General features: G+C 41.8%; 2 protein-coding genes and 1 long non-coding RNA gene across 5 annotated transcripts in view; 2 read left to right on the top strand and 1 right to left on the bottom strand.

The window, feature by feature from the left end:
• The first annotated feature begins 23,348 nt into the window (after positions 1 to 23,348).
• ING3 (inhibitor of growth family member 3) lies at positions 23,349 to 51,025 on the top strand. Of its 2 annotated transcripts, XM_072783305.1 has the most exons (12): positions 23,349 to 25,355; positions 25,603 to 25,674; positions 28,938 to 29,038; positions 30,816 to 30,881; positions 40,959 to 41,055; positions 42,638 to 42,709; positions 43,588 to 43,707; positions 43,987 to 44,144; positions 44,719 to 44,912; positions 46,200 to 46,392; positions 48,967 to 49,005; positions 50,709 to 51,025. In XM_072783305.1, the coding sequence occupies exons 1-12, from the start codon at positions 25,328 to 25,330 to the stop codon at positions 50,823 to 50,825; spliced, it is 1,257 nt and encodes a 418-aa protein (XP_072639406.1). In that variant the 5' UTR covers positions 23,349 to 25,327; the 3' UTR covers positions 50,826 to 51,025. The 2 variants fall into 2 exon arrangements, 1 of the variants encoding a protein (XP_072639406.1); XR_012010552.1 differs by lacking the exons at positions 40,959 to 41,055; positions 46,200 to 46,392; positions 48,967 to 49,005; positions 50,709 to 51,025.
• Positions 51,026 to 58,385: 7,360 nt separating this feature from the next.
• Positions 58,386 to 61,079, bottom strand: LOC140608571 (uncharacterized). Its single transcript, XR_012010549.1, has 3 exons — positions 59,861 to 61,079; positions 59,524 to 59,687; positions 58,386 to 58,731 (listed from the first exon to the last, which is right to left on the bottom strand). It is a non-coding gene; the product is annotated as an uncharacterized lncRNA (long non-coding RNA).
• A 1,134-nt stretch (positions 61,080 to 62,213) lies between these two features.
• Positions 62,214 to 71,839, top strand: part of CPED1 (cadherin like and PC-esterase domain containing 1) — a 260,855-nt gene continuing 251,229 nt past the window's right edge. Inside the window, exon 1 of one of the 2 annotated variants that reach the window (XM_072783304.1) lies at positions 62,214 to 62,328. Coding sequence is in view for 1 of the 2 variants with exons in the window: in XM_072783303.1 (XP_072639404.1) it covers positions 62,886 to 63,119 (234 nt within the window). In the remaining variant the exon portion in view is untranslated. Of the gene's footprint in view, positions 62,329 to 62,870; positions 63,120 to 71,839 lie in introns of those variants that run through there. The other variant, XM_072783303.1, reaches the window with a different exon arrangement.

Here is a 71,839-nt window from a genome sequence, read left to right as displayed (position 1 = left end):
ATATAAGAAACTTTGGAAAACCTCTAAAACTTTTCTAAATGACATATTTACATGCTAACTATGAATTTTTGTAGTAAACATACATAACCTAAAATTTACCGTTTTAAACCACTTTGTTTTTTTTTTAAACAGGGAGAGAAAGAAAGAGACAGAGGGAGAAAGAGGGGCAAGGCGGGGAAGTGGAGAGAATCTTAAGCAGCCTCTACCACCAGCACAGAGCCCAGTGGGGCTCCACCGCAGGACCCTGAGATCATGACCTGAGCTGAAACCAAGAGTCACTTAACCAACTGAGCCACACAGGTGCCCCCCCCCCCCCATTTTAACCATTTTTATGTGTATAATTCAGGAGCATTAAGTGCGTTCAAAATGTTGTGTAAAATAAAGAGGAGTAGGATGGAGAGGTGTAAGGTTGGTTTGAATAACCTGGTGCTCATGATTTTTATTGTTTCATATCCAGGGCTTTTGCTATTATGCAAGATTTAAAACTGACACCTTTAAAAAAAAATACTTGTGTTGTTTAAGCTATTTATTTATTATTTAGCCTGTTGGCCTGTTTTTATCAGTCCAAACATTAAATTTAGTTTTGAAGTAAGACTGTGCTGGAAGTTTTGATCAAAACTGTTTAATTCATATATATTTTAACTAAATATGAATATATACATATAGTCATTTAGGAGAAACAATTTAAACTCAAGTTTTTATATTTTTACGGGTAGATATTTCATTTTTTTAAAGGTTTATTTATTTGAGAGAGAAAGAGAGAAAAAGAGAGAGAAAGAGAGAGAGAGAAGCAGACTTCCTGCTGAGCAGGGAGCCCAACATGGTGCCCAATCCCAGGACCCTGAGATCAGGACCTGAGCTGAAGGTAGATGCTCTAGCCACTAAGCCACCCAGGTGATGCAGAAGGTGTTGCATTTTTAAAAATCAAGGACTTTTTCATTGTTTGATTGGAGGACAAACCATCACAATTGTAGAACTTGAGATTTCTGAACAACATTTTAATTTTAAAAACTATGTTTTCATAAATCATAGTGCTAGGGGACTCTTTTGAGAGGCTAAGTGCTGCATCTGTAAAATAAAGAGCTTCCTGTTAAAACAGAATCGCTAACCTTTATACATAGTCAAATTTCAGTGTCTATTCAATGCCCTTAGACTAATTGGGGTGGCACACACGGTTTGGAGGCCCCCTTTAAGAAAAAGAATAGAAATATAAAATTCAATACAAAAATCAATATTTCTATGTGATGTGTAACCACACACGTACACCAACTGCTTATAGTACTACTAAAATTGGGTGCCCTAAACGCAAAGGAATTCTAGTAGGTAAAATTTAGCTTAATTTCCATATTGAACAAACACACACTGTGTGTTTATAATTCTATATGTTGTATTATTAAATATATTCCTGGTAAGAGATATTTTTTTTTGACAAGACATTGATGAGAACTAAATCTTTTGTTCACAATTTTATACACTCAGTGATTGGAAGAAGTTTCCATATATCAACCTCTTGTTTCACAAATTTAAGCCCTCACCTCTTTTATTTATAAGACTTAAATACTTTCAGTGCTGGTTGCTGGTAGACGCCATCAGAGGATGATATACTTCTGACCTTGCATCATTGCACTATGTGAGTCTTACTGTGGCACAAAAGGATTCCTACAAGCCATCCATCCCTACTCTGGATGCCAGCAAAAACTAAGCTGTACTTGTAAGTGACTACAAATACATAAATATATCCTTCTAGATTCACATCAGATATTTGTTCAACTCCATTCCCATCAGATCCTCAAATTGCTTACAACGCCAAAGCAAGAAAAAAATATGACACAAGAAAAAATATGTCAAGAAAAAATATGACAAAGAAAACACTGAAGTGGAAAGAGACATAAGTCTTAACCAAATGCTTTTGAAACATCTTTTTTTTTTTTTTGCAAACTTTGCAAAAAACGTATGACCATGTGCAGTGGCCCCCAAAAGATATAGCCATGTTCTAACTCCCAAACCTGTGACTATGACCTCATCTGGGGAACAGATTCTTTGCAGATGTAATTAAGTTAGAGATCTTGAGATGAGATCATCCTGGATTACCCGAGTGGGCCCTAAAACAAATGACAAGCATCCTCAGAAGAGAAGAGAAGAGAAGACACAGACACTGAGAAGAAGACCACGTGAAGGCAGAAACAGAGACCGGAATGATGCAGCCACAATAGATGCTGCCGGCCACCAGAAGCCAGAGAAGTGAGGAAGGATTCTCACCTAGAGGCTCCAGAGGGAGTGTTGTCCCACCAACACCTAGATTTCAGACTTCGGGCCTCCAGAACTGTGAGACAATAAATCTCTCTTGTTTTACGTTACCAGAATGTTGGTAATTTGTTCTGGCGCACCATGTCATCACCGGAGCCCTTCCTGGGCCTTAGAAGAGGTCCCAAAAGACAGTAGATTTCCTACGCCTTGAAAAAAAAAATAGGACAGTTGAACTTCTTGTGTATAACTTTATATTTTGAAATAATTTCAAGTTTGTCCTTCACTCCGATTCCCCAACTGTTAATATTTGATGACATCTTACCGTATATGCATATATTACCACATCTGCGTGTGTGTGTGTGTACTTTTTGAACAATTTAAGAGTAGCTCAGACATGAATCCTCTGCCCCAAATACTTCAGCATGTATTTATTTCCTAAGGAAAAATCACTCTTTCATGTCTACAGTATAATTAGGAAAATCAGAAAATTAACGATTCAATATCATTATCTGAAAATCTTTTTCATTTTTTCCAATTGCCCTAATAAATATCTTTAAGATAAAAAATCCAGTGCAGAATGTAATCAAAGATCATAGGTTGCACGTGGCTCTCATGTACTAGTCTCTTTTAATCCAGAACAGTTTCTCTGCCATTTTTCTTTTGTCTGGCATCATCCTGAAATATTTGAGGATTATGTGTCAGTTATTTTGTAGAGTATTCTTAATTTGGACTTACCTGATATTCCCCCATGATTACATTTAGGTTCTGCATTTTGGGCAAGAATATTACAAAAATAATTTTGAGTTCTTCCAAAGCATCATGTCAGGAGACACATGATATTGGTTTGCCCCATTTCTGCAGATATTAACATTAATCACTTGTATTTAGGTAATGCCTGCAAGATTTCTCCATTGTGAAATTATATTTTTCCTTTTAGCTAATAAGTACTCTGGGAGAGATACTTGAGACCACTTAAATATCTTAGTTCTCATCACACTCATACTCACTTGTTCTAGCATCATTGATGATTGTAGCTTGAACTGATCGTTGTCAAATGGTTACTTTCAAACTCCATCCTTACTTCAACATTTAATAGTTGACAGTCTACTGAAGAGTTTTGCCCCCCTCTGCCATTTATCTTTCCTAGCTTTGGCTAGGAAACTTTAGATTGGTTCCTGAAGACACTTAAAACTTTATTTATGGTGTCTAGTAGGAAAGACATGGGATTGGTAGGTTGGTATAATAAAAATATATATTTGGTCTTTGTCCATGCTTCCTGACACAGAGGTCCTAAAACTCTTGGATTTCCTGAATGAAAGGAGTTTCTTTTGTTGTTCGTAACAAGCCCTTTTTAACAATACCTGACTTTTACTAATGAGATGACTGGGCAGGCCCCTAGCCAGCTTCAGGGTGAGGCTGATCACAGGAAAAATCAACCAGGTAATTAGAGGGTTAGGACTTTTAGCATCACCCGTCAACTCCTGGGCAGGGGAGACAGGCTGGAGATAGAGTTCAATCACCAAGGCCAATGATTTCATCAGCCAAATCTACGCAAGGAAATCTCAAAAAAAAAAAAAAAAAAAAAAAGAAAAGAAAAGAAAACAACTATAAAAAGCTAAACAATAAGGCAATCAAAGTGCTGGGAGGGTGATATGCCCTCAGGAAGTGTTGAAGCTCCCTGCCCCTCCAACGCTTATGTTCCCAGAGCTCTACCACGTGGATGTCCTTGGGTTCCATCACTTACAACAAACTTGCAAGCAGAAGTGAAGGGTTTTCCTTTTTTATTGGAAAATAAGATGGTAGATTCCAATTTTACAGCTGGACCTTGTCAACGACATGGATGCCAGCAGGAGAGAGAGGCGCCTGGTCCGATGTGACTCTGGGCGAGCCCCCGTGGCTTCCTCAGGCTGGGGCTAGATGTGCAGTTTATGTGCAAAAAGGAACCAGAGGATGCTCTTTAGGTCCATCAAATCATAAAGCAGACTGGCCACGGCATTTATGCTGACTTCCAACGGGTTGGCCAACGTGGAGAGTTCCCGAAGAGTGGTTGATGAGCGCTGACAGTGCATTTTTAAAGTGGCCACAGTACCTTTGTCCAGGAAAAGTAAAACACATGATCGTATCAGTTTGTTGAGCTCGTAGCTACATACGTGATGATGCAGTTTGTACTATTAGGAGATTGATTTCTTCTTCTAGAGAAAAGAGGGGAGGTTGCGTCTCAGAAGGAATAAGTTATTACATAAAACAGAGCAGATTCTAAGGGTAAAACTACGATGGTTGTTATTAGGACTAATGTCCTCTAGGGAAAGTGTCCTGGAATAATGGGGACAAGAGTTTTCCTGATAATGCCCAAATCTCCTGCTCTCAGAGTAACAGCCACTAATTTTACCAAAGTAAAAACTTCTGTTTAATTTGTTCAAGTCTCTAAACTAAAGGGTTCATAATTTGTTACTAACAGTAACTCATTAATATGATTTATTTTCTAAATAAAAGATTTAATTCTCTAAATTAAACCAACTCTTCCTTGGTTATAGGTTTCTAATAAGCCTATTGGGTCAGCGTAAGATTAAACGATGCCACTTTGGCTGATCAAGTTTAAGGATATTTTAATTGGTTGATGTACCCTCTTTCTTTCTACGTTATTTCACTCCTACCAGGCCACTTGCTGTTGCTGTAACACACCAGGCATGCTCCTCTTTCAGGGCTTTTTAGTATTTTTTCCCTCTGCCTAGAACATTCTTTCCTGAGAGCTCTGCTTATATTAGTCAGTTGGGGCTGTTATAAGAAAAATATCATAGCCTGGGGTCTTAAACCACAGATATTTATTTCTCACAGTTCTGGGGTCTGGGAAGTCCAAGACCAGGTGCCTAGAGTCGGGATCTAGTGAGAGCCCCGCTCGTAATATTCAGAAGGCTGCCTTCTGGCCGTGCCCTCCTCTGGTGGACAGAGAGAGGGCTCTGGTGTCCTCTTCTTATAAGGGCACTAATCCTGTCATGGAATCCCATTCTCATCACTTCATCTAAACCTAAGTGCCTCCCCAAGCCCCACCTCCAAACACTGTCACACTGGGGAATAAATGTCAACATACGAATTTTGAGGGGACTCCAACATCTTCTAAGCCCACAGCACAGCTTCTAAGCAGGTCCTAATTGCTCTAAGTGAGCTTCTTGCCTTCTCCTTCTTTACTTCCTTCTGTCGTTCTCCTTTTTATATGGTTTTGTTGTTGTTTTTCTCTTCCTAACTGGAAAGGGCAAGTGGGTAAAAGAGCAGCAGGATGCAGACCCAAAACTTCGGACTAGTGGAAACGAAGAGTAAGTATTTCAGTTCCTTCCCCCCAGCATTTTCAATTTTTAATTCTATGAGCTTCAAGAATACTTTCTAGAAATTACCAGAAATTAACTCATAGAGCTTTGCTCAATGAGCTGTTTCAGGAATTTTTAATGGGAAATGCTATGTCTTGTGAATTTCACGGAGTCACTGATACATAGTTTAATAATATCTTCTAAGGATTCCAACTTTAAAGCAAGGGCCTACTTCTTAAAGAGATTCGTTTTGCTATTTTTTAATATGTGTTAATAAATTTTAGTTGAAATCCAGTAAATAAAATTAATTATAAGAATCAATTAATTTATACTAGCTATCACACATTTATTCTAAAATACACATTTAGAAAAATTTTAGGCCATTAATTGCTATTCGGCCAGGTTTTAAAATTTAATGTCTGCTCAATAAATCTACAGATCTAAATCCAATATAATTAATTTACATAATCTGCCTCGCATTGTAATTTTTGTTTTTAGAGAACTAAATGAAATGAAGCAATGGTTTGTTGTAAAGATAGTGTGTGAGCTACCATATTCTCTGCATAAATATCTTGTTTGTAGAATTCTATGTCATTAACAATGACACTGGTTGCTTAAATCAGTCATTGAATTATCATTTTGCCACATTCTTGTATAATACTTTGACTTCTAGAGCTACGGCCATTAATCCTTCCGTGGTTAGGTAAAATTGCTTCTTATCAAGGAAAACTTCTACTTGAATCGATGAGTACCAAAAAACCTAAACTTAGCAAAAGCAAACAATAACTAACCTCCATGAAAAGCTTGTTCTCTAGAGTAAACCTGGGATAGAGAGTCAAAACCTATAACCTAAACAAATAATAATTTTAAGGAAAGTAAGTGCAGTAGTACGATGTGGAAAAACAGAAAGTTCCATATTTATGGTCACACACAATGTACATTTCAATGAAGTTCACATCCTTTCTCCCATTTCTATAAATATTTTATCCAAGCCAAGGGAATTGTGTAAAACCCCAGCTGACAAAAACAAAAACAAAAACAAAACGGCTTGCCCTGACTGGTTTAATAAAGCTTGAGAAGGGTAAAAGATACCCAAAGTTTTTAAGCTGATGGTTCACTGGGAGTCGAAATGGTCACTAATTCCTGGATAATTTAATGGAGAAGTGTATAGGTCGTAGGACTTGGATTTCTTGCATCCCCATGTAGTGGAATCGTGAAGACTGAGTTAGGTCATAAAAGGCTCTGTAGCTTCTGCTTGGCTCTCTCGGATGGCTTGTGCGGAGGGAAGCCAGCCACTGTGCGGGCTGGACACTCTAGCAGCCCTCAGGAAAGATCTATGTGGAGAGGAATGGCACCCATTTGCCATCCTCAAGGGAGGGCCACCTGGGAAGCACATATTCCGGTCCCACTCAAGCCTTCGGATGACTACCATCGTGGCAAGGACAGACAGAGGTTGACTGCAACCCTTTGAGAGACTGTGAGCCAGAAGGGCTCCCCAGCCATCCCTGATTTTGACATGGAAACTGTGAGAGATAATAAATGTTTCCTGGTGTTCCAAGTCACTAAATTGTAATTTGCTGCGACACAATAGATAAATAATGCATATTGCAGTCATTATTAAGACAATAAAGAGGCAAGTGGAACGATAGCAATAAATCAGGAACATTCAATATTCAGAGCACCAGGGTAATCAGGACAATGACTCAGACCCTGTGGCACAGGGTCAGAGTTCCATCAGCAGCAAGGACGTTGAGAAAGAAATGCCTAAATGTATCTTAGGTAAAATTCGCTGCAGCAAAGGCACCAGAGGGGAGGGGAGTATACAGTTCAGAGGCTATTGAGCCAATTTGTGGAGAGAGAAGCCTAACGCTCTGAGTCAGTCTGAATTCATCTAACACGTGCATAGTGTACGTATAAATACAAATTATTCCTCTTGCCTTTTCAGATGGAACGTTAATGTGATTTCTGTGAGTCATGGTCCTATTTGGACTGACCTCTAGTTCTGAATTCAGGCTTTTTTGTTTTCCCCAAGAGATTATTATTAGCCATTGTAAAACGGGAACTATTTTAAAGTTATGATTTCTTGATCTACAATTAACACAAATTTACAATAATTCTAAAAGTATGTTTAATGATTTTTTTTTTGCTGTGTTCACAAAATATAAGTATTTATAAAAACAGTAATTTTGTTTGGTATTTTAAATTTAAGGAAAATCACACTTAATATTCTTCAAAGGTTGTTACTTTCTGAGCTTCCCCGGGCCCTGCTAAACAGATCACACCCTCCAGAAAATCAATTAGATTTTTAAAATACTCTTCATCATGTACCTCATTCAAACTTTATTCTATAGTGCCCTACTCCACACTTAGCTTGCTTTCTTTCTTTCTTTCTTTCTTTCTTTCTTTCTTTCTTTCTTTCTTTTCTTTTTCTTTCTTTTTCTTTTCCTTCCTTCCTTCCTCCCTCCCTTCCTTCCTTCCTTCCTTCCTTCCTTCCTTCCTTCCTTCCTTCTCTCTTTCCTTTTTTTTTCAACATTCAATAAATATTTATTAAATGAATAAGGGACACTGGAATTCCATAGCTTTAATAGAAAAGACAAGTTATTAAAATCAGCTTGTAACTAGAATTCAAAATATACAAAGAAATAATTTATAAAGAGCCAAGGTACAGAAGAATAAAATATTTCTGTAAAAGTATATCTAACCAAATATTTCAAGCTATAGTCAATACAATAAAATTCAACTATAACAGTTTGATAGTCAATACCATGAAATTTAAATATAACAGTATGTTCTCAGAAGATCTAATAATAAATAAAACATTTTTAATTGAAATTCTAACAGAATGTAGTTGAATCTATTGCATTTTGTTCATCCTATTCTTCAATCTTCTTTAATTAATTCATATTCTGAGTTTAGAGAAGAGAGAATCAGTCTGGTATATTTAATAGCCATGTCTCTGGATTTTGGATACCAGTATTAGTTTGGATTTTTACAGCTATGTCTCTTCTTAGTCAATTTGCTTTTCTTATGACACTTAAATTTCCTCTACTCTCAAGTTAACTCATTATTTCTTCCCAATAAATTTAATGTCTCTTTTTTCTATTCTTTTTTTATAATAAATTTATTTTTTATTGGTGTTCAATTTACCAACATACAGAATAACACCCAGTGCTCATCCTGTCAAGTGCCCCCCTCAGTGCCCTGCCCTTCCCTTCCTCTTTCTTTCTTTTCCTTCCTTCCTTTCTCTTTTCCTCTCCTTCTCTTTCTCTGCCCCCTTCCTTTCTGTTCTCTTTGGCCTCTCTTTATGTCAACATTAAAAGTTGCTCTTTGGTTCTCGTTAAAAAGAAATATTTAAAAGACTCAGGGCACCTGAGTGGCTCAGTTGGTTAAGCATCCCACTCTTGGTTTGGGCCCAAGTCCTGTTCTCAAGAGCTGTGGAATCTGGCTTTGTGATCAGTGGGGAGTCTGCTTAAGAGTCTCCCACCCTCTGCCCCTCCTACCCCTTGAATAAATAAATACATCTTTAAAAGATATTTAAAAGACTTTCTAAAACATATTGGGAGTTTCTGGGCCATTAATTGAGTGCTTATTGCACAGTAGGTATCATGCTAAGGTTTTCTTCTAATGTGGCAAGTATGTATTATGACCCTTACTTACAGAGAGGGTAGTTTCGAGCTTGAAGGAGCGAGCAAATAAATGTCTTGCCCGTGCCATGCTGACATGTGGTAGAACTGGGATTTGTCCCCAGGGTTGCCCAGCTCCAGTGTCCATGATTTTAATTACTACACTATATATTGAGGGAAAAAAGTACAACTGACATTATTTTGGCACTTATAAATATCAGGCCTTCTTTTAAGAACTTTATATGTATCTTTTAATCTTTACAACAACCCTGTGAAGTAGGAATTGTTCATATCCTCATTTTTACAGATAAATAAACTGAGGTAAGGAGAGTTTAAGTAATGCTCAGTGAGTCTTGAAGACATTTAATTCCATGCCATCCAACTCCTAAGCACATGCTACTAATCAATACACCAACAATTTATTTTTTTAAAAGCACAGCATATTTTGAAGACAATGCGACATAGTTTTTTTTTTACATAAAAAGTTTTAAGAGAAGTTAAAGTCAAATGTATTTCTAATATTGCCATAGCATTAAAAGCAATAAACCATCTCGAATTGACAACTTTGAATAAGAGTCCATCTTTGGAGACATTTCACTATTTTAATGATCTAAAAGCAGCCTTTAAAAATTACAGCATACCTTAATTCATATAAAACAATGGCAAACATGGGTTTTCAGAACTTGTAGTTTTTACTGCACACACAAATAAAATGTTAGGTTGAAGTAGATTTTTTTTAAAACTTTCATTTGTCTAAGGATTAATCACTTTTCAAGATGTGAGATTTTTATGCTAACAGGAGTAGATCATGAAGACAAATTAATGCAAGCAAAGTTTTGATAAAATGGAAATAAAATGGTTAATAGCTGCTGATGTTTTTGCAGACTGTGAGGAAATGATGACTAATTCAGCTGTAAATGAAATGAACTAAAAAGAGAAGGTGTGTATTTGTCCAAATCTGGGCTAAAAGTCAAGTTTGAAGATACACGGAAATTCCATTTTCCTGTTGATGAATCAAGTAATTAATCATCCTGATCTTGAAATAGATAAGTTACCATCCAAAATTTATTTCTTCAGTTGAAAATATGCACTGGTTTAAAGGAAATATTTTTCTTACGAATGACATGTTCATGCTAAAGCACTGTTTCTTCAATCTTCACCATCATCAAATCACATTTACTGACATCACTATCTCTAAGAGTTTACAATGAAGATGGATAACATTCATGCTTACTACTGAGAAAAGAATGTATGATTGCATAATCCTAAAAACCCAGTTGTGTATGAGTGTGTTTTTGTAATGTAGACTGGAAAGGGAATGAGGGAGGAGAAAAAGGAATCACAGTTCTTAGTGGAGGTAAGTTTATGTAAGTGGTAAGACTTAAAATGAGGATTTTCCTTTTTTTTAAGATTTTATTTATTTATTCATGAGACACAGAGAGAAAGAGAGAGAGAGAGAGAGAGAGAGGCAGAGATGCACAGGCAGAGGGAGAAGCAGGCTCCATGCAGGGAGCCCGATGCGGGACTCGATCCCAGGACCCCGGAGTCACGCCCTGGGCTGAAGGCGGCACTAACCTGCTGAGCCACCTGGACTGCAAAATGAGGATTTTCCTAAGTAATTCGATAAACCTTGACTTTAGAGCGCTGAGTGTTAAAGAAATGGGAGAGAAGATCCATTTGAACAAGTAACTCTAAGAAAACAAAAACAAGACAGCTTGAGATAGCTCTAAAAATTAGGGACGCACACAGATCTTCATGAACTCCTTTTCTACCAGATTATACTACATGGTCTTAAAATAGAAAACACTGCAAGTGGGAGAGAGAAAGAAAGTAGTGTCTTCCACGCAGGAAAGTTAGTTGGGAACACTCACAAGGAACATCATGCCTTATAATTGATATGTCAGCAGAAAGATACCTAAGGTGCTAAATCAAAAGGGAGAGCTGGGAAGCCAGGGAAATTGTATATGGCTGGGGAGTTGACACTAAGAAAGACTCACGGTGAGTGTCTGCCTTAACATAGAAGAGAAAGCCAGGGTAGTAATTATTGCAACTGATGACTAGGGAGAGAACAACTTTTCAGTATTTTCATCTTTTAAATTATCTTCTAAATCACTCTTTCTTGGCAAATCATAGAAAACAAAGGAAACAAAACAATATGCAATTAGAACTAGATCTCAATATATTTGTCATATCATGAGTGTATTAGATTGGCTGTGAAAGAATAACCGAGATGTGAGAGACTTACTTAAAATAAAGTGAGATTGAGAGCAAAAGTGCAAACAAATCCTAATTGTGTTGGGAGAAGCAGGATTTGCAATATTAGTATTAGACAATTATTAAGGCAAAGCAAAAGGCATTAAAAATTGAACACTTTTTTTAAACAATACAGAGTGCAATCCATAGTAAGTATCTCTCAAGGATTTTTATGCACCAAATAACAAATAACGGCTTCAAAAATCCAAACACCGAAAGCTGCAGAAAGCCAAGTAGACATAGAAAGACAACAGTACCTCACTCAGCACGTGATAGATCAAGTAGATAGAAGACCAAGTGAGTCTAAAACAACTTACCAGCAGATGTTGAACGCAATATCCTCAAAACAAAGACAACTTTTCAAAAATTCCTTTAAGCATTTACAAAAATGTATCATATATTAAGCCACAAAAATTTGGTAAATTCTAAAATAGAAAAACAACATAGAACACATTATTTGATCACAAGGGAGTCAAGTAAGAAGTCAACAAAAATACAAAACGATGACGTAAAAAAAGCCAGGGTTTGAGATAAGCCACTTTTTGATATTCAATGCTATTATTCTTCCCCTTGGTGATAATAACAATAATATTATTATTAAGAATAATAGAATAATAATAAGAATCAATAACACGATTATTATTATTATTATTATTATATTGATAATAAATACAAATCCATGGCAAGTAAGCCAGGAAAAGCAGTTCTAAATATTGTGGACACGCACAGATCTCTTTCTACCAGGTAACACTACATGGCTTTGAATAGAAGTCGCTGTAAATTGGAAAGAGAAAATCCTCACAACCACCTAGAAAGCAGCTTCTTCCACGCAGAAGAGTTAGTTGAGAACACTTACAAGGAACATTACATCTTGTATTTGATATATTTGATATATTATATTTGATATATTGGCGGAAAGATATCCTAAATGCTAAATCAAAACTTAGAGCTACTGCTTGAGCACCTTGGTCTGTGGAGCTATCTTATCTCATAGCAGCCCTAGCAAATGGATATGGACAATTTTACTGCTTCTTTTCTAGTTTGTACTCAATTACCCCAAGTAGAACCTCTAAAATAACATCGAAAAGTGGCAGCAAGGAAAAAGTTCCTGTTTTATTCCCAGTCTTAGGGAGAAAGTGTTCAGAAGTTCATCATTAAATGCGGCGATAGCTGTAGATTGTTGAAGACAGCATTTATCCCATTGAGGAAGGTCCCTTTTGTTCTGGTTTGTGGAAAATTGTTTTCCAAAGTCGTGAATTGGTGTTGAACTTTATGGAATGGTTTATCCAAATCTAGTGATACTTACATGTGATTTTTTTCTCTTTTATTCCGATAAGGTGGTGAATTTCACTGACTGGTTTCTGAAGATGACACCAATTTTGCATTCCGGGGACGAACCTCACCTGGTTATACTATAGTGGTAATTTCTATATATTGGTGGATGTGACTTACTAGTGTTTTGAGGGCTCTTTGTGTTCATGAGGATTATTGGCCTGTGGTTTTCTTTTTCTTTTCTTTTTGAGGTGTAATTGACATATAACATTATATTAGTTACAGGTGTACAACATAATGATTCAATATTTGTATATATTGCCAAATGATCACCACCATAAGTCTAGTTAACGTCTGTCACCACACATAGTTACAGATTTTTGTCTTGTGATGAGACCTTTAAGGTCTACTCTCATAGCAACTTTCAAATATGCAATACAGTATTATTAACCATAGTCACCACGCCGTACATGATATCCCCATGACTAATTATTTAATTTGGAAAAAGGCTAAGAATATATTTTAAAAGTTCCCTCAGCACGTAGAGTTTGATGTAAGGACAATAAGTGTCTCTGAGTTTCATTAAATCAACTATAAAAGAGCATATATCTGTAGTAAAGACTGTTGGCTTTGGCAATTCCCCAAAATGAGAGTTATTAAATACTGGAATAGTCGACCAAAAGAGTATGATCATTTATATATCGTTATTAGGTGACATATTTTATTTTACTAATATTTAGACGTGACTGGTACTTTTCTTTAAGTGAGTAAAAAGTTGCAGATTGAGTGTTCAGAGTATTCACGAAGATAATTTAAAAGTCTGGTTCCTGTATCTCTGGAGCTTCTATCTCAGAATTTTTAATACATCTTTGCATAAGATATGGTGGGTTCTTTTCCCCAAAAGAGATATGGAATTATTTTCTTTTGCTTTATTCTGCTTCTATTATTATTTTTGTTTTGGAGATGAAAGAAGTAGAAAAAGAAGAAAACTATTAGAGGACAAGTGATAACATAATACAAAAATTTGTTTATCACCGCCCTCTGCTGTACGATTTTCCTAAGTCGCCACTCGGCTAAGAGGGGCAGTGTCACTAACAGGTGTGGAACATCGACCCAAGGACGTTGGGGTACGTTTCAACCACAACGTCCGTCTGCAGCGGACGTTCTCAACCTTGGCACTGTTGATAATTTGCACCCAGTAACTATTTGCTGCAGGGGTTCTGGCCTGTGTGTTGCAGGATGTTTAGCAGTCGCCCTGGCTTCCACCCACGAGACACCAGTAGTACTTCCCCAAGTAAAATGTCTCCAGACATTTCCAAATGTCCCCCAGGGGGGCCAATGCTCTCCCAGTTGAGAAGCCCCGGCCTATAGGTTATCAATCACATCTGTAACGTGGTCTCATTAGGAATCGAGGCCCTTGGTAGCAAATGATAAATGGTACCCGTCGCCAAGGCCCCGCTCATCATCTGTCTGAATGACATATGGACTCACTGCTGTACCCCATTGTCTCCGTCCTGCAAACACAGTCGCATGTTGAGCTAGCTGAGAGAGGAACTCAAGTGACACCATGACCCTGGCGGTCCTTTTCCTGTCTCGTTGTGCCCTCCAGCCATCAGCACGGAGTGAATAGGTGCAGAAGCAGGACTTACGCTGTCATTCGGGACAGATTCTTTTCTCCATTATTAATTAGCTCCAAAATATGAATTATGTCCTTTCCACCGCCTCAGCTGACCTCAACTTAGCATTTTGCATGTTGCCTTGTGCTCCGGGATTTAACTTGGCAAATAATTCTTTCTTCCTTGTATTCTTGACCTCATTTCCTATTTGTGTATCTGCTTCCCCCAGATCCTGACCTTTATGTGTCTGACCCTCGGCCAGTAATGGGACTAGGTAATGAGACTCGAAATCCTGCATGCTGCTTTTGCTTAATGACTTGGCATTTTGAAACTTGGACACTGCTCTGATCCTGATAGCAATATTAACTTAGCATGAGTTAACAAAGAAACAAACAAAATTGATTGTTCTAAGAAGAGTTAAGAGATATTTGCTCAGTTTTACAAAACTTGGAAAAATTGAGGGGCACAGACACAATTCACTGCATAAGTCATCAATCTGATTGCTTTCATTTCTCATTCTCTCTTTTTCTGTCTCTCCATATATACATGTCTGATTATAAAACAGTTTTAAAGCTTGAGAAAGATAGAAATTTGTAAAGAAAATATAATCACCTATAAATCCTCTACTGCTCAGAAATAACTATTGTTAACTTTCTTTTTTTTAATTTTTATTTATTTATGATAGTCACAGAGAGAGAGAGAGAGAGAGAGGCAGAGACACAGGCAGAGGGAGAAGCAGGCTCCATGCACCGGGAGCCCAACGTGGGATTCGATCCAGGGTCTCCAGGATTGTGCCCTGGGCCAAAGGCAGGCGCCAAACTGCTGCGCCACCCAGGGATCCCTGTTGTTAACTTTCTAACATAGATTCCAGTCTAAGTAGAAATGCATCTGTGTGTACCTATCCACATACACATTTTTTACAAAGTGCCATAATATTTCACACAGTATCTGTAATCAGATTTTTACTTTATAATGTATCCAGGAGTGATAACAAATAATTAATAACCCATAGTGGAGACTGACAGTACTGGGGCAGGGGCCTGGTGCTACGTGTCAGCTCTACATCAGCTACAGGAGAGAGCCCCAAAGAGTCCCATAGAAAGAGCCAAGGAAGTCAGGGTGGCATGGGACTCTTTGTTACTTGGAGAAGAAACTGAACACCAACCAGTAGACATATCTCGGCTTTTAGTTTTATTTTTTTTATTAAGACTTTATTGTTTGGGATCCCTGGGTGGCGCAGCGGTTTGGCGCCTGCCTTTGGCCCAGGGCACGATTCTGGAGACCCGGGATCGAATCCCACATCAGGCTCCCAGTGCATGGAACCTGCTTCTCCCTCTGCCTATGTCTCTGCCTCTCTCTCTCTCTCTGTGATTATCATAAATAAATAAAAATAAAAAAAAAAGACTTTATTGTTTGAGCAGTTGTAAGTTCACAGCAAAATTGAGAGGAAGGTCAGAGAGTCCCCATAATCCCACACACACACGCAGCCTCTCCCATTGCCAATACCCTCCACCGATAGGCACTTGTGTCTCAGTAGATGAACCTACATTGACACATCATAATCACCCAAAGTCCATAGTTAAAATACGGTTCATTTTTGGTAATGAACATTCTGTGGATTTGGCTAAATATATAATGATAGGTATCCACCATTGTAACATCTGAAAATACATCAGAGTATTTTCACTGCTCTGAAATACTTCCGTCCCCCTCTCTTTACCCCTGGCAACCACTGGTCTTTTTACTGCCTCCATAGTTTTGCCTTTTCCAGAATGTCATATGGTTGGAATTAACTATGTAGCCTTTTCCGATTGACTTCTTTCACTTCATAATATGCATTTAAAGTCCTTCCATGTCTTTTTATGCCTTCAGAGCTCATTTCTTTTTAAGCGCACTGAATAATATTCCATCGTCCAAAGTGGTTGTGCCTTTTTGCATTCCCACCGACGATGAATGCGAGTTCTTGTCCCACACGCTCACCAGCATTCGGTGTTCTCAGTGTTCCAGATTATGGCTGTTCCAACAGGTGTGTAGTGCCTTCTCCTTTCAATCTGCATTTTCCTGATGACGTATGATATAGAATGTCTTATCTAAATTCTTTGACAACTGGTTAGGGTTGTATCAGTGTAAGTCAGCTGAGTAGCATTCTGAATATATTTTGTTTTAATATCTAGAGAGTAATAAAAAAAAAACCCTAATATTCAATGGCTACAAACTTTGTAAAGATGTGGGTATTTTATCCATTCCATCTTTTTTTTTTAAATCATCTTTTTTTTTTAATTTTTATTTATTTATGATAGTCACAGAGAGAGAGAGAGAAAGAGAGGCAGAGACACAGGCAGAGGGAGAAGCAGGCTCCATGCACCGGGAGCCTGATGTGGGATTCGATCCCGGGTCTCCAGGATCGCGCCCTGGGCCAAAGGCAGGCGCCAAACCTCTGCGCCACCCAGGGATCCCCATTCCATCTTTATATTGGTCTCCAGCACTTTATCTTTTTTGCTGAATCTATATGTTCACTATTCATCCAAGAAGCCATCATTTCTTAATTAAACTGATACAAATCCCTGTTAGTTCCTTCCTCAAAGTCTGACCATATTAGAGCACCTACCATGTAGTACTTAAATGATATCCCTAACCTTCTGCTTCTCTTACCAAGCGGTGTGACCTGCAAGAACAGGGATTGTGTCTTGGTCATGTTTGTATTGGTGGTATTTGCTGTTCAATGAGTGTTTACTGCAAAGGACTGAAGTAATATTCCTTCTCATGTTCCCTAGGAGCCTTATTTATTGGCCTCAATTAACATCTCGCTTTCAATGGATTTTTTAAAAACATAAACCATCATGAATTACCACATTACTTTCATTTTCCCTCTGCTTACTCCTCTAGGCAAGCCTAATTAAAAACCACTTTGGAAGTCGGTCTACTCTAGTACTTGAGAATTTTTTTAAAGCCTCCTGTTCAGGAAATTCTTCTCAGCATTCCAGTCCAGTTATTCTAATAATCAGTGAAATCCTGTTTCGTTCACGGAGCCCAGTAGTGGGCGATCATGATAACTTCATCTTGCCCCCTCTGATCGGAACTTGGAAACTTAGGAACGCGTGCTTGATGTCCATGCATTCGTTCATTCAATAATTCATTATATCTTTATTGAACTCGTATTGCCTGCCAGATCTGGGGATCAACAGATAAATAAAACATAGTTTCTACCTTTGAGGAATTCCAAATTAGTAGGGGAGGCAAGTTCTATACCAAAATGCAGTAAGTCTCATAAGATATTTATGCAATGTGTAAAAATGCACGGTATTGTCACATTTTCACACTCTATTTCCTCAATAGGAGGACTACCCTAGCCACCTTTAGAAAAACACTGTACCCCTACTCACAAAATAAGGCTTCCCAAATCCTTCAGTATTTGGATTTATTTGTAAATAAATACAATATTTATTTGTAAATAAATTCATTTGTATTAAAAAAGAGGTTTTGAATAAAAACTTTTTAAAAGCTTGAATTTTCCAAACACCACTTCTTGTCACTATCAGGGAGCACCTGACTGACAAAGGAGAAAAGAAAAAGTAGAATCTTTAAACGTCTTCCAGCAATGTTAAAAATCCTCCCAGTCACTGAAATATTTTTGTATCGTGTCGCAGAGAGAAGATGCTTGACCATTTATCTTTACATTACCTGTCTCATGAAAATGAATGTTGGAGAGCCTAGAGCTTTCAAAAAGTCAAACACGGGAAATAGTTACAGTGATACCACTGTGTATAAATAAACTTACACTTGCCTTCTGTGAGAAGCCTTAAATAAGCACACCTAACATATCAGACACGTGGAGCGAATCATTTTCTTAATATACCCCTTGTCTTTACAAGAAAATAACTTTCAAAAAAATAAAAAAATAAAAATAATAAAAAATAAAAAAATAAAAAGAAAATAACTTTTAAAACTAATCATTAGATGAAATAAATAATGATAATGGCCAGAAAAAAAAAAAAAACTCAGGCAGTATAAAATTTCTTTTATTAAACTTTATTACATAATCATGTTTGTAATGAATAGTTAATTAATTTTACAGTGAAAAGGAAACAATAGATTAATTCCTTTTAATTATATTTAAGAATTTTTTTTTTTTGGAAAAGGGAGCAATGTATAGGCTTGTTGCACTAATAACTACTAATAACTACATTAAAATGTAAGAGCAGTTAAATACCAATTAAACAAGAAGAACAATTTTAAGAGAATGCATTTTTTCAGGATACTGTTGAAATTCAGCAATATGTCCCATGTAATGAACTAAAATTTGCATTTGATGAGCAAAAATATTAACCTACTAGCTTATAGTCAGTTTCACTGTTACAAATTTTATTTAAAAAAATAGATTTTATTTATTCATGAGACACACACAGAGAGAAAGAGAGAGAGAGAGAGAGAGAGAGAGAGGCAGAGACACAAGCAGAGGGAGAAGCAGGCTCCCCATTGGGAGCCCGATGTGGGACTTGATCCTAGGACCCCAGGATCAGGCCCTGGGCCGAAGGCAGAGGCTCAGCCGCTGAGCCACCCAGGTGTCCCTCACAAATTTTAAATACAAAGAGAACCTCCAAGTGATCATAGCACTGAATAACTGAAATAACTCAGGTTCTGTGTCTTTGTCTTGCTAATCACTGTGTATTAAATGCTCACCGGTTTTCAATGTTTAATCCCGAGCCACTATTAACAGGAATATGTAATGGCACTTCTTAAAATCAAGTGAATTCCATGACTTCAGAGATGGTTTAGAACTTAGACCCACAAAATATATTTTTCAGGGAGAAATATTTTATCACTGACATTATTTAGAATTGCTGGCATGTAGTAAGATAAAAAGTAGACCGCTAAAGTCAGTTTTATTATTGTTTTTAAATCCTAAAGACCATAATTTCCCTCATTTGCCTGCTCTGGGGCCAACGTTCCCATTGCAAGGCCCTCGGAGTGGCACATACTAGACCACGTGCTACTGTCACTTGTATAAATAATATTGTTTCCCGATTACATTTCTGCACAGGCCGCGGTGCTGGGTGCTCTCACACGTCACTCCCTTCCAGCCTCCCCACACTCGGCCAGCGCAAGGTGCCTCCTTCCTTTCATGGGTGAGGAAACACTCTTCGGGACGTTGAGTGGCTTGGCTCGGGTCGCATGAACCATAACGGAGACCCGGTTCAAGGTCAGGTCTGTCTGATTTGAGAGCCCTAATCCAGCCAATCCGGCTTCCACCTGCTCACGCAACAAGTAGGAATCGAACACCTTCTGCAAGCTCTTGCTCCCGGAGTGCACCAGACACACTGCTTGGCAGCAAGCGTCTGTCATGAGTCGAGGACCCACTGTCCCCAGAAGTGGCCACGCTCCTAGGTCTGCTACCACGGATTGATTGGTATTTTCTATTAATTTTCTATTCAGAACCTTCACCTCAACGTCATCATAGAGCGTAGAGTCCTTAGGGTCGCCATTTTTTTTTTTTTTTCTGTCTCTCCTCCTGGAACTCCTTATTCATCAGGTATTGGGACTTCTATCTCGAAGACTGATCCTCCAATCTGGATATCTTTCCTATCTTCTCTCTTCTTGTTTGTTCTACTTTCTGGACTGATTCCATCAATCATGACTTCTAATGCTTGCAGTTTTAGATTCCCCTGTTTAGTCTGTCTGGTAACGGTCTCTCAAGAGTCTTCATTTCCGTGATTTGCAACATTTGAATGTGAGCTCACTTCCAACAGCAAGTTGTTCTTCGTGTCCTGGCTCGAGGCACAATCCTAAGGAGTGTTGCTGTGTTTGTCCCCTAGGTGGGCTCCCTTGCGTTTCACTGGGCCAGGCCAGTGTTCGCTGTCTTGGTAATGGGTCCTTGCACCTCGTGAGGAGTAGGGATTTGGGCCGCACACTCAAGCACGGTGCAGGTCTGAGGCCTAAATTCCTCTGGGCTGCCTTCTCTCCCCCGATTTTGGGTGACTAGATGGCTTTTTTGATGTTTCCCCAGTTTCACAGAAGCCGTCCTCTGAGATTGCTCTTTGCAAGATGGTTATATTCAGTCCCCTACAAGTATACGACCTGAGGCTTGTGTTTAAAAAAGTATTAAAGAAGACAATTTAGAGGACACAAAAAAAAACTTCAACACTTCATGAAATGGACAGTCTCCATTCAGCGAACTGCAAAAAGGGGCCCAAGGCAGGAAGCTTTTATAAGATAAAGAATAAAGAACAAGGAAGAAAAACATAGAAAGTATCTCAGTAGCTGGAGCCACACAGTCGACTTTCTTTGGCATGAGAGGGAATAAAGAAATAAATACCGAGCCCGGAGTTAACCCGGCCCCTGGGCATTGGCTGACTGGGAGATACTGCATTTCTGGTCGAGCGGAACATGAAGATTGTGATTTAAGTTTCAGTTTGCTACCATGGCACCGCAGCTCCATCCTGGGCCTGGGGGTTCATTTCATACTGTAGAATCTTCACTAAGTCAGGACGCCAAGACCCAACAGGTTAGGCCTCTAAACCCTCTAGTCCTTCAGCTCCAACGCTTGTTCGCCACTGTGACTTGGAGTAGACTTTTCACTTCTGGCACCTGAAGTTTTCATTCTCTTCGTTTAAAGCTTTTTTTCCTGTATTTTATCTAGAATTTCCCCCTTTGTGTTGAGGGAATGGTTCTGTAACAGCTTCATATCCATCTCTCCATCACCCCCTCTCCCTCACACCAAACGCCCACTCTCCTCCTATTAATCCCCTGTTGTCTTCTCCAGATTCTCCGTGGCAAACACCCAGAAATGAGGTCAGGAAAACTAGAACCTTCCTTAGAAGGGTCTTTTTTGTGGCTATTTGGGGTAGAAAAGGCTGGAAACAGCCATAGATGTGTAGAGTGAACGCTATTATTGTGCTGCTTATAACTGATCCAGGGAGTGGCTCAATGGATTTTAGAAGATGTAAAATTAGAGTTGTTGGTGTAGAGACAGAACTTTAGCTTTCTTTCCATGTTTTGGAAGTCTTTCGGGGAGGATACACTACTTGGCACAAAGTTAGGACAATATCTCATTTCAAAGTTTTACTAGCAAGGTTTCAGGATGGTGGTTTTCTTTGTAAGATAGGGAAGTGTCAGAGTCTTAAGACAAAAGGCAAAAATTTGCCTGAAAACACACTATATGAAGGATTTGAATTTTCCTTTTTCTTAGACCCCTGGTGACAGCCATATTGTGCATCCATTTTTGGCCTTTTCCCTACTTTCGAGTTGCTTCTACTGAGCCAGTGCAGTGCTCTTACACAGCCTCCCCTGCATCGCTTCTCCTCTGAATTGCACAGGGCAGGGGAGTACAACAGTTGGCGGTGAGAGAATCCTAGAGTTCTTGGTGGTGTCCAGCCGCAAAATAAGCGGGTGCACAAGGCAAACCTGAAGAGAAACCCAAAGAAGCGTCTGCAGTAGGAATAACTTAGGAGCGGACTTAACGGTATTAATGCTGATGGTAATGGGAGCTGGCACTTATTGCATCCTATCACTTGCCAGACATTAACCTAAGTGCTTTGCACGGACGATAACATCCTCTTGATCTCCTACACGGGCTACTATTGCTATTTCCGGTTTCTGAATCAGGAAATGGAGACAGAGCATTAAAATAACTTTCTCCAGGCCCTACAACTAGTGACTGGTGAGAAAGCGACAGGGCTCCCAGCAGCGGGAGCCTGTGGACCGTGTACTACTGTGCTACAGATCTGCCACGAGGCCTTCCGTCTCCGGGTGTCTTCTTCCCAATTTCAAATCCCCAAAGAGTGCACCTACTAGGCCCAGCTTTGGTTGGTCCCTGGTGAAGAGCTAGGGTCAGAGAGCACAGTCCTGCCCTCAAATACAGACACCCCTGTGTATCAGCCACGCCGCCTGACAAGTGGTAGCGGTGGTAAAGGGGCAGCCGCCCCAAGTAGCCACGACCATACAACCTAATGACGTAAGAAACTATCATATGTGTGCACGCGTACACATATGTGTACTGCAGCTGAAACATGGTTCAAGAGTAAGAACTGCATTCACTTAAATATACAGTGTGTACAATGAGCTTTTATTATTTTTTGGTTTCTCGAAAGTATGTATATTTATTAAGCAAACTGGGATCCATGTATTATTTCGTTTTCCTTAATATGGAAAACTCCATGAAGAAAGTCAGTTTTCACTGAAATGATAGACTTTAATTTCTTTTACTCTGATTTCTCACGGCATGGTATTTTTCGCTGCTCTGAATAACCACCTGCTGAAAACAATGAAAACTGCTAGGTTAAAAAAAAAAAAAAAGAAATACATTGATGAACTGGTAGGAAATGAATAAATTCTCTGATAGGAACAAAAGAGAGAAAGGAAGAAAAATGAGACTATCCTGAGAAATAAGTGAGAGCCAAAGTGGGATGTTGCTAAGAGATTATCTGTCAAATTCTGGACACCTACAGCTCCCGCTTTGGTAGCTGGGCAGCATGCAGAGGTCAGGAAACGAAGCCAAGAACCCATCTAAAAGGATGCATCTAATAGGGACCAAAAGTCTGAGGCTCCAAAAGGCCACATTCCTGGTGTAAGGGTGAATGAGGAAAAAATCTGATGCATAAGTCAGTAAAGAAACATGGCGGACTTGACCTTGGAATCCAGGAAATGGAAGGAAAAGTGTCTCTGAGAATGCCCACTGAGATTCGAATCCAAGCCACTTGGATCTGAGGCCAAATGAAATCTATCTGTGCAGCTACACATATTAAGCAGAAACTTTAACCTTGTCGTAGGGTTAATGTTGCCTCCATGCAACTTGTAGAAGTAAATTCTCATACTGTCTAGAAAAACTCAATTTTAACTCTGGCCTCAGAGCATCCTGACAAGCACAGCCCCAGAAACTTGAGTGCAGAATCCAAAAATCACAACCCACAAGGAAACAGGCACCATGAGCAAAAGCTAGAAGAAACAGCACACAGCATAAAAGACCCATAAAGCTTTCAGTTTTGGATGTAACAGACAGAACATAGACTGTTTAATGTTTATGTTATGTTTAGTTTTTTTTTTTAAGATTTTATTTATTTATTTGAGAGAGAGAGAGAAGTAGGAAGAGCAGAGGGAGAAACAGACTGCTGAGCAGACACCTGACGAGCCACAGCTCAGTCTCCGGACCCTGAGATCACGACCCGAGCCCAAGGCAGAGGTGAAACAGACTGAGCCACCCAGGCGCCCCTGTTCAGTTTAATTTGTATAAGACATTAGAAAATGGCTCAAAAAGAACCACATGGAATTTGTAAGAGTGAAAAGTTGAAAATATTGAGATGGGCCATATAAAAGTAAGACCAAAAAAAAAAAAAAAAAAAAAGGTAGATAAAGTGAGAAAATCTCAGAGATGTCCCATGGACATTCTAAGAGATAATGGAGAAAACAGAAAACAAGCAACACAGAAGAGGCAATGGTTGAGAATTTTCTACATTCACCGCAGGACACTAGTGCTGAGAGTCAGCACTCCTTTCAAATCCTAAGCATGGTTTGAACTTTTTTTTTTTTGAATGGTAAGAAGGAAGGAAACAAAGAAATGACTATGGACCTAGATTCACCACTGAGAAACCACAGAAATATCCAAGAGATCTTAAAGGCAGCCGGAAGGAAGGAAGGAAGGAAGGAACGAAGAAGGGAGTGTAGGAGGGAGGAAACCCGAAAGTCCTAGATTTTAGATAAAAGTACAGAAAGTAAACTAGGTAATCATTAGAATTGAGGTGGGTTTCCCTTGACATTCACCAACACGACAGGTGAGCATCCTGACCATGAGCGGTGGAAAAAGTCTTGGGTAGAAGAGGGCGGAAGGGAGAAAACTCAAAAATGCATCAAATGTCTCGACTCCAATTTGAAAAAAAAAAAAAAAAAAGAAAAAAAAAAGTGAAAATAGAACACTGAATGGCGAACTGAAGACACATTTCCCAGGAAAACGAACAGAGAGCTAAGGCAGGTGGGAGAGAACGATGCTCTCGACCTGTGCTGCGTGCAGATGTTCTTAGGAAAAAGAAAACTGAGCCGTGAAGGACCGAATCCATCACGGGGCGGGGAAGGGGTCCCGGGGTAGAAGATGACCCCTCCCGCGGGTGTAGACAGCTGGGGGCGGGCTGCTTACTCAACACCGCCTGAAGTCATTCTTAGAACAGCTCATTCGACAGCAGCAAGTCTCCATCCGTTGTTTCTGCTTGTTCTCTAGTTCTGCTTTTTTTTTTTTTTTTTTTGGTGGGTGCACTTCGTGCGTTCAGCTCGATGACATCACGGTGACGACGAGCCGGACCGCGGAATAAAAGCAGGTAAAGAGCGCGTGGAGGGCGGCCACCCGTCCAGGTGCAGGAAAGCCAAGCAGGCGCCTCGTGGGTATTTTGAGCAGTCGGAGACTAAGGATGCGTTCCAGCCAGGAGTTCTGTCTTACACAATGCGGATCGCCCGAACTCCGCTGGCCGTTCCGGCGCTGGAACACCTTCCACCTGCCCCGCCCGCCTGGAAACCCGCGACTCCCAGCCGCCGGGGCCACCGAGGCACGCCGGCCGGGAACAGGTGGAAAGTTGCTCCTACTTGGGTTCCGCGGGCGCCTACAACTCCCGTCATGCCCCGCGCCGGCATCAACAAATAAACAGAGGCACCGCATTTCGGATTCCGCGGCGCACGGGGCGCAAGGCCGCCTGGTCTTCGTAGTTGCCACGCCGGTAACCGCCGGGCGCGCCGATCCTCGCCGTGGGGGGGAACCGGACTACACTTCCCACAAAGCCGCGCGGGCGGACTCCGGCCGGCTGACGTCATCGCCCCAGCCGGCCAATGACGGCTCCGGGCGGCAGTGAGGCAAGCGCCGTCAGGCGCCAAAGTGGTTTTTTTTTTTCTTTCTTTTTTTTTTTTTTTTTTTTTTCCGCCGAAGCCGAGCGGGTGCTGCTAGCGGAGGCGCCATATTGGAAGGGACAAAACTCCGGCGACAGCGAGTGACACAAATAAACCCCTGGACCCCCTCGTTGCCCCAGCTCTAAGGGCCGCGATGTTGTACCTAGAGGACTATCTGGAAAGTGAGTGGGCGGCGCTGGCGGGGGCCGCCTGGGGGACCCGCGGGCGGGCGGGCGCGCGAGCGGCCGGGCGGGCGGGATGGCGGGAGGGAGGGGGAGGCGGGGGATGTTTCTTTCTCACGGTAACTGGCAGCCGGGCTGTGGGCTGCCGGCTCCTTCGCCCCCCCCACGCACGCACGCACGCACGCAGTGACGTCAGCGCGCCCTTCGCCGTTGGCCCCGCCCCGCTGACGGCCTCTCCCTTTGACAGTGATTGAGCAGCTGCCCATGGACCTGCGGGACCGCTTCACGGAGATGCGCGAGATGGACCTGCAGGTGCAGAGTAAGTCGGCGGTTCGCCCGCCCGGCCGCGCGCGGTCGGGGCCAGACCTTCCACCGACGTCGTCGCCTCTGCTCTCTGACTCTCCTCCGGCTCACGGGCTAGTGCATAAGGAGTCGTTTAAAAAAAAAAAAAAAAAAAAAACAAACGCCAAAAAAACCCCCCCAAAACCATAAAACCACACACACACATACACAAGGCAGTGCCGCATCTTGCCTCTTGCTGTCCACGCCGCTTCCCCCTTTGCTTTTACCCGAGGAGGAGGCGCTGGGGCCCGCGTGTGTGTTTCTTTCCCGAATTCAAGACTGGGATAAAAGTTTCTGTGCCTCGGGGAGGACGTAGACACATGCTTTTAACTAAGCACGTCGGTGTAGGTGTGGAGAAGATGGTGGTTTCTGGCCCGAGCCCTTGCGTCCGGAACGTAGATTTCGGCATTTAGACTTCTGCTGAAGTTGGTTCTGCTCAGAATTTTCTGCAGAGCGGAAAACCCAGCAGCCTGGGTGTTGGTGTGGCTCTTTAGTGACCCCGCTGAACTTGGAATGTCGAGTCTTGCAAAGCCGCACCTTGCAGGATGCATTCCCACCCGCCAGCAGGATGATGCTATTCCCCCCCTACCCCCCCATGAAAACGAGTGAGGAAAATAGACCTTCCTGTAAAGCTGCTTATCTGTTGCAATAAAAGTGATGACTTCTCATCGATCAGTGGTAGCTTGGTAGTCTGGTTCCTTCCCCCTACCCACCCACCCCCCCAAAAAAAAATTAACCGTTGTTCTTTCATAGAGCAGTATTTGGTTTATCCGATCGTTTTGTTTTGTTTTGTTTTGTTTTTGTGAAGGATTTGACTCAAAGCAAGGAAAGAGTCAGTGCCTTGGAAACGAGGAGGTCAACACTTGGAGCAAAATCACAGTTAAAACGAGTACGAATTTACGCCTGTCGTGCTCTGAAAGAACCTCACAGGCCTTCTCCCCCTTTTATGAAATGAATGTAATACAGCCGTTCCGGTTCTCTTGCAGGGATACCATACTGTGAACTACGAGTGCGGAATGAATTACACGTTACACGATTATTTTATTTTATTTTTTTTTTACGTTACATGATTAAAATGTACAATGGGGTGTGCGCTTAAGCCCAGATGTCACCCTCTCTGTAGATGTAGGCTTGGCTGCCAGCAGCGCATCTCGTCTAAATTGATCTAATGTTTTTCTAATACTGTGGATGACATGAGATAATGCAAATAGCCCGTTGACCTAGGTCCTGAAGACCGTCCAACAGATGGTCTTGGAGGCTGTTGGAGCCTGAAGATGGCTCCAACAGAGCAGGGGCTGCCATGGTTACTGACCTGCACTGAGTAGTTTTTATCCAGAAATCAATTAAAGTTGCATTTGTTACTTTAAACAAAACAAAACAAAACAAAAAAACTTGTGCAGTTGATATTAATGGCTGGCCTTCATGCGGTCTGTCCTCAAGAAAATACGTGCCTTGATCCCATTTATTCTAGCTGTGGTTAGGCTATCTACGTAAAATGTTTCTCATGCCACTAGGTTTTTTTTTTTTTGTCCTCGAAAAGTAGCGGTGGAGGAGGATCTGGGTTTGGGGGTATGACTGGGGGGAATAGGGTATCATGGAAAGAAATCAGACACCCAGCATCCCTGAGGATCCTGCAGCTCCTGAGGGCCTGTCCTTTCCCCCGTGCTTCCCCACCCCACACTCGCACCCCACGCTTTCATACCCACGGGTGATGAATATAGGTTCCTGAGCCTCTGGTGTGTTCCATGTGGCCATGCGGCATACAAGGTGATGGGCTACGGAAGCCTTCTTTATGTTCAGTGGGTCATAGTGTAGGAGTCTGAACTGTGTGTTTCTTTAGCTTGCCCACAAAATTCATTTTGACTGTCATGTAGTTGAAATGCTAAAGTAGCGTTTTCTATGGGACTGAGCACAGATCTTGATGTCAGATAGATCCGAGTTCGTATTAGAGTTTTGCTGACTTACTCTTTGACCTTGACCACATTACCACTTCTGAGGGGTTTTCCTTGTCTATAGAATGGAGATCATCTGAGGATTTAAAATAACACAGTTAAACTAGAATTTATAGTATCTGATACAAAGCAGAAGTTCACGAAAAGGTGACTTATTTTTGCTTCGTTATCATTACAAATTTTAAATTCTCTTGTGATTTGTAATTGGATTATACAAATGAGAGGTTTTATTTTTTTATGTTTTTTAAAGATTTTCTTTAAAATCTTTGAGAGAGAGCGCACGTGGGTGTAGGCACACGAGCAGGGGAGGGGCAGAGGGAGAGAGAGAAGCAGCCTCCCCCGCTGAGCAGGGAGCCGACTGGGGTTGGGGGCACCCAGTCCCAGGACCCTGAGGTCATGACCTGAGCCAAAGGCAGGTGCTTAACCAGCTGAGCCACTCAGGCGCCCCAGATGAGAGGTTTTATACACTTGCATTTTATAACAACTAGAATTTTCTAAAGTTAATAGATCCTATAGATTGATAAAAGAGACTTCTTTGTAAAACAAGTTAGAAATTGCTTATTTAAACAAAGGAAAAATTTTTTTAAAAAGTAACTAAGACTTCTTAGGATCTTGAAAAACCTATTGTATTATTGCCCTGAAAAATCTCCAGACGGTTTTCCTTCACTTATATAGCAACAGAATCATTTTTTTTCACTTTTCTTTTTTTAGCAGACATGGAATTAGATGGAATTAGATGATTATTCTTGGCACACACTTGGGAAAAACTTATCTAGAATAAATAATACAGTGTATTAAGTGAATAAATGTACCTTCTACTTTCAGTCATGATAGGAGATGATGGAGAGCTTAATGCCATATAGGAAAAGGTTAAAATCTTTTTATTACTTTTTCTTATTGAAAGAGACGTGACGATTATCTAGTGTTAGTTTTAATAGGAAATTGTGCTTTGTCACGTTTGGCTGATTTAATACCATTAGCTTTTGACCTGAAGGCTGTACCATTGAAATACTATGGTATAGAACCTATCTACGTTGTTGACTAGACTACACTGACTACTGGAAAAATTTTAAATAACAACAAATATAAATTGTCAGAGAAAACTGTTAACTTTTTTTTTTTTACTAGAATAATTAAAGCATTTCCATAATCAAAGCATGACATATTTACGTTACTGGGCAAGTGAGTGTGTGTTGTCAGATATTTTTTTCTTTCTCCAAATCAAAGCATGTATATTCAGTGTATGAATTTGGTCATCTAAATATGAAATGTTTTTATTATGTCATAGATGCAATGGATCAACTAGAACAAAGAGTCAGTGAATTCTTTATGAATGCTAAGAAAAATAAGCCGGAGTGGAGAGAAGAACAAATGGCATCCATCAAAAAAGTATGTTCAACACTAGATGATGTATCGGTAAACATTGGGACCCTCTGAGAAAGATATTTTAAAATGAAGTAGTTTTCTGGATATCAAAGTGAAGGAAAGTTATTAACAGCTCTCTATAATTTAAATAACTTGTTATATTTATAGAATCCTTAAAAAGTACAATTTTTTCCTTTATTTTGGTTATAGCTAATTAAAGTTGCCTTGTCTTTACAGATATAACACTGTCTTCCAATTATGGCCACAAACTGGGGTGAAAATTAGCTGGCCTTGAAGCATTTTTTATATATTGCTAGGTAACTAAGTTGATGGAATCACAGAGGAATAGAATCTTAACAGTTGAAAGCATCCTTAAAAGGTCTTTTAACTTAAAATGCTACATTTATATGAATTGAGCCTAGAAATACAGAGTTCTTGGAGTTTTGGTTAGTTGTGTAGTACTTATAGGTCTCTTCCATACTAGAATAAGTATCAGATCTCCTCCCAAGGTTTGCTTTAAATGTGTGACCTAGGGTATTTGGGATACATTGGAAGAACTACATAAGAGGCCTGGGTTTGGGTGTGACTGCCATTTAGCTGTGTGACATTGGACAGGTTCTCTTAGTATCTCTGAGTAGTAATGATTCCTTCATCCACAACCTTCACAGAATTGTTCAAAGATCAACTGAGAAAGAAATTTGAAAACTACAAATTTAGTGTATTGTGTAATTTATTTTGCCACATGGGGGGAAGATTATTTCTGTTAGGGGAAAAAAATTTAGAGTGTATAACAGAGTTAGTCCTGGCTTGGAGGATACCTGGAGGCCCAATGTGTATGAGTATAGATATCCATCTGTACAGGTGACCCTTGAAAACATGGGTTTGTAGTGCACAGGTCCACTTATATGTGGATTTTTGTTTTTGATAAATACAGTACAGTGCTGTAAATATATTTTCGCAAATAACATTTTTTTCTCCAGCTTACTTTATCCTAAGAATACAGAGCATAATACACAAAATATGCATTAACCTGCTGTTTATGTTATCTGTAAAGGCTTTGGGTCAACAGTTGGCTATTAGTAGTTAAGCTTTTAGTCAGAAGCTTATATGTGGATTTCAGCTGCACGGAAGTTGACATCCCAACCCCTGCCGTGTTCAAGGGTCAACTCTAAAACCCTAAGTCAGTCATCATCCCTTTAGCCTGTTAAGTTTTTGGTGTAGTACCACTTCGCTGTATACCCTGAAGAGTCTAGTTCTCCATGGAAATTGATAGAATCCTGTTTTTGTTTTTAAATGATTTGCTTTATACTGAGGAGAAATCTAAAGTATAGGTTGAATTGTATGAATTAATACCTAACTTAAAATGAGAGCTACAGAACACTGGAAAGGAGGGACATGCAGGTCAGAATCTTTTCATTAGTTATACTTTTATTAAAAAGTTTTAAAAATGGAGAGTGCAAATGTTTTATAAATTAGATAAATCGTAACATTTTCTTTGAAAGGAGAAGAGCTATATCATTAGTTCACATAACTTTTACTAGTTTAGAGGCTAGATTTGGACTCATTTATAAATTTCACTTACATCTTTTTTAGGAGTGTTGAACATCCTCCTTTAATTCTTGGCCATTGTACATATAATTTCTAAGCCTACCCCATCCCCATCCCATCCTTAACTGGGTTTTTATTGCTATTGTAGGATGACTGGCATTGAATACAAGGTATGATAATGAAAATGCAGTTGTATGTGCTGAATACACATATTAAAATTATTTATTTTTGAAATGAAAATGTTTTTATTCAGGATTACTATAAAGCTTTGGAAGATGCAGATGAGAAGGTACAATTGGCAAACCAGATATATGACTTGGTAAGTAAAATTAACGTGCATGCTCTGCCATAAGTATTTAAATTGTGCATGTTTTAAGTTTGATTGACTTACATATTAATAAGAAGAACAGAATAAATTTGAAGTATGGCTTTCTTGATCCCATTTAATTTGTTGAGGCTTCAGTATTTTTTTTGGTTTCATTGTGGAAAAGAGTCAGAGTCCACAATTTTAGTCAACAGGTCAAGAACCTTACATTTAGCCAATTTACATTGTTAAAGGATTTTAGCTGATGTTAGATTTTTTTTTTTTTTTTAACAAGAATCGGTGTTTAAATTTATTTTAGTAATCCTTATCTTAAGGTAGTGTGTTTACTTACCGGATAAATCACCTTGAGTTTGTTTCTGTGGTTAAAAAAAAAAAAAAAAAAAAAAAAAAAAAAAAACACATAAAACTACTATGTTGACAAGACTTATTGGTTACCTGATTAAATGAAGAAGAAAATCATTTGAGTCCGTGTTAAGAGGTAGTACTCAACTATCTACTAAGTGATGTCAATAGATAGCACTCAACAACTGGTTCCGGTGGTAAAAATGGGAAACACTTAATTAAACTTTAAAAAAAACGATTTCCTTTTTGCAGCGGCAACACTTGCAAAAGATTGAAATCACTCTAAGACAGAGGCAGTATTTCTCAAACGGGTATAATTAATGATGCTCTCTTTTATGTAAAGCATCTTCTAAAATATATTTCTTAGGAAATACTCCTTTCTGGTTCTGCCTCAAAGCAGGTTAAAGCCAGAAACAAATGGACACTTATCACCGACTTTAGCATATAGATTTCATATCTTATTTTTGTAATCTTATCTGGATACAGTCTCATTACTGAGCAGTAAATTACAGTAAATATAAATGTTACAGTAAATATAAATGTTACTGATAATACACAAGATAAAAGATGCAAACGGCATATGGTATACATTGTAGAAGCTTATAGAAAACTAGAGAACATTCATCCTGTGAAGCCATAGAAAATGTTGCCTTGTTCTCATATAGTGGACGTTTTTAATGGCTGTAATAGCTTCTGTAATGCAGTTATTCTGAAAACAATTTCATAAAAGATATACTACCTTAAGAAAGGTAGAGTGAACTATAGCTTGATTTATTGTGGAACTGGAAAAAAAGTTCTTAAATGTTTTGATCTTGAATTATGTCTGTAAACACAGAAGGAGACATTTATATTTGAATCCAAGAGGCATTTGTTTAGTAACGTTGCTCCTCGTAGTTAATGATTACATGTGTCAGTCTTTATTTAGAGACTACCTGCTTTTTAAATCATACAGCTCTTTGGCTGTGCTCTTTGTTTATATTTTGTTACTTTGCTACTTTTTGTATGTTTAAAAACTGTACATTTAGAAAAATATGTCTACTATGAATATGTCCTTTTTAAATATGTGTGGGGATTTTGTGTCTATATATCTATTATTTATGAATCACATTGTTTATTCACTCTTGTGCTCCCTATAATGGAGTTTTATCTGCACATAATGCAGGAATAAAAAGTAAACAGTGTAAATGGCTTCTGTTCTCCAGGTGTTGGTAAATTAGTGGGGAAGACATGCCCCCAAACCGAAGTGAAAAGCCTGCGTAGAAACATGTAACAAATAAAGATTAACGCAGTTAAATATTCAGTATCCGGTAAAAGACTGGACTAAGTGGGGTAGAGTGTGGTTGATTTCTTAGAGGCTATCAGATGAGTCTTGAACAGAATTTATTCAGAAGCTCAGGGGCCTGAATTAGGTGTTGTAGCGACGGTGAAGCAGTTCACTCAGGGATAATGGATAAACATAGAATGAGACTAAAGTTTAATAAATTCTTTGAGGGGGGTAGGTGGTTTAGGCTCGGGAGTGAGGCAGTAGAAGGGAATGTGACGAATTGAGCGGGACACACTGAAAAGCAGGTGCGCATAATGAGCCCATTCCGGGGAGAGGTCGGCCCCTTCCCCCTTCCCCGACAGCAGGGCTCTGGGAGGTGCCCAGTCCCAGAACCTCAGTTTCCTTATCTGTGGACAGCAGTCGGGATTCGTGCCCTGCCGGGGGATTCCCCCCCGGTCTGTCAAGCCATCTTGGCCCGTGAGAGGGCCCGTGAGAGGGCCGCAGAGCAGACGCTCCTTCTTTAAAGATTCTCTGGGATCGTCCACCCTCCTGCAGCCGCTGCCTCCCTCCCCGCTCTCCCCGCGCACCTGCTTTCTTCCCGGGCCCCCAGTAGTTGCAGGCCTTCTGTCTTGCCCTTTTCTTTTTGTGGCTTCCCCTTTCCTCCCTATTCTAGCCCGCCGTGTGACACTGCTATTTCAGGCCGTCACGACACCCCTAACACAGAAGTCCCTTCTTCCCTGAGACGAAAGAGCCTACGTCCCCCGCATCTTGGTTGCCGCCCTCGCTTGGTTGCTGTTCTCAGGGCTCGGCCCTTGACCTGCCTTGTCTCCCCACACCCAGTCCCGCCTGAGGACCACACGCCACGTGGGGAAGAGCTGCCGGTCAAATGGCAGGTCCTCCCCCGCCTCCCCACACACGCACACTCCACACACAGCCCAAGCTGAGAAACATTCCTCCATCCATTTCCCACGTGTCCTCTCGGGTTTAGCAATCACACTTAGTGATTCCTCGAGCTCACGCTTCTCCCCGGAGCCTCTCCATCTTACCTGAGATTCCCCAGGCCCCGGGACTCAGTGTATTAATATTCAGGCTGACCTCTTAGTCTCCTCTTTTCCTTCTCTGCGAAGAACCACTGATGTTCCAGTCATTCGCCGTGGAATACCGGAAGTCATCGAGCCGGACTCCTGCTTGGAGGAGCCTCCCCACACGGAGTTAATCAACGTGTCTTACTCCTTTCATCTTCTAAGTACCTCGCCTTACCTGCTCCTCTCCACTTCCGCAGCCTGTCGCAGTGCAGGGACTTAAAAAAGTGACTGCCATGCTTTTCTTTCCACCTTTGCTTGGGAAACTCTCCATCTTTCATAATCCTGCACATGCCGTCTCTTTACTAAAATCACCTGAATAATCTTAATATTTATGTCACTTATATCTAGCAGAAGAGATTCGATCACTTAGAAAAGTCACACAAGAATGATCTGAACAGAAGCCTTGGCTTTCCTCTCATGTATAATACCTGTTGGTGGAGGCAGATCGGGCTTGTCTGGCGACCCTGACATCCTCAGCGCCCCGGGCTGCTTCTAATCCATTTCTCCTCTTTTCTGGACGTGTAGAAGAATTGCAGTAGGAAAAGACTCAAAAGGGCATGTTTTGTACTCAGCTCCTTGAAAAGTGCCTTTCTGGAAATCTTACCTGCTGATTCTACTCACATCGTCTTGGCTCCCTGTAGCTGCCTCTAGAAATGCTGCTTCACAGGGCACGTTGCCACCCCAGGTGTGTGGGGCCCTGTCATTAAGGAAGGAGGCTAGTGAGTACGTAGTTAGCACTTTGGACCTTACCCTACCCCTCCACAGAATCATACCAGTGGCCAAATCATGGTTATTGCCATGATTTTATTATTGCTTGAATTAAATGGTGATTATTTATTTACCTTTTGCTTTATATTTGCCTCCCCTATTATAAATGTCAAGAAGTATGTTTTTTTTTTTAATGTTAGAGTCTTTAGACTCCAGTGTAGTTACGTCTCAGTAAATATTTGTTCAACAAAATCGCCTAAGTAGGTTAATACAAAAGGCACTAGCATGACTCCCAAGTTACGAGTCTTAGAGATGGAGTTTAGTGGTGTCACTCTTTGTGTGAGATACTGTAGTTGAGTGACATTTTCTCAAAAGTTTAGCTTGCTAAGATTGGTTTTAATAAACAAACAAGGGTAGGCTGCAGTGCAAACACCCCCTTCTTTTCAAAGTATGACTTTCAACCAAGAGAAGTGAAAGTAAATATAATTCAAATGAGGGGATCCCTGGGTGGCGCAGCGGTTTGGCGCCTGCCTTTGGCCCAGGGCGCGATCCTGGAGACCCGGAATCGAGTCCCACATCGGGCTCCCGGTGCATGGAGCCTGCTTCTCCCTCTGCCTGTGTCTCTGCCTCTCTCTCTCTCTCTGTGACTATCATAAATAAATTTAAAAAAATTAAAAAAAAATAATTCAAATGAGTTTAGTTTCCTTTATAGAATCTCTTTAGGAGGCCAACCAATCTTATGATGATCTATGTCTTTGCTCAGATCTTTTCTGTATCCCTGTCTTTAAATTGTTCTCAGTTTCTTTTAGTTTCTTCAGTTTTGATAGATTTTTCTTTGATACATAAGCTCATTTTGGAAGTGCTAAAACAGGATTTATAGATGTGCCTTCAGGAAAAGGGGCATTTTTTTTTAAAGGGGCATTTTTTAAAGTATTAAAACTTATTGTGAGGTACATGTTTTATTTAAATGCCTTTTTTATTTAAATACTTTTCACTTCATAATTCCACAATGGTTTCTGTCTCTTTTCAGTTCCTTTGCTTTTGAAGAGATTCCTGTTAAATTGTGAAAACATTTGTTAAACACAATTAGACCTTATTATACAAAGTAAAGACAATGTTATTTTCATAAAATAAAAAATATTAGATCTTGTAATCAGGGCCCTTGAGGGTATGTGAGGTTCGTAATCATTCTGTACCTACAGACCCTGGCACAGCAGATTAGTTGAGCAGTGAACAGAAGGAAAAAGTAAGACTTTTGAGGCAATCTGATCCAGTGTTTCCCCGACCTTAATATTTGGTTTTCAGATTATCTGTACCATCTGTATATCTATATACTAAGTAAATTTTTAAATGAAATTTATTTAAGAGGAAAATTTATTTACAAATCTGATGCTATTAACCTAAATGAAAAACTAGTATTACTTATTTGTCACAAATAAGTAATTATAAGATGTTGAAAAAACAACATACAGCCTCCTTGGAATGCTTGCACTTTGTGTGCTGCACCGTATTGCCAGGGTGGCTTGTGGTACTTGAACACTTTATGCTGGAGGGTAAGAAATTTACTTTGACAAATCATTGCAAGAGAACAGAAGGGAATTATTGCCTTGTTCATAGGGAGGTTACTAAATGGATGTACCATCTCATATTAGTTATATATTAAATATCAACAGTAAATATCCAAGTGAAAATCCTTATAAATAGGAAAGAGGAATTCCTGTAACATTTAATATTTGAGAGCACAGAAAGCTAAGTGCTTCAAAAGTGAGTCGGTGAGATGTAGTATAAATGTAAACCTACAGTAATTTTTATTCATAGATCATTTATCTAATCAACATGTGGTACTTCTATTTATATACTTCTACATAGTGGGAGAGTATAACTTTCATTCATTCAGCAAATATTTCTAGAGCTCCAGCTATGAGCAGTCAGTCACTGGTGCTAAGTGGGCAGTAACGACACAGAGAAGGAATGAATATAGGCAAACTATGAATCAAAGATGAGTTCAGATTTTGGTAAGTGCTCTGAAGGAAATAAACATTGTGGAGAGAGGGATAAAGAAGGAGTTACTGGGGGAGGCAGTTAAGAATGTAGTCAGGATGAGTGGTGTGGTCTCAGTAGGTGACATTTGAGGTGGTGCTTGGGAAATGGGAAAGAGCCAGCCATGCGGAGAGAGCTTCAGGAAGGACATTTCAGGAAGATGATGGACCAAGTGCCAAGTCCAAGGTGGAAAAGCGCTTGGCAGGTTGAGTCAGAGAGGAGGCCAGTGTGGTCGGTGCACAGTAAGAAAGAAGAGTGTACTGAGGGGGGCCGCAGGAGCCCCCGCGTGCAGGGTCTTATAAGCCCGTGGAAGCAGTGTGGTTTTCCTTCTGGAAGTAGTAGGACGCCACCTCAAAGAGAGGACTGTACCTTAGACGAAGTCGTCTTTATGCCTTTGCTTAAACATGGTGTTATTACGGTAATTTCAGGTAATGAGCATGTGTTGTTTTTACAGCTCTTAATGTACAATAATTTAGTATGTAATTGTGTTTGATTTTGCACCTCAGTGTTTTTACATAGCATGGTATTTCATCATATTATTTTTATTGAAATGCTTTATTTACTTTTAAAATCAGTAGTAAACTTTTTAAAGCTATGGCTAGCATTGTACCGATTACTTCATTTATTAAGGAAAGAAACCAGACTGCATGAATATCCACAAATGAAGAGATTGGTGGCATTAGGGATTCACTGGAACAAACTGAAAATTTATTTTAGTAGTTGTTTTGGTGGAAGTGAACAACGAAAAAGCTATCCTATTAAAATAATTTCCTTCTAGAATCCTGATAGTCATAGTCATTAAACACTTATTTGTGTTTCTTAGCCAGATGTCACTGTCATCAGGCTGCATTAGATTACAATACCTAATGAAGTTGATTTATGTGTACTCTGATAAAATTTGCTTTTAGTTAATGCTTGAATGATTTTTAGCAGTCTTTTACATTGCTCGGTACCCTTGAACTTGCTTCTTTTTTATATCCTGGCCTCTTCCTGAGATGATTATATTTCAGGTATATATTTACCTATAACTTTGAGAATTCTTCATCTGATACTCTGATTAAAAAAAACATGTTATGTAGATTTGACCTTTTGACTTGTATCCTTACCTTATTGTCTCTTAGGAAGATTAGATATGTAGTTGATGTGCTAAGGCCTCAAATACTTGATTCAGCCTCAAGAGGGATCAGATTTTTACCTTTTTCAAATATAATTCAGAGATGTGAAGAATCATTTTCATGACTTATCAGAGAAGTAATTTGCCATCACGATTCCTTTTTCTTCTCCAATTTACCCTCTTTCTGCACTATTACCAGATCTTTTGCAGTTAGGAATTTATCTCTCATTGCCATGGATTTCAACTTAGAACTTTTTATACTAACTTGTGCTCATTCTGAAAGAGCGAGATATTTAAATTTAGAATTTGATGGTATTGAAAACCATAAATCATGTAGAACCTTTTTTTAAAAAGCTGTATTTAGTTCCATTTGGGTCCATCAATGACACATCTTAAAATTTGGATATTGGAAACCAGGAGTCAAAAGAGAAAGAATAAAGGATTACAACTCTATGCCAAAGTGTTAAAGTATGAGGATTTTTTGTTTCATGCTGAGGAGCCAGGGGTGACTTACTTATCTTTGTGATCATCAAGATGTTAAAAATAATGTTGACAGAATTTCCTTTGGTTCTGAAGAGGTCAGAAAAAAAGAGAATTGATTTAAAACTAAAGCAGTTATATTTGGGGCTATCAGATACGATTGGGGGCTGCAGAAGTAACGAAGTTTTTGTGGCTAGTACTCATTGACATTAAGTGGGGAACAAATCAATAATTAGACTCTGTGGTCAGCCTTGTGTTAGGAGCCTGTGGTTAATGGAAAATCTCTCAACTGGAGTAGCACCCTCTTCACTACTATAAATCAATCGTATGAGGTCAGGTATGTATGGAGGAGTGGGGTAATTTAGGTTGTTGTTTTGTCTGATACCTGTGGGGTCATTAGGGTGATCTGCTAGTGGAGATACTTTCCCCATTCAGAATCATGGGGGTAGAGGAGATGCACCCTACAGGTTTCAGGCAAGTTCAGTTCAGCTCTTGCTGCGGCTGTTTAATACTATTTAAGTACGCTGGTTCTTTATAGCTTGAGTTAAATCTTGTGATCAACTTTCTAACTTCTGATTTGATTTCGTACAGTAGCAATGACTAAGAAAAACCATTCTCATTGCCTAATAATTGCTTCTAATAGTTATCAGTTCATGATCTTTTTTCTTACCTACCAGGAGGTAGGAATGATTGGAAGCTGTCTCACAAAGCTGCCTACCACAACCTGGTTTAGGCTTTTCTGTTTATTTTAATTATGCATTTGTTTTTAGAATTGTAACATCTTTGGGTTCTATTCCTTTCTCCTAGCTACTGGTATTGGAAATCCCATCATTATTTTCCATGCTCTCATATGTAATAACCCTCATCAGTACTGCCTTTAATCCACTGAGGCAGTTCTTACGTGCAGGGATGTGAGGAGTTAGGGGAGGATACACGATGTCTTTGTCTCACTCCAGCCCCATCCTCCCAACAAAGATTCTAACATTCTACCTGTCTATACTGTATACACCTGTTACAGGCCACACCATACATCACTTTTTCTTTTTCCTCTGAGAATCTTGTTGGTCTTTCTGTCTCTATTCATTCCTTAATTATTAATTTTTCTTTCCACTTATTTGGAAACATACATTTTTCACCCTCTAACTCATAACTACTTTGTGTCTACCACAGCCAGTGTTACATACGTATTTTTTTTTATGTACTTATTCTAACACTTTTCCAACTGTAGCTTATTTGCTACATTTAGGGCATATGCATTTTAAAGACATTTATCATGTTTGTCAGCCAAATTGTAATTCCTATGAAGGCAGGGACTCTCTCCCATTTTTTTCGTATCTTCCATTTAACCCAGCGCCAAGCACAAAACTCAACATTTATTAGTAGAATGATCCGTAGGTAATAAAAGTGGTGGAGTATTTTCATTGCATTAAGTGTTTTAGAATTTAAATATGAGTGTTTTTTTTCTGACTTCCCTTGAGATTAAATTTTGACAATGTGAGAGATATTCTTGAATAACTAAGGTCTGTGTTCACACTTTATTATTGGAAGGGAGGTTCCAGTAAAGGATGCTCAATTACCTGCATGTTCTTTGAATAGGAGCATTTATGTACTATTATAGGATTTTAAATATTGTAATTATAGTTTCTACCAGGCTCTGAAAAATAACTTGTGTGTAAAGGTGGAGGGAAAACTAGGCTTTAAATTATTGACAAGTCACTAACCAATGTGCTAAGGCCTCAAATAACCACCCCAGTGGGTGCTGTTAATATATAAAATATAAATAACAAGAAAATATTCTTGTTTTTCAATTTGAATTGTATTCTGAGTTAAAAACCGGTTGGGTGCCACATGCAGAAGTTCAGCGGGCAATGTTAGGTATAACTGGTGAAGCACAACTTATTACAAATTGATCAGAGTTAAATCCTTTCTCCATAATGCATTATCTACTGCCTTTGGGCAGCTTTTGTTTCTTCACATATGAAATGAAGACAGTAATAACCTATGTCAAAAGATTAGCACAAGGGTTAGAAAAGATAGAAGAGCTTCTAATGCACCAAGCACATTACATGGCGTCTAACACAGACAGATTGTCTTCTGCTATTTTTCTGCCCATCTCCTTCATTTTAGGCACACATTATTTCATTCTTATTTAATGTTTTTTGGCCTCCATAGTGTATCATAGATACTTTATATTTGTAAGAAAGTCACTTTTAATTATTTAGCTGTGATCCTTTGGGAATCTAGGGTTTGAAAAAAGTTGTCAGTAATGTAACAATATTATCCAAAAATTGTGTTTCACTTCAAAGTGGTAAAGTTGAAAAAGTATTGAAAAGATATTTAATATTAACCTTAAAAAAATTAAGACTTGAAATCCGTCAAAAGATCTCTAGTTGAATGAGAAAATAAAATTTGCCACGTTAACAAGGGCATTAGTATTAGCAATAAAACCATTTTAACCAGGCTCTTCGGGGAATGGAGTTTCCTGGCTAAAAACCCCTTTTGTTTCAACCCTTTACATAAATGTTTACAAGTATAATGGTTTACTTTTCTGCCTTAGAGAAATATATGTGTAGAATATAGTAGCCTCTTTGTTTATAGACTAAGGATCTTTCATTCTAAATAACAGTTATTATACTATGGCAGTGTGGTAGATGGCCTTTTTATAAGTAGGAGGAGATTAGGTTGAAAGTAATCCCAGTGTATACTATAAAAAGTTAACCCACCCTCCTGCACTTCCTTCCCCTTCCGTCCCAAATATCAGTTTTATTTAGTTTCACATCCTGCTTCTTCTGAATGTTTTCTAACAAACTGTGATTCTGGTTTCTTAAAACTTCAAATTTATTAAGGGAGACTTGAGAGATTATTTCATATAGGACCTTCATTTATTTCATAGATTAAAAAACCGAGATGTAGGTTAATTGACTTGTTCAAGGATACTAAGCAGATACACTAAAAGAAATATTTAGTTTTCCTCACTAAACTGACACTTTAATAGTGTCCCAAATTTTGGTGGTTATCTTTGATCTTCTTTGAAACAGGTAGATCGACACTTGAGAAAGCTGGATCAGGAACTGGCTAAGTTTAAAATGGAGCTGGAAGCTGATAATGCTGGAATTACTGAAATATTAGAGAGGCGTAAGTAAAATTTACAGTTTTCCATCAATGTTGGACACGGTCCATGTGCAAATCACTGAGGAGACACTTGTCCCGTGGAGACTTCTCAGATCCTGCGCTTCTGTGGATGGTGGCAACCGGGCCGGACAGCTTGGACTCCAGCAGCTAGAACCATTTGGGTTATGGATACTGAGAGACATGATGCAGGATATCATACACTTGCTTTTTATTAAAATCACATATTAATATTTTTTAATATGTATATACGTTAGTAAGATAAGTGGAGAGAACAAAGATTTAAAGAAATATAACCATCTAGAAACAAGCTAACCATCTTCATTAAATGTATTGACTTTGCCCTGCCTGCTAGATACCCTTAAACTCTGAGGAAGGTTGTTATTTTTTTCATGAGAACTGCCTTAAGGCTTTTCCTCAACTGTGTTGGTAAGAAAGATTTTAATTGATTCCAAAGCATTTCCTCTTTTTCTCAAAAAAGTGAACTTTTTTTTTTTATTAATCAGAAGCAATTTTAATATTTCTTTGTAAGGTTCAACTTGATCACCTGCTGTAATTTACCTTGATTACTTTTTTTTTTTTCTTGATGCATTTCATCAGCAAGAACATGTACCTATTTCTACACACTGATGAAGAATTTCTGTATGGTGTTGGGTCGTGTGTGTGTGTGTGTGTGTGTGTGTGTGTGTATGTATAGATACACACACTCCCTAGACTAGGAGAATAACCTAGTCAAGAGTCCATGTTGGTATCTATAGTTGCAATTTTGTATTCAAAAGTAGATCTATCACTTTAGATGATCATCTAATTTATTTGTGATACTTTTATTCCAAGGAAATCCTATCTGAGAATAGTGTTTGAGACAAAATAAAATGTTCTGTAGCTGTTGTAATTTTTTTTCGAGATGCTGATAATAGCTGTGAATAACAATAATTCATGCCTATTCAGTACTGCAGGAAGGTTAATGAAGCATCCTCTGTAAGGACACAGACACACTAAATGAAATCAAGTTATAAAATCTGCTCCACCCTGTGCCCTGCCATAATTTCATCTCAAGGGATCAAGATAAACCCAGAAAATTTCATTAAAAGTCTTTTAATGCTTGGCGGTAGAGATTCTGTGCCTAACTTCTTTTAGGAAGTCTTTACTATCATATGTCCTTTTAACAATCAAAGAATTTTATCTCATATGGTAATGTCCCATCACCTAATACTTTAGGATCTCCCGTAGAAAGGTCTTCAGCCCAGTATAACTAGTTTGAGTTTTTAGATCTTATCGGAAATGGAGTTATAGTATCCATTCATCCACTTATGCGGTACCTGCTGTCCTGAATTCCCCAATTAGACATTAGCATGCCTTGAGCTTTTTTGTACGTAAGGTGAATATTAAGAAGTGGATTACATACTGTTTAGAGAGAGGATGAAATTGCCTCAGGATAAAGTTGGCAGTGGTGGTTCTCTGACTAAAATGATACAGGTATGTGCATCAGGGCTCCCAGTCCTCTGGTAGGTGAGGGTACAGAGTGCCTGTAGTTGATTGACCTTTAAAGTTCTATGTTGACATGTATCTCTGTGCCTTTCATTCTTAGGATCTTTGGAACTAGATACTCCTTCACAGCCAGTGAACAATCACCATGCTCATTCACATACTCCAGTGGAAAGTAAGTTTGGTTTTGGGCAGCTACAATTTTCAGTATAATTAAAAATTCATTATATTACCTGTATATTCTTTTTTAATTGGCTCCATACAACCAATTGAGAAAAAAATATCTCTCCCTTATTTTATTTTATTTTATTTTATTTTTTTATTATTTTTATTTTTATTTTTATTTTTATTTTTATTTTTCCTTACAGTTCCTGATAGACTTATTGCTGTCATTTGAGAAAAGCATATTTGATTTGGGAGTAGAGAGTTTGCTTTTCCTGGGATACATTGAGGATAAATATATGGTATTAATAGCAGCATATACTTCCTACATTACAGACACCTGATTCTCTCTAGAGAGTGTTATAATTCAAGTCAAACGATAAGCTACGTGATGGTAGGCTCTTTGGTTTTTTGCCATCCTTGCTTCTTCAGTGCCTAGTGTGCTGCTTGGCATATAAGAAGGCCCCAATGTTGGTGAGTTAGTGAGTAAATGAATGGTTGGTTGGATCTTAGCTAGTTAGAAGACTGTATCAGCGCATCTTGTGACAGATCAATCTGATATGAAAGAATGGTTGAGAGAACTATTCAAAATTGTAGATAGTGTTTTGAAAACAAAATTCCTATCATGCTATATGTGAAACCATGGTGCCTTGTGAGTTATTCGCAGTACTTTGCTGCTGAAGTTATTTTTAATGTGTGAGAAGGCTACTCTTAAAAAACCAGGTGCCACAGAGAGTTCTGCTTCTCCTGTCTTCCAAGAAAACATATTGTTCTGTATTCCATAAAGAACTCAGGACATAACTGTACCTGCTTGTAACTGAATGGAAGTATTATGTTTTGTCCACAGTTCTCTAAAATTTTAAAACACAAAATTTCTTTATTTATATTCAGAAAGGAAATATAATCCGACTTCTCACCATACAACGACAGATCATATTCCTGAAAAGAAGTTTAAATCTGAAGCTCTTCTATCTACGCTTACATCAGATGCCTCTAAGGAAAATACGCTAGGTAAGTTTATTATCTTAAACATGAATTTTTGATGTTTGTATATGTTAAAATAAGGAGAAATGAAAGCATTCAGGATTAACAAATCATACTGATTTTTTACTTGGTTTAAAGTCCACATTTGGGGAAAGAAGAAAAAGGAAAAATGGCGCATGAAAATTTTATAGTGACATGAAAATGTTAAATTTAATGATTATATCTGTACTGGGAAATAATGTATTTTAAGCTCCCTAACATTATATTCTCTCCAACCATTTTTATTTCTTCTTTAATTCTACATAGGGTGTCGAAATAATAATTCTACAACTTCTTCCAACAATGCTTACAATGTGAATTCCTCCCAACCTCTGGCATCCTATAATATTGGCTCATTATCTTCAGGAACTGGTGCAGGGGCAATTACCATGGCTGCAGCTCAAGCAGTTCAAGCCACAGCTCAGGTAAAAAGGAAGAGGTTTGGAAATAGCAGGTACATTTTGTCTGAATCATTGGCAAACTTTAATAGAAACAACGAGGTGTGAACAGAGTTTTCTTACATTATTGTATAGTTTCATTTTTAAACCATGGTTTTATGATGCCTGATGTTTTATTTAATGAAATGGATGTGCATCAATTTACCTGATAATGAAAAGTAAAAAAAATGGATTCGTGCAATGTCATGCAGATCCCTTCATACAGTGATTGCTCATGATGTGCATGTTTTTGACAAGAAGCCATAGCACCTGCTAGGACAGTACTCCATTCTGTGTCGCAGCCCTGAACTGACTGCATTACACTTGTTCACTTCTGTATAGTTTATATTCCAAATTAAGTCACCAATTCTCTAGTTCCCTCCTAACTGTGTAAAAACTGATTTTAAATCTTTACATAAAATAGTTCAAATGACAGTGATGAAAATAATGGTTCAAGCAAAAGAATATTGGATAAACTGACATAATACTGCAACTAGTAGGACTGAAAAAGAAAATCTGCATATATATGTGTATTAATATTATCAATGAACGTCTGTTTAAGATGAAAGAGGGACGAAGAACATCAAGTCTAAAAGCCAGTTATGAAGCGTTTAAGAATAATGACTTTCAGCTGGGAAAAGAATTTTCAATGCCCAGAGAAACAGCTGGCTATTCATCATCTTCGGCACTCATGACTACATTAACACAGAACGCCAGCTCGTCAGCAGCCGACTCCCGGAGCGGGAGAAAGAGCAAGTAGGTTTCCCTGTTACAGTGGCCCTGTGCCCTTACTAAGTATGCAGTCGGCTTGGCATCCAGCTGGGCTTGGCCATGTGCGACAAAGGTAGGATGTAATGGATCAGGATCACGTGGGGGAGGCAGGAAGACACACTGTCATACTTGCGGGAGGAGGAAAGTCTCTAAAAGGTGTTAAAAGTCTTTAATCTTTCTAGAGTCTTAAATTAGGTATAAATGACTCCTGTTTACTTTCTTCTGTTCATTAGGATAAGCCATTTTATGGAAACTTTTTCCTTTATGGCCCCTTATTTTGTCACGTGTCCCAATGTAAATTAATGCATAAGATACAAATTTTATCCTGGGAATTTTTTTTAAACAAAATTCTTCATTTTTATTAAAAGGAAATTGTATTAATTCTTGGTCTTATGCCCCCCAAATTGAAAGTATGAAAATATCCCTATATTTTTGTATATAAGACTCTTAGGATGGTTGTCTGTCTTAAACACAAAACCTTAACAGGGTTTAGTACCATCTATCCCCAGTATCTGCATTTGCTAGATATTCAGACATAATGAAAGTTCAAATGGTAAACCAGAAGAAGAGCTGTTATCTAATAATTGCATCATAATGTATTTTTAAATGTACTATATTTCCTGTGAGTAAATCCCAGGAATGATCAATGTAGAATTACCACAAAAGTGTTAGGTACCTCAAAAAGTAATTCATCTTAATGACCCAAATTTATTACAAATGCTGATAATAAATTTTCCTATTTTAAAATTTAATTAGCATGTAAATATTGCTAAATTCCTTGCGAATTTGCACACTCTTTCCTGTCTTAACACAGGTAAGTATTCACATCTCAGTTGATGATCATGATCATTTTCATCAACTGCTTTTGTGTATTTGTGTTTTAGATTTTGATGAAGAGCATTCAATTTGCTTAAAAATACAAAGAATGTCTGGAAGATAGCCGTAGCGAACACTAATTCTTACAAGTATTACCTGTAATTTAAGTCAGCATTAAGTCGTAACAGATTTAAAAAATTATTACAAAAACATAGTTTGAAAGAAATTTTTATGGTATCTTTATTCTCTAGAAAACAAAAATAAACTGTTATGAAAAATGTTGCTCTTTGTTGCTCTCAATAACTGTGCTTTTAAACCTGTGTATCAGGTTAGTTTAACTTCATGTTTAACGTTAATTTACGTTTAATGTCATTTCATTTCATACCACTCATTTAGGAATTATTCTCCCATAACTTCTGGATGCTGAGCAAATAAAACTGATACTGTTTTTTTCAGAAACAACAACAAGTCTTCAAGTCAGCAGTCATCATCTTCCTCCTCTTCCTCTTCCTTGTCGTCATGTTCTTCTTCATCAACCGTCGTACAAGAAATCTCTCAGCAAACAACAGTAGTACCAGAGTCTGATTCAAACAGTCAGGTTGATTGGACTTACGACCCAAATGAACCACGATACTGCATTTGCAATCAGGTAAAAGTCTGATATGTCTACAAAAGCAGAATCTCAGTAAAATAGAAAACAGAGCTGTTTGATTTTTTTAAGCGCTTTTTTTTTTCCAGTTAAAATACTTTTGCTTCCTTGTATGATTTTCTTCTGATTCTTATAAAATCACATTTGCTGTAAATATAAAGAGTTATAAAGGACTGTGTAAGTCACCCATAATCTCAGCCCTCGGATTTAACCTAGAATTAGACATTTTGTTTTATCACTACTGTTTACCCGACATGCATGTTGTCTTATTCTGCTCAGGCTGCCACGACAACGTACCGTAAGCTGTGTGGTTCAAACAGCAGAACTCTATTTTCTCCCAGTTCGGGAGGCGATGTAGTCCAGTACTAAAGTGCTGACTGATCCCATTCCTGGTGAGGGCTCTCTTCCTTCCCAGCAGAGGGCCACTTCCATGCTGTATCCTCATGGTGAAGAGAGCTCTGGTGTCTTTTCCTCTTCTTATGGGGCATCCAGCCTTATTGGGTTAAGATTCCATCCATCTGGCCTCAGTTAGCCTTTATCGCCTCACAGACCCTGTCTCTAAATACAGTCCCATTGGGGGCTAGGGCTGCAACACGGGACTCTGGGGGAGAGGCACGAACATTCAGTCTTTTACCCGTATGTACACACAGATGCTCACGTGTGTATGTGTGTCTGTGTGTGTGTATTTGACCAGTTGGGTCTCAGTATATTCTTCATGGAACACTTTTTCACAGTCATGTGTACCGCACATCATTTTTCTTGAAGTAGTTTTTTTTTTTTTTTTTTTTAATCTTCTCACAGTTAAATGTTATACTGTATATAACTTTGTAAGCCAATATTTAGGCACAGGTTTTATTTTTAGTGTTTTTGAAATTACAAATTATGGGACACCTGGGTGGCTCAGCAGTTGAGCGTCTGCCTTTGGCTCAAGATGTGATCCTGGAGACCCGGGATCGAGTCCCACGTCAGGCTCCCTGCATGGAGCCTGCTTCTCCCTCTGCCTGTGTCTCTGCCCCTCTCTCTCTGTCCGTCAGGAATAAATAAATACAGTTAAAAAAAAATTTACGATTATATTATGGTAGGCATTTTTTTATGTAATCCATTTTATACACTAATTTCTAAGATAATCTTTTTGAAATTTTAGAAATAAAATTAAGTTAGAATATTTGTTACAGCCTACCAAATTATCTTCTGAAGTTCATTACCAAAACCAAGTGAGCATGCTTGTTTCCTAAACCCTGTCCAATGATGGATACTATTTTGTATTAAAAACCACATACCAATTTGATAGTTTTTATGTCACACAATCATTTCAACTTATATTAGTAGCAAATTTGGACCCTTTTTTGACTTTTTATTTCCTCTTTTATGAATTGACTCAATGGTGTGGGCCGAGTTTTCTATCATTTTTGTCGTGTATGTTATAAATACTTTGCTTGGTTTAGATGTTTTTTTGTTTTGTTTTTTATTCTGAAATTCCAGTTTTATGGAGTAATGACTATGTCAGTCTTTTTCCTTATGAAGTCAGCCATGGGGTATATACTTAGGAAGACCTCCTTGCCTTTTTTCCCCCTATAAATACGTCTTGTATTTCTTATCATTTGCAAATGATTTTGTTTAGCTCTTGATATACTTCAGTTTCTTTATGTTTAAATCTTTAATCCATTCATCCATCTAAAAAAAAACTTTAATCCATCGCAATTTATTGTGTTTCATGGTATAAGTCGGCAATCTAATTTTTGAGAATTTGCCATTTAAGAGTTGATTAGGTTTTCTACTATCACCCAACAAACATTTTTTTAATATCAATTATTAAGAAAAGAAAATTCTTTAAGGATCCTGGTGGTAAAAATAGATTACCTGTAAAAGAACAAAATCAGATTCACCCGAGATTTCCCATTTGTAACACTAAAAACTGGGTGAAATAAACTGTAGAGCTTTAAGGGAAAAACCTGAGTGCCTCCAAAGATTGTTAACCAGAGAAGTTGTTCATGTGTATAGACCCATATACAGATACTCTCCCTCGAGTGGAGACTCAGATAGTATAACATCTAGTTCTAACCCTGTCTGAAACATTTTTCAGTCCATTGAGAAAATAACTCAAGAATTAGAAAGTTGTGTTCTAAAGTACTGGTGATGACCAGCCAAAAGAAAAATGAGAAAGGGCAGATAGTAAATTGATAATAAATTTAGAAGTTACAGCTGTTCCTGTAAAAATATAAATGAGCTCACAGGACCCAGGAAAAAGTTAAAACCTTGAGTAAGTAAGTAAGTAATCAAGAAACTAAAAGTCTTTAGGAAAGAAACTATCCACAAAGGTAATTTGTCAAGGTTCTTTCAGATTTTCAAACAGAACATAATTTGTGTATTACCTCTGTGCCCCTGCCCCAAAAAAATCTTTTAATAAAAAGCTATAAATCTTTCTAAAAATCTTTGTTAAAAAGCTATATGTCCTATTTCTTAACGCAATTTTATATTCTCCTCTGTTTTCTAACAGTATCATAAGCAATTTGGTTTTAGAATTTAGATGCTTGTTGTATAGTCATAATAAATATTTACTTTTATTTTAACCAGGTATCCTATGGCGAGATGGTGGGATGTGATAACCAAGATGTAAGTATTAAACTTTTTAAATTAGGAATGAAAAAAATCACAGAGTATTATTACTTGAACATTTTCCTTATTTAGGGTGCCTCTCAGTTTAAGAAAACAGATTTGCAGTTACGTTAATTACATTATATTAATGCTAGAATATTTCTCTCCAAAACAGGATAGAGTCCCTTCATGTGTTCCCAATTTAACTTTTTTAAAGCCAGTTTTATGATTTCATGTGCAGATGATAAATCTCAAAAGGTGTTACGTGGTATGAGAATTAGAAACATCCTCCACCTGCTTTACTAAGTAATACTGTGTTTACTGGAATCCAGTTCACTTATCACGGTGAGGAACTGGAATTTCACAACAGTACCTTGTGTCAGGAAGCCTGCTGCTGGGGGGACGAGGCGGGGGCGAGGGAGCGATGGGAAACGTTGAGGCCACAACTGATTTTCCTCCTACCAGTGTAGTGTTTCCTATCGTACTCTGCAGCTGTCAGCCGATAAGAGCCACTTCTGATATAAAACTGAAAGAAAAGAATTCCTTTTTTTCTTTTAAGGAAGCTTAATTTTGGTTACATACGTATCTTTATTGGATGCTGAGAATATTTTTTTCTAGTAATTTCACTCCCTCCTTATTTTTCTCAGACTTCCCCTTTGGTCATCTTTCCCTGCAGAGGAGTAACAGAACCCTAAGTTCTAAAGAAGTCCTAGTCCATAATACCATAACCCTAAGGTTAATGATAACAGTTTAAAACTTTTAAGACAATGTGAAGATTGAACAGGGTTGGCTTGGTACGTTACCGTTCGTGCCTTCCTGACCTGACGGGGTCCCAACACGTTCACGTAGATGGAGAAAGCCTGTCCTCCCGCTTCCCCTTTACAATCACTTGTGGGCTGTCTGAGATGATTGTAGAACAGTATTGCCCAGTCGTTCCAAGAACACCATTGTAAACTCCTGGGGCAGTTAGTAAAAATGATGCATTTCTGTGAATATCCCAGCATAGCCTCTGATCTCTCTCATTCCCAGTTGTACTCTTCCGAGTGCTGAGATTTTCTGCCGAAGGTGTAGGACTGCCTAATAAGTTACAGAGTAGAATCCCCCCCCCCCTTTTTTTTTTCTTAGAGAAGCAGGCTCCCTGCAGGGAGCCTGATGTGGGACTTGATCCCGGGTCTCCAGGATCACACCCTGGGCCGAAGGCGGCGCTAAACCACTGAGCCGCCCGGGCTGCCCTAGAATCCCTTTGCTCTGTGTATCTAGGAACAGATCTACCCAGACAGGAAATCCAGGACATCCCTTTGTTTTTCATTGCAGCTAGCTTATTTTGCTTTTACGAGGGAGTGAATAAGGCCGAATGTTAAATAGAATCCGTAAAATGTGTTTACTTTGTTTGTGAGAGACCCATCTCACTGCTTGTCCTCGACCATTGGTATCCACTCACTCTCCAGCTTAACGAGAATTAGTGAGTCTTCCTTCATTGCTTGGGATCATGGAAATAGTTTACATGAACCTCCGAGTTAATAAAGATGCATACGTTTTTCTGCCTCCAGTTCCTTATCTCTGAAACTTACCAGTTGTGTTCAATGATCTGTAAATCAGCTCCTAGATCTAAGAGTTCTGTTTCCTTGCATCTTATTGTTGATATCCAGTCTAGTGGGCATATTATACTCTGTAATCTCTGGAGATGTTGAAAACTTTTGCTCTGCCGCTTTGCTTTCCAGTGCCCAATAGAATGGTTCCATTATGGATGTGTTGGGTTGACAGAAGCACCAAAAGGAAAATGGTACTGTCCACAGTGCACTGCTGCAATGAAGAGAAGAGGCAGTCGGCACAAATAAAGGTGGCCGTCTCCTTTGAGGAAGAGAATCTTCAACTAAACATTTTATATAGGACTTTAAAAAAAGAAGAGAAGGAAAGAAGACACAATGCATTTCCAGGCAACCACTTCAAGGATTTACAAAGACAATCCTGTAAGATCTTGAACTTGAATTTTATGGGTTGTATTTTAATAATGTAAGTAAATTATTTATGCACTCCTGGTGTGCTATGAATATTATTCCAGTTAGCCTTGGATTATTTCAGTGGCCAACATATGCAGACATTTGTACTCCTCAACCATTTTCTCTCAAAGTAATGGGCATTCTATAATTTAGACTTCAGAGAATTCCAACGATGAAGATTTTAAGAAAAGTATTTTATATTCAACAGGTACGTTCTGCTGCATGTACTGTACTCCAGAGCTGTTATGTCACACTGTATATAAATGGTTGCAAAAAAAAAAAAAAAAAAAAAAAAAGTCAGTGCTTCTAAAAAGAATTTAAGATAATGGTTTTTCAAATGCCTTTATAATAAGCTTTGTTTCTTTGTGAAACTAAATTCAGCAGGCTGAAGGAAATGGTTCATGTGATGAAGTGGGCTGGTGTCCTCTAGAGTACCTCGGTACATAAACAGAAACTCCTGTAGGTAAAAACGAATCTGTGCCATTAGTCTTTCTATGTTTCTGCATCCACATAGAGTGCAGTTCATGGGGGTGGGGGGGTGGGAAGGGGGGACCTGAAGGGGAAAGGGCGTTAAAGTGATACATTTTTATACCAAATGTGTTTATTTTTTTGTGCAAGTAATCCTTAAAATTGGAATTGTATTAGGTGTTAAAATAAAGTTTTTAAAAAATTACTTGTATTTATACTTTGCAGACTTAATAAGGGAAATTTCTTAATTCTAATTAACTTCCAGTTTTCATAATCTAAATAGGACAGAGGTCCAGGACACAGAATGCTGTGTCGTCTGTGATTTCTTTAACAGTGCTTGGATTTCACGACATGAAAATAAGGGAAAGACATTTTTAATGTAAATTTGAAACGTAAATGTATTTTTCTAGAACGTCTCCCGGACTTTTCCTTCATCTAAGGGACATGAAAGACGTCTAATTACAGTAGATAAAATGAAAATGATGGTGACAGATGTTTTGACGTGAGGCAGTGTGGCCAACTTAAGTAAAGAGACCTCCTGGATTGGAGCTTAAAAGTGCAGTTCTATTTTGGATACTTACCACATACTGGTATGACAGTTAGTTCACATTTTGAATCACTCTGGGCCTTATTAAACCAGGGTGATGCTGGCTGCAGGATGTCTGTAAAGCACTCCTAAGGTTTTATTCTATAGGTGCTATTAAAATTATAAATTTTGCATAGTGGAGGTTTTATTTCAGGTATGCTATCAAGTCAGGTTGGTAGAGAAATCCTTAAAACTTTAGAAATACTTACTACATCATTTCTTTTATGTTGAAACTTATTGGGTCCATTAGATTTCCGCTTTAATCAAAACCACTTATGAGCCTCTCAGAACTTACTCAGAAGACTATAAAATCTATGCAGTGCTACCCAGAGGGTATGGATGAGATGGGGGCTTTCAGAGGTCTCTCCTAGCTTCACGAATCCTCAGTTCTGAGCTGTTGCAGACTGATTTTATAGCTGACAGCCCATAAAACAAAGCTGGTTCATTTGTGGGTGTTGATGATTTCGCAGTATCATGAGCATCACGATTCCGTAACACTCAGTATTCTCATGGAGATTTTTAGAAACCTTTAAGGAATAATATATAATGTAGCAAACAGTTCGTTTATTAGCATGTGGCCTGGAGATGCTCTGTGGTACCGTTTAACCTTCTAATTATATATAATGAATTTCCCAAATTCATTCATTTTCTAGGAATTGGTCAAAGGATAAAGCCTTATATGTACAGCCTTATTTTAAGAGAAAGTTCCTTCTCTGAGTCAGGAACATCCCTCTTTCCAGCTGCTGCAGCCCCTCTCAAGTGTGTGAATTCCACTACTTACCAAATCACTTAGAAAACATTTTGACAAAATTCAGCCTCAAATATCAACCATCTTATGAAGCATCTATAAAGAAGCAAGCCAAAATTGTGTTTAGTTATTTAGTAATTGGTAAAACCTGTTAGTATCTGAGATATAGCCAAATATGGAACTACTTCCTCCTCCTCAAAAAAAAAAAATGTGGCCAACTATTAATATTCTTTGAGACATTTACACCAAGGGGCGGGATAAGCATTTTTGCTCTTAGAAAATACGGATTCAGGGGCACCTGGGTGGCTCAGTGGTTGAACCTCTGCCTTTGGCTCAGGTCCTGATCCTGGGATCCTGGGATCAAGTCCCATATCAGGCTCCTCGCAGGAAACCTGCTTCTCCCTCTGTCTGTGTCTCTGTCTCTCTGTGTCTCTCATGAATGAATAATAAAATATTAGAAAAAAGAAAGAAAGAAAGAAAATACGGATTCAGAATCTTTGTTGTGTAAAACTTGTGTAACAATTGGTGACACAAAAAAAAGTCCAAAATGTGGGTTCACAGTTTATAGGTGGTGAAAACTGAGGCCTTACTGCAATGGAGTGTACGTTAAAATGTTCATGGTGACACATTTGAAGCAATAAATGGCTTAATTAAATGCCTAAATGAAGCTGAGTGTTTGATAAACATACAGTCATTCTTGTAAAGGGCAGTTCATTTTTTTGCTCTTTTCTCCTTTTAAAGCAAATTCCACACACTTCGGATTTTTGACTGCATTTGGTCCGTGCCTCTGTCCTTCCATCTCAGAAATGGGCTTGTTGATCCCATTAATGAATCTTAGAAATACAAATGTCTGATACGCTCGGGCTGCGGGAGGTGAGGCGCTCTGTGTAGACATTGCACTGTTTTCCTTCAACTCCCATCTTTAAAAGAAATCTTTAACGGGTGGGTCTTAAGAGTGAATACGCTCAGGAACCGTATTTTTCTTATCCTACAAACATTTTGCCCCTGGAGCTTGAGCACACACAGCCCACGGTATTTGGGCGTGAGCGTGGGGAGGACCCGCGTGCTAACAGGTAACTGCTGCACTGGGCAGGTGCGGGCAGCGATGGCAGCGGGAACACCCACACCCCCGAGGCTTCCCCGGGGGGGGGGGGTTTCTTTTGAGCCGATGCCTAAAGGCACATGAAGTCAGGAAGGTTTTCCACGGCAAGAGACTGTTTAAGGGCCACGTCCACCCCGGTAACTTAAGAGAACTCTGGGATGAGGGAGATGAAGGGTCAGCAAGCAAAGCCAGGAATCCGAGCGGGAGTCTATAAACACAAGTTTACACCGTGTCCCCAAATCCTTTGTTAAGGAGACCAGTGGGGCATCTACGTACTGTTGGCCGAACACGTTCAGATCGGTTTAAGTTTAATGAAACCAGAGCGCTTTTCTTAATGTAGGGGTGACACAACAAGTCTTTAACTTGGAAATTGCTCAAAAAAAAAAAAAAAATCCTACACTTAAGGTGGGTCTTTCCTCCTCATTTTTTTAATAATAAATTTATTTTTTATTGGTGTTCAATTTGCCAACATACAGAATAACACCCAGTGCTCATCCCGTCAAGTGCCCCCCTCAGTGCCCGTCACCCAGTCACCCCCACGCCCCGCCCTCCTCCCCTTCCACCACCCCTAGTTTGTTTCCCAGAGTTAGGAGTCTCTCATGTTCTGTCTCCCTTTCTGATATTTCCCACACATTTCTTCTCCCTTCCCCTCTATTCCCTTTCACTATTATTTATATTCCCCAAATGAATGAGACCATATAATGTTTGTCCTCATTTTCGAAACCACGAATCAGAATTGCTAGTGAAGATTTGTTTCGTTTTGCTTTCCTCATTGAGATGGTAAAGTCTACGTCCCCCAGGCTGTGACTCCTGACACCCAGGATCTTAATATTCGTGATTTGATTCTGCTACGGAGAAATAAAGTTAAAAGTGTCATAAAGACGCACTGACTTAAGAATTGTTTTGTTTTTTTGATTGAAGCATGACAAAGAAGAGGTATGCCCCTTTCCGGCCATTTCCATTTTCGGGTAGTAAGTACATATACTTTATACGTCAGTATTTAACTAATAAGTTATCAGGCATTATTAAAATGAAAAAAAAAAGTAATTTCTTAATAAATTCTTCAGGGCCATATAATCCAGTTTTTGGTTAATCCGGAGCCACCTTTCACTTTCTTTGCTATTGACAGAAGAGACCGTGGAAGAGCATTATAACCCTTCATGTCTCCACTTCTTATTAAAAACTCGGAAGCCAACGTGGGAAACGAGGGTGGAGAATGCATGTGCTTCTGTATGGGTCACTAATTCCCGTCCCCCTTTTCTGCCCACCTATGTTACTGAATAGGAGTGGTTGTTCCTAGGAAAACGTATAACTGCTAGTCTTGAATGGTGAGCTAGCCGAAAACATTCACAAATTTAACATCAGTAATAAGGAAGAACAGTGGTCGTATTTGAATTCTGTTTGCATTGTTAAATCTAATCCAGTAGAGGGACCCTCCATGCTAATACATTAAAGTAAGAACGGTTGTAATAGGGTACTACGTACCACGTTACTTTAAACAGCTGCCCTTTTGTTAAATGTAATGTGAGAGTCCAGCCAGAAATATTTCTGAATAACCCTGAACATAAATAAATATGAGTTACTTGTTTGGAATTTTACTAATATCTTACTATTTTTACTAACATTATAACTAATAATTAGGTAGTAGGAAGTCTTAGTGTGACCTCTCCCCAGTATTTCTCATTAGAACTTTTAAAAATTTACATTCGTATCCTGGAAGCACTAACCTATTTATCTTTAATATGACAAATGGCTATTTTCTTGAGTAGCCAGGTTTCACAAATGTGCCAAAAGGTGTGTTCATTTTACCAGCGCTTGACATTTATAAGTCTGAAAAGGAGTCCAGTTTATCTGTTGAAAACAACCAAAAAACTAAGCTTCTATATTAGAGGCCTTATGGTTTAGATAGAGGAGTCATCTCTTGAATGTATGTGGTATATATGTGACCAAGAACCCTACTGTATCGAGGAATGTGCCCTTCTGACCCACCTAGATTAGCTCAATGGTAACCAGCCTTCGCTGGAGTAGGAACATAAAACCCACCTTCCTTCCATCCCCTATCAGACAACATCAGTCTTTCAGATAGTAAATTCAATGCTGTAAAGATTTCAAAATACCTCTCATTTTCTGAAAATAAGAATGGATGATTGTAATTACATCTTACAAAAGAAACAAACCGAATTATGTGACTATCTTGGGACGATTTCTTGAATATGTTATGGTTTCCATGGAATATTATATTGCAGGTTTATAGAGGAGACAGATGAGATTTGTAATTTAAAGGACATGATTTGATTGTATTTCATAACAAATGGAATCTCAATTTATTCATGTTTTATAGAACGATAGATAAAAGCAGGAATTCTCGCTCTACACCAAGGTCTACGTTTGTGCCCTAAAAAAAGGCAAAATAAGTAGCGTAATTCATTGGATTAAATGTTTGCCAGTCTATCTGTGTGCTTACCGACTGAAGCGATTATTTTCCTTCCCTCCCTCCCTCCTTCCTTCCTTCCTTCTTTCTTTTCGGGAGTGTGCATATATGGGCATGTATATATGTATGTTTACATACATCTACATAGATGAATATATGGTCTTTTAGAAGATGCAAATCTTAAAAGCACATTTGAGAGGCCTAAAGGAAATTATATGGGCAAAGTTGGTTGCATTTATTGGAAGGAGTGGGATAATTACACATTCAGGAAGTAGTTAAAATCCCGATGTCATTGCCACCAGCCACACAGGTACACACGGTTATTCTAACATAAGTAACAATCAGTAAGCCACATATAAAAACTATGCAGTAACTATTCTTTGATTAAATTTCAGTTTTCCAACAGCACTACTGACATCTGTACTGGATGGTGGTTTGTTGTGGAGGGCTGCCCTGCGCCTGGTGGGACGTTTCGCAGCATCACTGGACAGCAGCAGCATCCCGGGGCCCGCAGGTTGTGACAGCCCAGAGTGTCTTTAGACATTGTCACATGTCTCCTGGGGGACAGGATTGCCCCTGCTGGGTTGCATGTTGCCAAGATGTGAAATATTTCCTGTGGGAAAAATGGAAATAGTCTGGAATACATTTAACTCGATTATGTATAAACCTCCACAAACAGGAATTTCTTTTTTTTTAATTATTTTTTTATTGGTGTTCAATTTGTCAACATACAGAATAACACCCAGTGCTCATCCCGTCAAGTGCCCCCCTCAGTGCCCGTCACCCAGTCACCCCCACCCTCCGCCCTCCTCCCCTTCCACCACCCCTAGTTTGTTTCCCAGAGTTAGGTGTTCTGTCTCCCTCTCTGATATTTCCCACTCATTTTCTCTCCTTTCCCCTTTATTCCCTTTCACTATTTTTTATATTCCCCAAATGAATGAGACCATATGTTTGTCCTTCTCTGATTGACTTATTTCACTCAGCATAATACCCTGCAGGTCCATCCACGTAGAAGCCAATGGTGGGTATTTGTCGTTTCTAATGGCTGAGGAATATCCCATTGTATACAGAGACCACAGCTTCTCTATCCATCATCTTTCTTTTTTTTTTTTTTTTATTTTTATTGGTGTTCAGTTTACTAACGTACAGAATAATACCCAGTGCCCGTCACCCATTCACTCCCACCCCCCGCCCTCCTCCCCTTCTACCACCCCTAGTTCGTTTCCCAGAGTTAGCAGTCTTTACGTTCTGTCTCCCTTTCTGATATTTCCCACACATTTCTTCTCCCTTCCCTTATTTTCCCTTTCACTATTATTTATATTCCCCAAATGAATGAGAACATATAATGTTTGTCCTTCTCCGACTGACTTACTTCACTCAGCATAATACCCTCCAGTTCCATCCACATTGAAGCAAATGGTGGGTATTTGTCATTTCTAATAGCTGAGTAATATTCCATTGTATACATAAACCACATCTTCTTTATCCATTCATCTTTCGTTGGACACCGAGGCTCCTTCCACAGTTTGGCTATAGTGGCCATTGCTGCTAGAAACATCGGGGTGCAGGTGTCCCGGTGTTTCACTGCATCTGTATCTTTGGGGTAAATCCCCAACAGTGCAATTGCTGGGTCGTAGGGCAGGTCTATTTTTACCTCTTTGAGGAACCTCCACACAGTTTTCCAGAGTGGCTGCACCAGTTCACATTCCCACCAACAGTGCAGGAGGGTTCCCCTTTCTCCACATCCTCCCCAACATGTGTAGTTTCCTGCCTTGTTAATGTTCCCCATTCTCACTGGGGTGAGGTGGGATTTCATTGTGGTTTGATTTGTATTTCCCCAATGGCAAGGGATGCGGAGCATTTCCTCATGTGCGTGTTGGCCACGTCCATGTCTTCCTCTGTGAGATTCCTGTTCATGTCTTTTGCCCATTTCATGATTGGATTGTTTGTCTTTGCTGTTGAGTTTAATAAGTTCTTTATGGATCTTGAATCCTAGCCCTTGATCTGATACGTCATTTGCAACTATCTTCTCCCATCTGTAGGGTGTCTTTGACAAACAGGAATTTCTTTTTTTTTTTTTTTTTTTGACAAACAGGAATTTCTGACTCGTTTGCCGGAAGGCGCTACTAGATGCTGCGAGGATATGGTGATGAGTGAAATAGTTTCTGTCGCAGAGCAGATGAGACTGTAGAAGGATACAAGTACACTGTGTCACCAAAATACAGTACAGACTATGATACAGACCAGTAATCTTGGTTCTAGTGCAAGCATATTCAGTGTTTACAACAGAAAGAAAGTGGTGAAAAGTAAGTAAAGCAACCAGCTGAGAACACCGGTCCCGTTTACAAGAGGCAGGGGCGAGTGTTGTCTGATGGGCCCTCGGGTGGTGGGCACGTCGGAGACGCTGACCTAGTGGGCAATTTAAAATGAAAAGCGTCAAAAATAAATAAATAAATAAATAAACAAATAAATAAATAAATAAATAAATAAAAATAAAATAAAGTGAAAAGCATCTAGTTCAGGGGATTTGGTCTGTCTGGACTGTTGACTCATCTAGAAGAAACCTGAGTCTAGTCTGAAAAATAAAATACATTGAGAAAATATCTTTTTCAAACAACACCGTCTCCCTACACCCCCACCCCACTACTCCCTACCAGAAACCCCAAATGGAACACACACGGAACGGAAGAGGGTATTTTGTGCTGGGGGAGCCTTGAGGGGGAAGAGCGCTCTGTTTGCGTCCACCCTTGAAATCGCAGGGCTCTAGAAGGCCCGTCACTCTATCGTCCCAGGTTGATGCTGCTTAGACACAGGCCCTGGAAACCGCAATCATCTAGCAGAAGGGGCGCTCTGTGAGATTGCACGCACACCGCAGTCAGTGTGACAGGCTGCGGGCCGCAGGTGCCGAGTCATTGGGCACGTCGCCCTCCCCGTCCCCGCACCCGAGCAGCTTCCTCTGGCTTCACCGTTCCCTGGGCCCACGCCGCGCCCCAGGCTCCTGCTTAGCCTGGGCTCCCCGCCGGCCGGGCGCAAACACCCGCTACCCTGGTCTCCACCCGCCGCTCGCGCTCATCCCACTCTTGCTCTCCTTCTGCACCCCAGCACCTGCCCCCCACCTGTGTGCCACGGGCTGGAGGAAAGGGAGCCCACCCAGTGCTCACGTTTACTTTGGAGGCTTCTGTGCTCCAGGAGGTCCGTTACCTGGTGAATCTCTGTTGGTGCGTGTGACCCCACTGCAGCCCAGCTCAGCCCCGGCGCCCAGAACACTGCGGGCCCGCGCCTTCAGCCTCCGGACCTCGTGCCATCCCCCTGGCAGGCCACCAGCCCTTCAGAGAAGGCGTTAGTGACCTCATTTCACAAATCACCTGTTTAAAGAAAGTGAAGGCCATGATACCTGCCGGACTGGGTCAACTCTAATATCCATGTTGGCTGCGATCCCTCAGGTATTTGGTGCTAAGGCCTCCTGCACCTTTTCTACCTCTTCCTTCCACCTCCCACTCCCTTCTCTCCCTTCTGCCGTTTTTATTTATCTACTTACGCCATCCTCTCCTACACCCTCTGACTTGGTGGTTGAACCAGGGAATCTGGGTTTTTCCAGCCGCCGCCGGTATCACTTCTAGAACATTCCCTTCTGATTCCTGTTATTTGAAGTCTGGCTACAAAATTATCTGACCCTGTTCTCTTTTGTTTTTCCCGGCAGGAAGGCACTATGGTCTCAGCACCTTGTGTCTTGTGCTTCTTTTGTGTCTTGTACTCAACAATTTAATGATACGTGAAAGTGACGCATCAGATTCCTCAACTCTGTTTTTCCACACTTTTTGCCTGAATAGAAACGCGTGTCCATTCCTTTTCTCCCAGGAAAGAACTTTATCTCACCTGATCTCACCCCTGCAGTGTAAAGATCTGGTAATTCCTGGGATCCCTCGCGTCACCCTGCATCCACTAGAACTATATCGTCCCACGTCACTGTAGAGCTGTTTCTCCTAAAACTCCCTTGGCTTCTAAAAGTCAAGCCGGGTCAAGTGTCACTTCAGTTCTCTGTACTTCCTCCTGTGTCATGGGACTGAGGGCTGTAAATCTGTACCGGAGGGGACACATGGGGGCCCTGGGGCCGATCCAACTGGACGGGGACTACTTCTGCTGTAAAGCTTTAGTCAATCTGTTTTGTAAAGAATTAGTTTCTTGCAGGCCCGGGACCTCAGGTGCCCCTTTCCCCGCGTCCTGCTCGCAGGGCACCCCTAGGCGCCGCTCCATCTCACCCAGAGAAGCGGCAGCAGAGCAGGACCTGCGGAGGGGATCCTGGGGCGGGGGGGCACGGAGGGAAGGTCACGGAGGGACGGCCCGCTGCGGGGACAGGGCACACAGCCCGCGTGCCCAGGGCCTCTAAAGGCGCGCTCTGCTCCGGGGCCGCCGGGGGTCCCCAGGTCACAGGGCGGGCGCTGCAAGGGCTGAGCTGCGAGGGCTGAGCTGCAAGGGTGGGCGCTGCAAGGGCTGAGCTGCGAGGGCTGAGCTGCGAGGGCTGAGCTGCAAGGGTGGGCGCTGCAAGGGCTGAGCTGCAAGGGCTGAGCTGCGAGGGCTGAGCTGCAAGTGCGGGCGCTGCAAGGGCTGAGCTGCAAGGGCTGAGCTGCGAGGGCAGGCGCTACAAGGGCTGAGCTGCAAGGGTGGGCGCTGCAAGGGCTGAGCTGCGAGGGCTGAGCTGCGAGGACTGAGCTGCAAGTGCGGGCGCTGCAAGGGCTGAGCTGCGAGGGCGGGCGCTGCGAGGGCTGAGCTGCGAGGGCTGAGCTGCGAGGACTAAGCTGCAAGTGCGGGCGCTGCAAGGGCTGAGCTGCAAGGGTGGGCGCTGCGAGGGCTGAGCTGCGAGGGCTGAGCTGCAGGCCCCGGGCAGGCCGCCCCCTCCCCGGCGCTCTCCCGGCCTGCTCACACCGGGGGACGCGGCGGGGGACGCGGGGGGAGGCGGGGGAGCAGGACAGGCCCCGCCGCCCCCGCAGGGCTGGGGCACGACAGCCACAGCCGAGGCCGAGAGGCTGCGTCGTGGCCCCGGGAGGGAGCCCGGCAGCTCGGCGGGACGGTCCGCGCTCAGGCCCCGACCCGAGTGGGCGGGACACAGGGGCCGTGCGTCCAGCGGGTGCCCAGGACACGGGGCCACGCGGCGCCACACGTCGGACGCGTCGGTGAGACCCGGAGGCTCCCGGAAGGCAGCCACGTGCCCAGCGCGGCGGGAGACGCCGCTCCCCGGCTGCGGGCCCCGAGTGTCCGCGGGGAGCCGGCTGGAGCCCCGCCCGTAGCCCCGCCCGTAGCCCCGCCCGTAGCCCCGCCCCGGCCCCGCCCCACCCGTACCCCCGCCCAGGCCCCCGCCCCCGGATGCCAGGCCCCGCCCCCTCCCCGCCCAGGCCCCGCCCCCGGATGCCGGGCCCCGCCCCCTCCCCGCCCGGGCCCCGCCCCACCCGTAGCCCCGCTCAGGCCCCGCCCCTGGATGCCAGGCTCCGCCCCTCTCCCCGCCCCGGGCCTCGCAAGCGCCCCGGGTAGCCCCGCCCCCATAGTTCCTGGCCCCGCCCCCTGGTCCCGGGCCCCGCCCCCTCCCTGGCCCCCGCGCACTCGCCCCCGGGCCCCAGCCCCGTCCAGGACCCGCCCCCGGACGGTCCTCCTCCGGGTCCGCCCCCGGGTCCGCAGGGCCCGCTCCCCCGGCCCCACCCCGGCCCGGCCCCGCCCCCCGGCCCCTGGGCCCGCCCCACCCCCGACTCCGCCCCGCCCCGTCCCGCCGGCCGAGTCCCCGGGCCCAGCTCCCGCCGCGCGGGGAGGGCCGAGGGCGGGGGGCGGGGGGCGGGGGGCGAGGGCGGGGGCGGGGGGCGAGGGCGGGGGCGGGGCCCGGGGGCGGGGCGGGGCGTCGGCGGGGCGCGGAGCCGCGGGCCGGCCGCTGGGTGTTCCCCGCCCGGGACTGTGGGTCCGCCGTCCCCCACTTGCGGAGTCGCGGAAACTTTTCTTTCCGGCTAAAAGAATGAAAACCGAGTAAGGACCTGGCGCTCGGAGCCCGAGGCGGCACGAGGCGGACGGGGCCGCGCACCCACGGGCCGGGCGCTGTCGGCGGGCGCGAGCGCTCAGGGGCGGCCGCACCGACGCGGCGGAGACACGCGGGGCCGAGCCGGGCCGCGACCCCCGCCCCCGAGGACACGCAGGCCCGCGCCCCCGACCCGCGCCCCGCGACCCCCGCGACCCCCGCGCCCCCCGCGCCCCCGACCCGCGGCTCCGCCGGCTCCGCGTGCGCCCGGCCGACCTCCCGGGGCCCCCGGGGCCCGCGGCACCTGCCCGCCCCCGCCCCCGGCCGGCCGCTCCCGGCGCGCATGGACCCGCTGTCCCCGGCCGCCGCCCCGGGGGCCCCGTGACCCCCGTGCCCCCCGTGACCCCGGGCATCGCCCGCGGAGAGTGCGCAGGCGGGGCTGGCGCCGTCGTGACCCGGGCGCGCCGAGGAGCACCGATGGGCGCGCGAGCTCGGCCCGCGGACGGCAGAGCGGCGGCCCCGGCCCCCCCCGCGGCGCGGACGCGGCCCCGGTGCGGCTGAGCGGGCCATGCCGTGCCGTCCGGGGCCGCCCTGCCGCCGGCGCTGCCCCCGGCCCTTCCTGCTGGGCCTGCTGGTGGCCATCGGCCTCTGCTACCAGAGCCTGACCCTGCGACGGACCGGGAAGCCCCCGAGCGCCGCCCCGAGCGCGCCCCCCGAGCCCCAGGCCCGCAGGTGCGCCGCGGGCTCCCCGCCGGGCCGACGGTGCTGGCCTCTCCCCGGGGACGCACGGGAGGTCAGGAAGGTAAGGGCCGCAGCCTGACCCTGCCCTGCCCTGCCCTGCCCTGCCCTGCCCTGCCCTGCCCCAGGTCGCGCTCTGCCCGCCGCCTGCCTGCACCGAACCCCCGCCCCCCGCCCCCCAGGTCCGAAAGGGGCCCCGGGAGGGACCGCCGGGCAGCGAGGCCCACGGGAGCTGCGGCTCCCTGCACGCGCTCGCACGAGCTCCCGGCCCTCACCCCGCCCCGCGCTCCCCCGTGGGGTCTCCCCAGCCCCGCGGGATGATGCTGGACGATGCGCACGTTTGGGGTCGCTTGGGGTCGGGCCCGGGTTAGGACTCTGGGAGGTCAGGCCCACTCAGACCTTGCTGCACCCCGAGTGTGTGCTGGGGGGACAGTCAGCAGAAGGGCCCAGGCCTGGCGGGCTCCGGGGCAGCCCCCAGTCCCCTTCTGTGACCCGCTGCGCCCCTTGTTCATCCGTGGGCAGATTTCCACAGCAGCGTCCTTACCCCTGAACCACCTAAAGGAATAGTGTCCTTGCTTCCTCCCAAGCGCGGACAGCCTGCCTTCTGCGGGTCATGCAATTTGCCAGACACCGGTCATGCTGTCCTTACGCTATTCCAGTCAACTTCACTTAACTTTGTGAAGGGTTGGGAGGAACCCCAAACACACACACACACACACACACACACACACACACACACAACCGCACAGGATTTCTGTTTTAATCTACGGCTCTGGTTCGTGCCTGTCGGTGACCTTTCAGGATGACCTTTCCAATGACCCCGCCTAAAACAGAAAGAGGGAAAAGAAAAGCACACAGGCAAACCTGCCTGGTAGCAGAGCTGCTGGCGTCTACACTCCACCAAGGGGTCCCGCAGGTTAGTGCAGGAAGCTGTTGGCCCCGTCTCGTCCCTGCAGTGGAGTCAGGTAGAGCCTGTGACTGTGGTCGCTGTGCAGAGCCGCGTGTCCATCACTGCTAATGCCTCCAGCACCACGGCCATCGTGTTTCAAAAACTGCTTCGTGCACGTCCCCTCCAGCCTCGTGAGCCCGTGAGGGAGACGGGGTAGGCATGGTTGTCATCACTGCACGGGGGACGGCCATTGCTCTCATTGAGGCAGGCCACCCGGCCAGCAGGGAGCCCTGGTCCCCACCGGGTTCCTACCACTGCACTGGGGCTGAAATCAAAGCAAATTCAAAGCCCTAGTAACAGTCGGTGAAGAGACCACAATAGTAAGAACTTGTTGAAATACAATATAATACATTAGAACAACAACAAAAAAGTTTAAAAACTTTTGAGTGAGTGACTTAGTTTATCCACCGTGTCAAGAAACACGGCAAAGAATAGCAGATAATATAACCAGAAACACTTCCAGATGAATCTCCAATTGCAAGTGTGAATCAGTTATGAAATGTTCTAAAGTCACTGGAGAATTTGTATTTTTTCTTCATTTGTGCTAGCATTGATTTTTGTTTGCCTTTTTTAAATACATCAAATCTCTAATGGGTATAAACTGTGACTTTGAAAGTCACTTCTTGTTTCTATCCAGTATTAATAGATACAGTTTCTTTAAAAATAGTCAAAATGATTTTGCTCTTTTTTTTTGAGATGGTTTTGCTCTTTAAATACCTAAAATTTGTGCAAAGAATTTTTGACAAAAAGGTTTTTATTCATTACCTTACAGCTCTTCTTACTCCCTGCTTGACTTTACGTGACTCCTGTTTTTGTCTGTAACACAGGCATATGTTAACTGTTATTTGTAGGCTGTCACAGAAAATTCCATTTCAGCTTTGGATCTCCTGCTACTTATAAACCATCTGAAACTTATTGGCTGCTTGTGTAAAACATTCACTCTAGAATTTTCTTTGCAAAAAAATGCCAGTCACATGATCTTTTCCCCCAAGTTATTCACAGTCTTTAATATCTTAATCATAAGCAAGATTCCAAGTTCACAATTATAATTCAGAATGGATATAAAAAGTCAATTTCCAAACATTTGCCATGTATATCTATTTTTAACTAACTTGTGTCAGCCATTGGTTTAGAGCCAGTTTTTCTAGAGATAGAAAGGAAACTAGAAGGAGTCATGTGGAAGTTAGTTAAAACCAGATATAACTTAGTTCTCCTTGTCATGTATGTTCCAAAAAGAAAAAAAGAATCAAATAATAATCCAGTTTTGAAGATTAAATATTCTGTAAGATAGCCAAAGTGAAGAAACAGATGTTTTGGGGATCAATAGATACATCAGTCTCAAAAAGAGCTACCTTATGAAGTTCATTTAAGAAAACCACTGATGAGATGCTTATGTAGATTTTTCTCAACGCCTAAACTATAGCTTTTATGGAAAAGGCATTGTTTGTATCTAGAAATTTTAGGTTTTGGTATTACTTTTATTTACAAACCAAAATGTTCATTTTTCCACGGCTTTTTTAGTGATTTTTTAAAGTTGCTTAAAGTAGCTGGTTTTGACCTAAGGTTCGCAGGTTCCAGGAAGTATTTGGATTTATAAGATAACTACCAAACTCAGGCATGTCGCACAAAATATTGTGTATGTCCATATGCACGTTTGTCTGGGAGGAATCCTGGTCCCCTGCATATAGTCAGACCTAAAGGCATACCAGGAAACAAAAATGCTTAAAAAGCAATGCATTTAAACTTAAATTGCGCCTTCAGGAAGTACACATTGGGTGCAGATTTGTAAATCTGAAAAAAAAGGAAGAGAAAATCTTAACGAAAGAATCCCTGAGAGGAGGCTTGCAAAAGGGTTTCGGTGACTGCTGAAGTGTCTACAGGGATAAACATCCAGAAACTAAAATCCACTCCCAGAGTCTTGAATCCCAGGTTTCACACTTTGGTGAATCAGCAGCCAGGCCTGCCCCCACCCACCCGGGGCCTCGGTCGCGGCCCGATCGCCCTCCAGCAGCGCGCAGGGGGCTTCTGTGGCGCCCAGGCCCGAGGCCCGGAGGCCTGCGCCCTGCGGTTCGCCCCCTGACTCTGTTTCCCCCGCAGACCCGAGTCACGCCCTGGTATAGCCAACTTTCCACAGTTAGGGAGTGCTCTCCCTCTTCCGGCCAAATTTTAATTCTTTTTTCCATTTGAACTTTCCAAAGGACCTTGCTGAGCAGCTGCGCTTTGGTCATTTCTTCCGGGTTTGCTCCCAGCATCACTTGTTCGGATTTTGGCCGGTAACCTGGCATGTGTTAAAGCCATTTCACTTGAACGTGCACTGAGGACAGTTTCGTTTGCTCGGAGGCAGACTTCTTTGTTTTGCTCGGATCCAACCCTTGACCTCTCACAACATAGGAAGCCCGGTCTCCACAGGCGGTGGGCGAAATGTGCTGGTGCGCATCTGGGGGCATCTGCTCCTTGCTCGGGAACTCGGCGTTTGGAGAACAGGCCACCCCCACAGCCCCCGCCCCCGGGGGGCTCCCCAGGGAGCTGCGGTGCCCTGTGGCTTGCCGTCCTTCTCCACTTCTGCGGGCGGTGACTCCCCGACACCTCCCTTCCCGGCCTGGGAGGAGCCGCGCCCCTCTGCAAGCCGGTGCTTTCATGCGCACCTGCCCTGGTTAGCCTGGTTTGTGGCTCTAATGACGTGTGATATATTTAACATTGGAGAATTCCTAAGAAATTGCTTGAGTAGCCCAGGTTTTCTCGAGACAGAAGCTGAGGCGAGACTTCATTGGAGGCTGCAGCCGCAGGGATGCAAGAGTAGGGGTGGGGGGAGGGAGGGGGGAACAAACGGGTGCGTTTAGGGGAGACGCGCCCAGGGAGGCTGGTACAGGCCAGTCCTTGTGGGGAGGGGGCAGCACGGGCCGCGATCTGTCTCCTGGTTTGCCCTTCTTCTCTCTTCCATTGGTCAGAGTTGTCCTGTGCCACGGCCAGGTAGCGTTACCGGCCTGTCGAGGTGGCCTCAGTGGGTGCAGGCCCGCTGGGCCAAAGGTGGGGCCTCTTTTCCAGTCCTCGTTGTGCCAGGGCCCCCGGTCCGTGGTGGCCGCGGTGGGAGACACGGTGTCCGGGGCTCACCTCAACCACGGCATGCGCGCCGGCCGCCGGAGGGAGGGCACGTGAGGAAGGTGATGTGGTGCCTGACGCGGTGGTCGGTGGTCGTGCTAAGTTTGCCTCCTGAAAGCCACGGAAGATGTTGAAATGTGCTCTCGCTCTTGGGAAAAGGCACCGCTCCCTTTGAGCGAAGTGTTTGGGATCAGCTCGCTGGGAGCTCTCCAACCGAAAAAAATAATCCTGACTTCATCTTTGCCCTTTGTCTCCCTGATTGAGCTCGTTCGTCCGGTCTTCCGTCTGCTTCCTTCCCTCAGCGGCTGTCTGTGGAGCGGGTTGTGCTAAGCACTGTACGGGGCACCGTGGCACGGAAATCAAAGGCACCGTGATAAGTAGTTAAATGACTACGAGCGAATCCGTAACTCTAATAAGCGTTTTGAACGATGAGCAGGAGTTAGAAAGGGTGGACAAAGAGGGTGTATCAGAAGCAGAAAGTGCCACATTTACAAAGAAGAAATTAAATGGCCTGATAGATTTGGAGCATTCAAAGTATTTGCTGTGTGTGAGTGTGTGTGTGTGTGTGTGTGTGTGTGAGTGATGTGTTGGGGGAGCAGCGCAGGGAGGCCTATAAATGGGGCAGACAGTTCAGCAGGGTCTAATGTGGAAATGTGGGCATGACATCCTATCCCGGAGGTGACAGGGAAGCCCTGAAGAGTGGTACGCAAAAAGCGGCACAAACAGGTTTATGTCATAGAGAACATTCCAGAAGACATACTGCAGAATGGACTTGGGGGGTGGGCGAGCGGGTAGAACTGAAGTAGGGCATCCGGTCGCAAGGCTGTTTCCCGAGGCCTCTTCTCCGCCCAGTCTTACTTTCCTCTCGTGTTCTCGAACGCCGTCTTTCAACTTTCTCCAGGACCCTTCCAGAGTTACTCTCCCGGAGCGGCAGTATTGCTGGTTCAGACCTTTCCCCTGGACCGTGCCTTCTGCGGGTCCGCGTACTCATCAGTGACCACAAGCAGCTTCCTTCGCAGGGGGCAATCCGCCTGACCCAGGGCGCCCCCTCGCTCTCTCCTTTCCCTCAGAGAAGCTGTGGCTGGGTCTCTTTGGATTTACTTCCCGGTCACCCCCGCCCAGGCCTTCCCCCTTTGCTTTGGGCTCTTCCACCGAAACTACTCTTCAGCGACCCCTTCCTTGTCTATCAGGTGAAGTGATTGACTTTCAGTTCACATCCTTCTGCTCTGAAGCGTCTTACACAATTGGTCAGCAACTCCTGAAATGTTGAATCCCGTGACACAGCGAGATTATTCTCTGACGTCTACCAATAACTGCTGGCCTCCTTTCAGGGTACATTTCCTCTGACGCTAAAAGTAGACATTGCCAAATTGAGTGTCATTGGGCCTTCGGTGGTCTTGGTTTATACTTTCCCTTGGTGATCATATCAACTTTGCATTCCGTTTATTTTCAACCTGTATAGACAGATGACCTGTTAGGTATATGTCTAGCTTGGATCTCACTCTTCAACCCCCAGATGGGCATCTCCAATTTCTTGCTATCTTTTATTGAGGAGTAATAAGAACTATGAAAACTCAAATATTTTTCTTTCAAAATTTCCATGCCCAAATCAATGGCTCCGCTTGACCTATTTCCATGAAGAGGACTCCCCCGCTCCCCATTCTCCTGAATGAACAGGTTTTAACCCTTGGAGTTATATTTGATGCTACTTGCTCTTTCTCTCCATCTTGCCCCCATGGCCAGCTCCAAATTAGAAAGGCCACCACATTTTCCAGGCCTCTTCTTTTTCTCTTTTTAATTGTTACCTTTTAAAAAAATTTTAATTGTGGTAACAAATGCAAAATACAAGATTTGTCCTTTTCATCAATTTGAAGTGTTCGACTAGTACACTTGTTGTTCTAGTACTAGTTATATTTGTACTGTTGCGTACAGGCCACAGCATTCCTGCCTTGTCCACAGCCCTTTTTCAGAACCATTTGTTTCAACCCAGCTCAGCTCATATGTCGCTTCCCAGTGTGTTCTCCATGCCCCTGGCTTCTGGTTTATACAGTCCTGAAGACATACTCTTCCTTTTCCAGCTCTGACTTCTGGTTTCTCTCTGCGACCATGATGCTCATTTGGCCCTTTATTATGCTTAAGTAATTTTAGTTATCACCTTAGAACAAGCCTATATGACTGGTTTAAAGTGGCTTTTCTCCCAAATACCCCAAATGAACCCAGATAATAACTAATTAATATTCCAGATTTTTAGAGTTTACCTTCATGATCTTGATGCTGTGTCCTCATTGCCACTAACCTAGACGATTTTCAGGGGCGTAACTAGTTCCTCTTCAATCTACTGCACGTTCTAAGCCATCTACATACAACTCTTATGTTCTATCTCCTAAACGGGCTGTGGTAGTTGTTATACGGAATCCACTGAATTGAATAGAATCCATCCCTCTCTTCCAACAACTTTTTCAGCCTTACGTCCCACTCTGCCTTTATTTGTGATCCATATGCCAGCCGTACCCTTGTTTCCAAATGCCACCTCACCGTCTTTGCCTGGAGTCCCCTCCCATAACTCTATCCAAGTCGATACCTCTAAGACATCTTTACAGACATTCTTAGAGCATTCTGGAAGCTGCAATTCCACTCTCTCTGGGTGGCGGCAGACCTCATCTCCATGACTTGATGTGTGCCTAAGCATCCCTAATAAGACTTGTTTTTCACTGTAATTATTTAGAAATGAAGAAACATGTGAATGTAGAACTAGAATTAGAAATAAGTTGAAGATGATCTGGTTCAAGACTTATTTTATAAGTGAGAAAAAATGAAGCTGATGGAAAGGAAGTCCCTTTGAGAGTGACTAATGGAGTTGATAATGATAAGATTAGACTAAGACCTCAGTTTTTTAGCTGTCTCTGTTCTATTTCCCCTACTATCTCTATTCTATTTCCGTGTACTCCATTCTATCTCCATATACTGTCTCCATTCTATTTCCATATACTAAGTCCATTCTACTTTCATATACTCTCCATTCTATTTCCATATATTCTCTATTCTATTTTCATGTACTATATCCATTCTATTTCCATGTACTATCTCCATTCTGTTTCCATATACTGTCTCCATTCTATTTCCATATATTCTCTATTCTATTTTCATGTACTATATCCATTCTATTTCCATATACTATCTCCACTCTATTTCCGTATACTAAGTCCATTCAACAGTTCATATACTCTCCATTCTATTTCCATATATTCTCTATTCTATTTCCATGTACTATATCCATTCTATTTCCGTATTTCTCCTTTCTATTTCCATATACTATATCCATTCTGTTTCCATATGCCATCTCCATTCTATTTCCATATACTATGTCCATTCTACTTTCATATACCCTCCATTCTATTTCCGTATATTCTCTATTCTATTTCTGTGTACTATATCCATTCTATTTCCGTATACTATCTCCACTCTATTTCCGTATACTAAGTCCATTCTACTTTCATATACTCTCCATTCTATTTTCATATACTGTCTCCATTCATTGGCATTATGGATTGAATTGCATCCCCCTCAAAAAAGATATGTTGAAATCCTAACTCCAGTACCTCAGCATGTGACCTTACTCAGAAATATGGTTATCATAGATGTACTTAGTCAATATGAGGTTCACACCTGAGTACCGTGGGCCCCTAATCCAATATGACTGGCATTATAAGAAGACAGTCAAATGAAGACAGAGACACACAGGATGCACTGCGCTTAATGTTGAAGACAGAGTTTGGAGTATGCAGCTGCAAGCCAGGGAACCCCAAAGATTTCTGGCAAACCAGCAGAAGCTAGAAAGAGGCAAGGTAGAAGTCCGCTACAGTTTTCAGAGGGAGCACCCCACTGCTGGCCCCTGGGGTTCAGGTACCTAGCCTCTAGAATTGTGGGGCAATACATTTCTGTTATTGTAAGCCATCCTTTTGTGGTACTTTGTTGTGGCAGCCCTAGGAAACTAATAAAATAGGGGAGGCGGAGTAGTTCAGCTCATGAGCTCTGGAGTCAGATTAATAACACTTGTTACCTTGCTACCTTGGACACACTTCTTGATCTCTTTAGGATTTCATCTTCTCACCTCGAAATGGATATATTTTCACCTACCTTACAAGGCTAACATGAGGCTTACATGAGATAAGTCTTGTGAAGCACTTAAAGTGGCTGACATATAGAAAGGGCTCAATAAATATTAACTATTATATAATTTTCTTGAGGACTTACTCATCCTCCCGACCCCTACAGACCCTAGCATGGGACCTTCACAAAGTAGGTGAGCAATAAATAATTGCTGCAGGGAACATGAGGAGCTGGGTAAGGAGCATCTGAGATGAAAGCCTTGTTGAGTTTGTCTCCCTGCCTCTAAGCTGTTGTGTTTTCACTAATGAACCTTGAGAATCAAAACAAAACTTGAGGAAGCTGCTGTGTCGATCGAGTCAGGCTTGCTTATCTGTAGGCAAGGTCTTCGGTTTGGGCTGAATCTTGTTTTCTTTTATTTTTTCTTTTTTTTAAATTTCAGATGCTGGGATTAATTATATGCTATAGTTAAGGATGTGGAGGGATGAGTTGGATGGGGAGTAGAGGAAAGAGGTCAAGATTTTAGACTCTGCACAATTATATTTGTTTATTGTTTTTCTCCCTACACATAATTTAAGTTCCTTAAGAGCAAGTACTTGATTTAACTTGTTTACTGCTTCTGACCCTAG

The sequence above is a fragment of the Canis lupus genome, chromosome 18, assembly GCF_048164855.1.
Source record: "Canis lupus baileyi chromosome 18, mCanLup2.hap1, whole genome shotgun sequence".
NCBI lineage: Eukaryota > Metazoa > Chordata > Mammalia > Carnivora > Canidae > Canis > Canis lupus.
The sequence above is the reverse complement of the archived record's forward strand: the minus strand, read 5'-3'. Positions and strand labels throughout refer to the sequence as shown.

What these genes read in the sequence shown, in the direction of transcription:
- ING3 (XM_072783305.1), top strand. Translation starts at nt 25,328, where the DNA reads ATGTTGTACCTAGAGGACTATCTGGAAA. An exon ending in CAAACCAGATATATGACTTG is followed by an intron (nt 30,882 to 40,958) that starts GTAAGTAAAATT and finishes TCTTTGAAACAG; the next exon opens with GTAGATCGACACTTGAGAAA. An exon ending in TTCACATACTCCAGTGGAAA is followed by an intron (nt 42,710 to 43,587) that starts GTAAGTTTGGTT and finishes ATTTATATTCAG; the next exon opens with AAAGGAAATATAATCCGACT.